We start from the raw sequence: 72,089 nt of genomic DNA on the forward strand, positions 1-72,089 counted from the left end.
TAATCTGCTGCCCCTAACATCGCCGACCCCTACATAATATTTATTAACCCCTAATCTGCCCCCCCCCCCAACGTCGCCGCTACCTACCTACAATTATTAACCCCTAATCTGCCGACCGGACCTCACCACTACTATAATAAATGTATTAACCCCTAATCCGCCTCACTCCCGCCTCAAAAACCCTATAATAAATTGTATTAACCCCTAATCTGCCCTCCCTAACATCGCCGACACCTAACTTCAATTATTAACCTCTAATCTGCCGACCGGACCTCGCCGCTACTCTAATAAATGTATTAACCCTTAAAGCTAAGTCTAACCCTAACACTAACACCCCCCTAAATTAAATATAATTTTATTCTAATGAAATAAAATAATTCTTATTAAATAATTTATTCCTATTTAAAGCTAAATACTTACCTGTAAAATAAACCCTAATATAGCTACAATATAAAGAATAATTATATTGTAGCTATTTTAGGATTTATATTTATTTTACAGGCAACTTTGTATTTATTTTAACCAGGTACAATAGCTATTAAATAGTTAATAACTATTTAATAGTTACCTAGTTAAAATAATTACAAAATTACCTGTAAAATAAATCCTAACCTAAGTTACAATTAAACCTAACTACTACACTATCAATAAATTAATTAAACAAGCTATCTACAATTATCTACAATTAAATCAACTAAACTAAATTCCAAAAAAAACAAACACTAAATTACAAAAAATAAAAAAAGATTACAAGAATTTTAAACTAATTACACCTACTCTAAGCCCCCTAAAAAAATAACAAAGCCCCCCAAAATAAAAAAATACCCTACCCTATTCTAAAATAAAAAGTTAACAGCTCTTTTACCTTACCAGCCCTTAAAAGGGCCTTTTGTGGGGCATGCCCCAAAGAAAACAGCTCTTTTGCATTTAAATAAAAATACAATACCCCCCAACATTACAACCCACCACCCACATACCCCTAATCTAACCCAAACCCCCCTTAAATAAACCTAACACTAAGCCCCTGAAGATCTCCCTACCTTGTCTTCACCACGCCGGGTATCAGCCAATCAGATTGATCGGAACAGCCAATAGAATGCGAGCTCAATCTGATTGGCTGATTGGATCAGCCAATCCGATTGAACTTAAATCTGATTGGCTGATTCAATCAGCCAATCAGATTTTTCCTACCTTTATTCTGATTGGCTGATAGAATCCTATCAGCCAATCGGAATTCGAGGGACGCCATCTTGGATGACGTCCCTTAAAGGAACCTTCATTCGTCGTTAGTCCGTCGGTGAAGAAGGATGGCTCCGCGTCGGCTGCTTGAAGATGGTCCTGCTCCGCGCCGGATGGAAGAAGATAGAAGATGCCGCTTGGATGACGATGTCTGCCGGTCCGGATGTCCTCTTCTGCCCGGATAGGAGGAAGACTTTGGACCCTCTGGAGGAGCTCTTGTTGCCGGATAGGATGAAGACTTCAGACCCTCTTCTGGACGGATCGGTGATACCCGGCGTGGTGAAGACAAGGTAGGGAGATCTTCAGGGGCTTAGTGTTAGGTTTATTTAAGGGGGGTTTGGGTTAGATTAGGGGTATGTGGGTGGTGGATTGTAATGTTGGGGGGGTATTGTATGTTTATTTAAATGCAAAAGAGCTGTTTTCTTTGGGGCATGCCCCGCAAAAGGCCCTTTTAAGGGCTGGTAAGGTAAAAGAGCTGTTAACTTTTTATTTTAGAATAGGGTAGGGCATTTTTTTATTTTGGGGGGCTTTGTTATTTTTTTAGGGGGCTTAGAGTAGGTGTAATTAGTTTAAAATTCTTGTAATCTTTTTTTATTTTTTGTAACTTAGTGTTTGTTTGTTTTTATAATTTAGTTTAGTTGATTTAATTGTAGATAATTGTAGATAGTTTATTTAATTAATTTATTGATAGTGTAGTGTTAGGTTTAATTGTAACTTAGGTTAGGATTTATTTTACAGGTAATTTTGTAATTATTTTAACTAGGTAACTATTAAATAGTTATTAACTATTTAATAGCTATTGTACCTGGTTAAAATAAATACAAAGTTGCCTGTAAAATAAATATAAATCCTAAAATAGCTACAATATAATTATTCTTTATATTGTAGCTATATTAGGGTTTATTTTACAGGTAAGTATTTAGCTTTAAATAGGAATAATTTATATAATAAGAATTATTTTATTTCGTTAGAATAAAATTATATTTAACTTAGGGGGGTGTTAGTGTTAGGGTTAGACTTAGCTTTAGGGGTTAATACATTTATTAGAAGAGCGGTGAGGTCCGGTCGGCAGATTAGGGGTTAATAATTGTAGTTAGGTGGCGGCGACTTTGGGGCGGCAGATTAGGGGTTAATAAATATAATATAGGGGTCGGCGGTGTTAGGGGCAGCAGATTAGGGGTACATAGGGATAACGTAGGTTGTGGCGGTGTACGGAGCGGCAGATTAGGTATTAAAAAAAATATGCAGGGGTCAGCGATAGCGGGGGCAGCAGATATGGGGTTAATAAGTGTAAGGTTAGGGGTGTTTAGACTCGGGGTACATGTTAGGGTGTTAGGTGCAGACTTAGGAAGTGTTTCCCCATAGGAAACAATGGGGCTGCGTTAGGAGCTGAACGCTGCTTTTTTGCAGGTGTTTTTTTTTTCAGCTCAAAATGCCCCATTGTTTCCTATGGGGGAATCGTGCACGAGCACGTTTTTGAAGCTGGCCGCGTCCGTAAGAACCGCTGGTATTGAGAGTTGCAGTGGCGGTAAATATGCCTGTACGCTCCCTTTTTGGAGCCTAACGCAGCCCTTCTGTGAACTCTAAATACCAGCGGTATTTAAAAGGTGCGAGGGAAAAAAGCACGCGTAGCTAACGCACCCCTTTGGCCGCAGAACTCTAAATCTAGGCATAAGTCAATAAATTCAAACAATTACAAATGTAATATGAGTCATAGGGTAATAAATTAAAAAAGGTTAGTTATAAAGATATGTTAAAGATAAGCTCTTATTGTAGCAATTTAAAATGATGAAAGATATTGTGATCAAATGTGAGTTATTATAAAGTTAAATGAAGGCCAAATAAATAGGTTTCTATGATAACAATCAGCTTATTTGGTGTATGTTTATGTTTTGATGATTTATTTAGAAATTCTATTTTTTTTCTGCCTGGGGATTTGCTTACTGTTTTATTGGAAGAACAGAAACAATCCAGTACACAAATCAAACCACTGAGAAACTTAAAGGGACATTGAACCCAATTTATTTCTTTTGTGATTCAGATAGAGCATGCAATTTTAAGCAACTTTCTAATTTACTCCTATTATCAACTTTTCTTCATTCTCTTGCTATCTTTATTTGAAATGCAAGAATGTAAGTTTAGATGCCAGCCCATTTTTGGTGAACAACCTGGGTTGTTCTTGCTGATTGGTGGATAAATGCATTCACCAATAAAAAAGTGCTGTCCAGTGGACTGAACTAAAAAAAGCTTAGATGCCTTCCTTTTCAAATAAAGATAGCAAGAGAACGAAGAAAAATTCGTAATAGGAGTAAATTAGAAAGTTGCCTAAATTTGCATGCTCTATCTGAATCACGAAAGAAAAAATTTGGGTTCAGTGTCCCCTTAAAGCTAAGAAACAGACAATCTGGTGTTTGTAATAAAGCTAATTTTGTATTTGACTATTTATGGGATAACAAGTGAGGAAGCATGCAGCCGGTGATCCAGGTTTAGGAGTAGCCCGAAATGCGTATGTCTGTGTCTCCTCATGCTACGTACACTGGATATGCTTAGTAGTTTTTGTTTATTGTAGATCCTTTTGTGATTTTATTATCTATGAATAATTAAATAAATACTTTTTTTTTTTTTTACTTTTTTACTCTCTTGGGTCCTTACTGGTGTGTGGAGTACTTGGAAATGACATAAAATAATGAATTGTGCAGTATTTTGTTGAAGTTGTTTTCACTAGTTATACAAGTAATAATATTACCAATTACAAACGATTTATATATTACTGCTATATATTTCCTGATGAAATATTGGTAGATTAAACCAAATCTGTAACATGTTTTATTTAGTTAAAAAGAAATGGAAAATAATAAAAATGGAATTCAAAGAAGCCTAGATACATTTTGAACAACATACACTATATGGCCAAAAGTATGTGGACACCTCTACTAATATGAGTTCAAGTGTTTTAGCCACACACATTGCTAGCAGGTGCATACAATCCAGCACATACCCATGAAATCTCTATACATTTGTTAGAACATGGAATTTTAAGACTAGTGATCCTGCACAGCTGTGTGTTTAACCCCCAAAAAGTACCGCTCGGTACCAGCAGAGAATTGTAGATCCTGATTGGAATTCACTGCAGTAGTTTTGCAACTCAGTTGTGTAACTTGTGCTGCTGACAAGCAGTACTTGTACTGTTTGTTTAACCCCTTTGCAGGGGTTAAACACATATTAGTGCAGGGTTGCTAGTCTTAAAATACATGCTCTAACAAATTAGTGCATGTGATTTTTTTCCACTTTTATGGCCCTTTAATGTTTCTAGCACAGAGCATGTATAGGCCAAGTACATTATAAAAGTGCTGGAGACAGGTGCTGTATGGTGATTGACAGGTATATCATGTGTGACATAATTGTGCACGCAACCTTGTACTGATATACAGAGTGAGCTTGCACAATGTGTGCTTCCCTGACAATTATACCCTGTTTACGTAAAATCTATTGACCTTTGGCTTTGACTTTAACCAGTATTTGCATATATAAGTTCCAGCTAATTAGATTGCTTGCTTGTCATATATGGTTTATATTTTATTTCTGTCAGTTCACATAGGTATGTTCAGTGGTTATGATATCTTCAAGTAAAAAAAAAACCCATATACAAATAAACATTCTATAATGATCATATCTTTAAAAGGCAATATTTTTTTTAAATTAAAAAAACATAGTCTGAACAGTTCCTTTACTTTATTATTTTCCCTTACTTTTTATGTTTGTTCCGTCAGACTTTTCACAAACGCAAATAGCAGCGATATTCTTTTTTATTTATTTATATATTTAACTCACACACCTGAGGAAGGGGCAGGACTCTGAATTGTGTTGTGTAAATGAGAGTCCGTCCAGAAAAGCAATGCTGTCATTTATCGTCACAGCAGCAGTGTGTTCTATAGCGATTTATTCCCATATTATTTGTGTTTATACTTTGATTCATTATTTGTGCACTTTTGGGCTGCATACGTTTTTTGCAGTTTTAGCCATAAAATGCCACCTCTATAAAAAAAAATGTAGATTATTTTTATTGAAGTTTTCCATTTACATAATATAGTCAACAAGATGAGATCAACAGTATAAGCAATACATTGTGGTATATTTTGTTGCATAGTGTTGTGACCTTGCTGCAACAGACATGCAAGGCTATTCAAGTCTGCTAATCAAGCCTCAGGCAACCTAGGCTGGTTATGGTTGATATAGTGTAGAGTTCGTTAAGGCTTGGCTAGAGAGAACCACAAGGTGAGAGAGAAACCAATAAGACAATGAGACCAAATACCTTTCCGCTATTAACATTTAACAATTAACAGTAAGCAGTAAACAATAAACAGGTATTCCACAGGTTTAGCAGATTATCGGGTGCAATATAACTTGTTACCATCCTTTCCCTAGGGCCTTGTACTAGGAACTCACGTTAAGAGAGGGGATCTGGGTGTTATTAATAGAGAGGGTGTCCCAATATAAATTTATGTCAAGATAGAGGGGAAGCCTATTGGTTCGATAGTAGCCACATTATTCTAAGGGCAAGATATTGTCCATTTTTTGGATCCAAAGCGCTATGGTAGGGAGATGAGGGGATTTCCAATGTGTGGCAATAACTAACCTTGCACAGTTTAGTCCTATCTGTAATAGTGCAACGCACAGCTTACATTTATCAGTGGGGGTCTTGTTGAGTAGCGCTATTTCTGGTGTTAAAGCAAAGTCTTCCCCCAACATTTCTTTGTAGATCTGCTCTAGATCCCTCCAGAAGTGGTCTATGTTGGGGCATTCCCACCACATATGAATCATAGTGCCTTTTTTGTTGCAACCCCTCCAGCACAACGGTGAGGATGTGGGATAAATTCTGTGCAATCTAGCTGGGGTTAGGTACCAACGTAACAATATTTTTTTTTTTTTTTTTTTGAGGTTGTGCGAGAACAATGCAACTTAAATTAAACATCACATCAGTAAAACAAATAGAGATGTTACATTTCAATTTGACAATATCTATACATGTAAAAAGATAACATTCTCAATATGAAGTATCCTATTAGAAAAACCCCCCCAGAAAACTGGAACATCATTTTCTTAATTAGCAGTGTGAATGATCATATTTAGACCAATGAGCTCAAATTAATTGGGCAATTGACATGTTAAGTGAAAGCAAAAATGAAAATATTGTTCTACTATGTTTATAATATGGTAAGATTTATAAGTATAGGGAGGTAAATTGCGGCATAGGCAAGAGAAGCCGCGTAGTTAGACCTCCTGAATTAGGAGGTTCATTATGGGTATGGGGGGGGGGGGAAGTTGAATGCGATGAATGGGGTATATAGCTGAGGAGGCATTGAAATTGTAGAATATCATAGGCTGAACAGGTAGCATGGGGTCTGATGGGAAAGTTCTAACAATACTAACGGTATATTATGGATTTTAGATCTGTTATTACCTTAATAGACAATCAGGGCCCTTGTGTTTTTAAGTATGACTATAAGAGTTGCTCAGGGGAGTATAACAACACGATAAACAGCAAATATTAAATATAGTATAAAAGGCAGGGAAACCATGGATGTGAATATCAGAGTGGGTCCAGCCCATCCTGATGACATATCTAATGTTGCATTATTATACCCTGCATCACCCCAATAGAGACCACATCAACAGGTTAATAGGTATGCATCTCATAACTTGCAGATAATAAAGAAAAACATACAAACTGGCTTTGTAAGCAAACAAAAAACATAATCAAGGTGGTTATAGATGACATTGTCTCCAACGTAACAGATATAAGGACTTGAACTACCATATCTGACAATAGCATATAATAGCAGCATGAAAACAGAGAGGGACTCAAGAGCAAAACTATAATACCCTCAAATCAGTCAATTGGAAAGAGCCAGGCTTAGCATTGTGCACACTGATCATCATGTGTAGGGAATATATAGCAGTAATAACCCAGAGTATGCTAAACAAACAATACACAAGTCTCTCTGGATTCTATGAATATATGGCTTAAAAATAAAATACAGAGCGCCGCCTCGGCCACTGGCAACCGCTCTGCAGTCCATAAATCAGTAGTGTTGCAAAGAATGGAGTGCGTGGGATGCTCAATCTGTACGCAAATATATAGGATAGGGTAACTATCTTCCAAAGACTACCTGAAGCAGAGGGCTGTGTCAGCTGAAGTGGGTCTGTGAATGTTCTTTAAAGACTTGTTTTCCAGTCGAAGGGAAGTATTGCCATTGGGTATTGTTCAGAGGCCCTGCAGGCAGAAAATTTCAACACTGAACGCATCCGGTGGGGATCTTCCACACAGCCAGCTGGTTTGCTGTAGAATACCAGCCTGCACCTGTTGGCATAATAGAGTGCCGCTACCTTTGTGAGTACCCTTATTCTGCTGCTATCTGGATTTATTTATCTCTATTGATCTACACATGTGGCGCCTCTGTTTTTGTCTTTGTCTTTTCATCATAGAAGATTCCAAAATGTTCCTGGACCTAGTCAATGTACCTTTCTGTAGGCAGGTGAGGTGCAGAGGTGCTCAAATGGGGTGAGTGGTCTAGTGAGGTCTGCTTTGAGGGGGGTGCTATGCAGGAAGTGTTGAATTTGTGTTGAATATTTGAGCCACAACCCAAATGCACCGTTTAACTTGTGCCACAAACTAGTCCATGGCTTCAACTTCTCTTGGTCTAAGAGAGAGAGAAAAAAGGGACTGATTCAGGTGTTTCTAGGATTATTCCTATTTTACCCTTAGGTTCATAACCCCCTAAAAACTCCATGTTAGAGTAGACTGGCATTAGTGGAGAAATCTTTGATGAAATTCATGTTGTATTTGCTATTATGTGGTCCCAGGTATTAAATTTGTGACGGTATATGGCAGACTTATAGCAAGCTAGGGGCCCACATACCCTGGGGGTCCAACAAAGGGAACCTGGGGATGGTGTTTTCAGAATCTGTGAGCCCAATGAGACCCAAGATTTCGCCTCAGCTTTGGTATGCCAGTCATAAATTCTTTGGAGAACAATTGCTTTATAATAGGCTCTATTTTCAGAACTCCCAGTCCTCCCCCATGGTGGAGCTATACATAGAAGTTGCATTGATTCGCGGGCGCACCCACCCCCAAATAAAAGAGTTTATGCATCTTTGGAGTTGTTGCAGGTATATTCTAGGTAGAGCTATTGGGACAGTTTGTAATATGTACAGGATTCTGGGTAAAATTGTCATTTTGACTGCTTGGATTCTACTCCACCATGACAGGGGTCTGTCCTGCCATGATAGGAAAGTCTGTTGTGTGTTGTGGAGAAGGGCTTTGTAGTTGATATCAAACAACTGAGAAATGCGAGGAGATAATTTGAGATAGTAGGACAGGGAACCGAAAGTTGCGAATTCTTGCACCAGTGCTGGTATAGAAGTTTGAGGGACGGATATTGTGACTAGGACATCATCCCCAAACATAGCAAGTTTATATTCATTAAATCCTATTGAGATACCTTTAATATTCGGGTTATTCCGTATATGTGCAGCTAAGACTTCCATTGTCAGTATGAATAGTGCTGGGGAGAGGGGACATCCCTGTCTAGTGCCGTTCACAATGGAAAATTCATCGGATAGCACCCCATTGACTTTAACTTTGGCTGTCGGTTTATTATATAGATGAAACATTCTTTTTATCATCAGTTCGCCAAATCTGAATTGGTGGAGGGTTTGTTTGAGGAAAGGCCAATTTAGTCGGTCGAAGGCTTTCTACGTGTCTGTCGACACCAGAGCGGAAGGGATACTGTGTGTGGAGGCATATTCTGTCAAGTGTATGATCCTAATGGTGTAATCTCTGGTTTCTCTCAGAGGGACAAAACCGGCTTGGTCTACATGTATAATGGAGGGCAGTGTTGATTCGTCTAGCTAAGACTTTGGCATATATTTTAATATCACTGTTAAGCAGCGAGATCGGGTGGTAACTACTAGGGTCCATCAGAGGTTTCCCAGTCTTGGGAATGACAGAGATATGAGCTTCAAGTAATTGTGGGGAAAGCCGTCAGTCACCTTCCAGGTCACTGAAAAGTGTTGCCAGTTGAGGGGTCAAGATTTGTTTTAATTGTTCATAGTAGATGTCTGTTAGTCCATCAGGTCCTGGGCTTTTGTGTGAGGGGAGTTCTTTAATTGCCGACAACATTTCTTGAATTGTTATCGGAGCATTTAAGGAGCTAGTTGCTTCTTTGGACAGTGTGGGAAGTTGGGCCTCAGCTAGATACCAGTCTATAAGGGGAATGTTTGTGGAGTGTCCAGTTGGGGGTATATTGTACAATTTGCTGTAGTATTCACTAAATGCATTTGCTATACCCTCACAATCTGAGGTGTCTGACCCGCTCTGTGTTTTAATTGAATGTACATAGTTGGCAAGATTTTTCTTTTTTAGAGATCTAGCCAAAAGTGTCCCTGCTCTATTCCCCTCTACAAAGTAAAGCTTTTTAAGGTAAAATGGCTTTTTTTGGACTTCTATGCGTAAATGATTATTCATTTCTAGCCTAGCACGTCTGAGTGTATCAGTATACTTAATGTTGAACGGGTTAAGCATGTGTGCGGATTCTGCGTTTTGTAGGGCGTTAAGTAACCGGGTGTATTCAGTTTTATAAACCTTTGTTAGAGTAGCTTTTTGTTTGAAAAATTCACCCCTAGCGACTGCTTTATGCACTTCCAATATCATGGCTGGAGATGAGTGTAGGGTAGTGTTGTGTTTAAAATAGTCTTGCAGAAATAGTTAAATCTTTTTGACTAGGGGCGGCTGCAAGAGAAGGGATTCATCCAACCTCCAGGTGAAGGTTGTAGATGTTTTTTTCTGGCCACTCCAAGGTCAGAGAGGCCATTGCATGGTCCGACCATGGAGCTGGTTCAATGTTCGAGTCTAGAGCTAAAGAGAGTCCGGATTGGTCAATATAGATATGGTCAAGTCTAGAATAGGTATGTCTGGGATTGGAGTAAAAAGTATACGTTTTTTGTGATGGGTGCTGTAGGCGCCATATATCTACCAGTGTGCAGACCTCAAATATTGTGCAATATTTTAAAGTGACCTTTGGGGGTGCAAACTTTTTGCCTGTGAGCAGTCTAGGGATGGGTTTAATGCTATATTAAAGTCTCCAGCCAGAACTGTTATGCCTTTTGAGACTCCCAGTAATTCCCCAATAAAGCGTTTAAAGAAGCGTGCCTGGCCCGAGTTTGGCGCGTAGATATTAGCTAATGTGACCACCTTATTATACAGAAGCCCTACTAGTATCAGAAAATGGCCCTCATTATCAGAGTGTTGTTGGATAATTTTAAAAGGAATGTATTTATGTAGTAGTATGCCTACTCCGTTCTTTTTTTTTTTTTTTGAAGGGTGGGAGTTGAAAAAACCCACCGGGTATAGTTTAGAAGTAAATTTAGGTTCTGCCTTTTTTAAGAAGTGTGTCTCTTGGATAAAAACATTTTTACTTTTATGTTTAGTGAACCAGTTATTTGCCACTGATCATTTTGTAAGGGAATTTAGCCCTTTTGTGTTTTGAGTGGTTAATTTAAGTGTTCGCTGGGACATCTTGTATTCTGAGGGGGAGAAGGTTGCTTGTGGTGGTGTAGTGTGATAAGAGGTGTTATGTCTAGGAGGGAGTGTGTCCCTATCTTCTTAAACCTTAGATTGAACCCCAAGTGGTGTGTGGCAAAGATAACATACCTTGCTTGGCTACTCTTGAATTGCGGGAAGGACGGTGGAATACCGAGAACCTGTGGAAAACAATGCCTTAAAAAAAATAAGTTAGCAATAACCGTAAGAACAAATTAAACAAGATAAACAAACATTGCATATTCATTACAATACTAACAGCTGCCAGAAGTAGCTGCGTGACCAAATGGTCAGAGAAGGAGGGGGTTATCTAGCGGGAATCAGGGAATTGATTCCTCACTAGTTGGCAGAACCCATTGAAAAGGGTTATAATGCTGTTTCAGGAATGCCGACAGAGCGCTGCCGGCACACCTAATAATATTATCAATCCTAGCTTTGAGTTTGGCTAGATTAAGTGTCCTATGTATGCAGGTGTCTCAGGGTGGGGCATAATTAGAAAGTTGTCAGACCCCAGCAGAGTATCAACTTTTGTTCAGACAGTACCTTTGGAATTACTTTTCTTTTTGTGCATGCTTAATTCTTGAAGCCTTGGATTCCCCATGGAGGTTCCTAGTCTGTGGAGGTTTGATTCAAGGTCGTCTTGGTTCTTTTTCGGTTTGTTTTAATCCATTCTTGGCGTGGATGTCTTGATTGAGTTGAGGGTGAATGGTCTCTGGATGCAGGAGGGGAGTCGAGAGGCAGAAATTGTGGTTGTGGTATCTCTAGATGCTTAGTAAAAGAGTCCAGGTCATCTGGTGTTTTGAAGACTATCATTTGGGTGCCCCTCAGTACCTTAATATTGGAGGGGAATCCCCATCTGTAAGGGATCTTAAGGTTCTGAAGATGATTGGTCAAAAATGTTACTTCTCTTCTTTTGTTCAGGGTAATAGTGCTCAGGTCTGCATAGATTTGAATGTTGTTTCCATCAAATGTGATGGCCTTTGCTTTCCATGAGGCTTCTATTATTTTTTCTTTGTCCGTGAAGGTTTGGAATTTCAGGACAATGTCTCGTGGCAGCTTGTTGTTGGGTGGCTTGGGTTTGAGGGCCCTATGGGCTCTTTCTAGGGGCAGTAATGAAGTTTCTTCGCTTTGTAAAAGGAAGCAGAACAGCCGCTGCAGGTAAGAAGCGATTTGATTAGGAGCTATGGATTCTGCAACCCCTATGATTCTTGCGTTATTACTCCTTCCACGATTGTCCAAATCTTCTAGGTGTTGTTGCATCTGGTGCATTATTTGATCTTGTGTCTCAATGGTGCGGTTATGAGAGTCTAGTACCTTGCTCACATGCTCAGCATCCTCCTCCAGATACATGACCCTGTCTCCTAAGTCTGAAATGTCTTTTTTGACATCTGCAAGGCCATCTCTTATAAGCTTCCCCACATGTGTGAGTAATAGGGCAAAGTCATCTTTGGTGGGTAGATTTATTAGATCTGTTTTGGTAATAGGTTCTCTGTCCTGTGGGGTGAGCAGGGTTGGATTTGTATTGGTGTCCGCCATTGCCTGACTATGTGAGTCTAAACTGTTTTCTGTCAATGTTTCCAGAATTTAAAAAAAAATTGTTCAATTTGCCAGTAGTGTTGGGTGCCCCCTTATTCGTTTTGTCCTGTCTAGGGGTTCTCCTAGAGGCCATTGATGAAATACTGTGACGTTGTGGTATAAGTTACTATATATGGTAGGTAGAACCCTGTAGTGTATTTGTCGGTTTTCTGGGTTTAGGCTTATGAATAATATCTCTGTGGGCAAGAGGAGATGTGCTGCCCTCCCCGTATACTGTGATTAGCCTCTTGCAGGGTGCTCTTTAGCCCTTTAATGCTGTGCGCGCCTCAAGCCTAGTGGGTTTTATGGCGCCAAAGATTACAAAATGGCCCCTTTTTTTTCCTTTTCCCTTGTGCGGCCTATTGGTGCTGGGGAATTGTTGTTTATGCACCTCTTTGAACATTACCAATATTCTACTTTGGTTTTAAGAGTTTGACGTGTTGTTTTGATATAGACTGCAGATAGGCCTTGTGTGTTTACACGCTGATGTTATTGCTATATGTCAGGTCTATGTGTGCCCGTCTGGCTCCTGTGTAAGTTTGTTTGAAAGTTTATTGCCGTCTTTAACAGCTCAGGATCAGTCTGTTTTGACCTAATATATTGCCACTCCTGTGTTATTATGGTGGTGGGTCTTTCCTGTCCCCAAGTGCTAGGTGGGCAGGTGTGCGGTTAGATTTTGGGCCTCCTGTTTATATTGTATAGCCCGCTTATGTAAAGGTCCTGTAGCTTATGCTGTGGGTTAATGCTTAATAGCAGGGACAGAGGTCTGGTATTGGGAGGCTCGCTGGTAGTACTTTAACTGTGCTTAGTACCTTGTTCCTCTTGCTCAGTCCGTGTCCACATGGAGTTAGCGCTGATTAGCATTGCATCTGCTTATCCTCGAGTTGGGAGTATGAAGCTTGCACCGGGTGATTGTCGACTATTTAGTTCATCGTTGCTGATGGTTTTGGTTTGTTTTTGAGGCTGCTAGGTGCCAGGATTTATTAAGGGTTACTGCCTGTGCTCGGAGCTCTCAGATTAAGCGGCCATGTTAGTTGCCGGCCGGCTTCGCCCCCATGCCACCTTTATATTTGTTTCCTTTACAGTACTAGGAATAATAAGTTTTTTGATGGGAATCTTTTGGTTTGATTTTTATATAACTCTAAGTAAAATGTGTTATTTAAGAGAATCTGCGTCTGTGAAGCTGTTTTTGCCTGTAGAAATCACTCCATGTACTGAAAATATGAATAATAAAAATGCTTTCTGTAGAAAAACTATTAATCTAAAATTATATGACCAGGCAGCACCACTTCCATGTTCAGACACAAACTGGGGAGGCCAAACCCTAAAATTATATAAAATTATATATGAAAAAGATAAGTCAAACCACAGGTAATAATAAAATGACCTTTATAAACGTAAAGGTAGGTATAACAAGACAGTTGTAACACAGTAAATGGACAATAAACACCTTGGAAATTGGACAAAAAAGAAAAGTTGATTCATTAACTCAGGGGTGTCAAACTAGCGGCCTGCAACCTACATTTGTTTCGGCCCACCTCCATGAAAAATAATAATAATATGCTTATTACTAAAAGAGCGAGTGCGCTTACTGTTAGGGATGCACATATGTTAAAACCCCTCAGTCTTTAACAAGTAACATTCGGCTAGATTACGAGTTTTGCGGTATGAGCGAAAAAGCAACGTTAAGGCTCATAACACTGCTTTTTCACTCTCGCTGGTATTACGAGTCTTGCAGGTTTAGGGGCACCGCACACTTTTTTGGCTGTACCACAAATTAACTTACGCAATTTGCGTAAAGTCTTTTTCAATGGGACTTCAATAGCACCGGTATTACAAGCTTTTTCTGGGAGGCCAAAAAGTGAGTGTACAGCCTATCCCACAAGATTCGGAACACAATCTAAAGTCAGTAGTTATGAGTTTTACGCTACAAAGCTGTAGCATAAAACTCATAACTAAAGTGCTAAAAAGTACACTAACACCCATAAACTACCTATTAACCCCTAAACCGATGCCCTCCCGCATAAAAAACACTAAAATAAAATTATTAACCCCTAATCTGCCGCTCCCAACATCGTCGCCACTATAATAAACATATTAACCCCTAAACCGCCGCACTCCCGCCTCGCAAACACTAGTTAAATATTATTAACCCCTAATCTGCCACTCCTAACATCGCCGCCCCTACCTAAATTTATTAATCCCTAATCTGCCACCCCCAACATCGCCGCCACTATACTAAATTTATTAACCCCTAAACCTAAGTCTAACCCTAACACCCCCTAACTTAAATATAATTAAAATAAATCTAAATAAAAATTCCTATCATTAATTAAATAATTCCTATTTAAAACTAAATACTTACCTATAAAATAAACCCTAAGCTAGCTACAATATAACTAATAGTTACATTGTAGCTAGCTAAGGGTTTATTTTTATTTTACAGGCAAGTTTGTATTTATTTTAACTAGGTAGAATAGTTAGTAAATAGTTTTATTTTACAGGTAAATGTGTATTTATTTTAGCTAGGTAGTTAGTAAATAGTTAATAACTATTTACTAACTATTCTACCTAGTTAAAATAAATACAAACTTGCCTGTAAAATAAAAATAAACCCTAAGCTAGCTACAATGTAACTATTAGTTATATTGTTGCTAGTTCAGGGTTTATTTTACAGGTAAGTATTTAGTTTTAAATAGGAATTATTTAGTTATTATTAGTAGGTTTTATTTAGATTTATTGTAATTATATTAAAGTTAGGGGGTGTTAGGGTTAGGGTTAGACTTAGGTTTAGGGGTTAATAAATTTAGTATAATGGCGGCGATGTTGGGGGCGGCAGATTAGGGGTTAATAAATGTAGATAGGTGGTGATGATGTTAGGGGAGGCAGATTAGGGGTTAATAATATTTAACTAGTGTTTGCTATGTGGGAGTGCAGCGGTTTAGGGGTTAATATGTTTATTATAGTGGCAGTGATGTCCGGAGCTGCAGATTAGGGGTTAATAAGTATAATGTAGGTGTCGGCGATGTCGGGGGCGTCATATTAGGGGTTAATAAGAGTAAGATTAGGGGTGTTTAGACTCAGGGTTCATGTTAGGGTGTTAGGTTTAAACATAAATTTGGTTTCCCCATAGGATTCAATGGGGCTGCGTTACGGAGCTTTACACTGCTTTTTTGCAGGTGTTTTTTTCAGCCGGCTCTCCCCATTGAGGTCTATGGGGAAATCGTGCACAAGCACGTAAAACCAGCTCACTGCGGCTTTCAGCAGCGCTGGTATTGGAGTGCAGTATGGAGCACAATTTTGCTTGACGCTCACTTCTTGCCTGTTAACGCTGGGTTTATGAAAACCTGTAATACCAATGCTGTAGGAAAGTGAGCGGTGACAATAACGTGCAAGTTAGTACCGCACCCCTCATACCACAAAACTCGTAATCTAGCCGATTGTTATTAAAAAGAAAAAGGCAAACACAAACACCTCTTTTTCCTGCCTTTAATTACCGATTATAGGCAGAAAGAAAGTGCACAGAGATTGTATTAATTATTAATATAATATTTTTTGCATAGATTGGAAGGACAAGATAGAGAGAAGTATAAAGCTAGAAACAAAAGTAAAGATTAAAGCCAATCTTTCCCAGCACTAGGACAATTCCTGCAAAATGTTTAATACGCAACCATTAAGAAAAAGGATTAACTATAAAATGACAGACTCCTAAATTTCTAAATAACAATATAGTACCATAGATACATCTGATAAAGATAAGTTTATTTTGCCAAAAATTTGTAAATATATATTCGGCAATTAATTCTACCTATATAAGCACATAAATACAAATTCCATAACCTATTGATTCTAAATTAAAGTAAATACTTAAGGATTCCAAAAATAAAGTTCCATCAAAAGTCCTTTTAGGAACTGGGGATCCCCAGAGCTGACTCTATAATTCTAGACATTCAAATGTAGCCGAAAATGTGCAAACAATTGTGGCCTTTTTCTCTCCAAAGCCTTGATTTGCTACTATGTATCAGCTCTCAATATTGAGATCCCTTGTTAGGCAGTTAAAGGGACAGTCTACAATAGAATTGTTATTGTTTTAAAAGATAGATAATCCATTTATTACCCATTCCCCAGTTTTGCATAACCAACACAGTTATATTAAAGGGACACTCAGGTTAAATTAAATTTTCATGATTCAGATACAGCATGTAATTTTAAACAACTTTCCAATGTACTTCCATTAAACAAAATGTGCACAGTCCTTTATATATACAATTTTGAGTCACCAGATCCTACTGAGCATGTGCAAGAATTCACAGACTATACGTATATGCATTTGTGATTGGCTGATTGCTATCACATGGTACAAGGGGAGTGGAAATATACATAACTTTGAAATTTGTTATAACAAAATCTACTACTGATTTGAAGTTCAGACTAAGTACTATTGCATTGTCTTGTTATCTTGCATTTGTTGATTATGCAAATCTAATGTGTTGACTGACTGGTCCTTTAATATACTTTTTACCTCTGTGATTACCTTGTATCCAAGAACCTTCTTCCAGCCCCCTGATCACATGACTGTGACTATTTATAATCTATTGACTTGCATTTAGCATTGTGTTAGGCTAAATCTTAAATAACCCCCTGTGTCTGAACAGTGTTTTCTATATGGCCCACGTGTACTTTCTGTCTCTTTGTGTTGAAAAGGAATTTAAAAGCATTTGATAAGAGGCATCCCTCAAGTGCTTAGAAATTAGCATATGAGTCTGTCTATGCTTAGTTTCAACTAAGAATACCAAGAGAAAAAAGCAAATTTGATGATTAAAGTAAATTGGAAAGTTGATTAAAGTTTACAAGTCCTATCTGAATAATGAAAGTTTAATTTTGACTAGATTGTCCCTTTAAGCAGCTAAAGGCAACAATTTCCCTGAGGGGTATATTTCCTTTGTAACAACTTTAGTTGGTTTTAGAGAGGAGGTCTTTTTCAAAACAACAATTGCTCACACTTTTCGCGGTGTGGTCCTCTGCCATGAAACGGCTACTCGGAGTTACTCACTCAGTAGGTATGATATCCTCCTCCCTTTCACCATGTGATTCACCAACAAGTTGAATGGGATGTACTTGTTGCTTTTACAGAAAGCCATTTTCCTTTGCACTTTAATTTCAGTCATCCGTAATGATTCCGTTTTGTACTTGCCAAGTGCCAACTTTATTTGGATGGTAAGATCATCTGTGCTGATAGGATTCTGCTCACAGTCGCATCTCTCTCACAGCGACCTGTGCAACGCCAGGCTACGCGCGTTTCACCCTCTATAGCTAAGGGCTTCTTCTGGCAACTTTTGTTTCTAGCTTTATACTTCTCTCTATCTTGTCCTTCCAATCTATGCAAAAAATATTATACTTCTTTATATGTGTTCATTACTATGGCAGCACTGATTTAACGCATCATTTCTGTCCATTCCTTTCCATAATATTCTCTTTTTCTCTTTAACTAAAATCACATACTTTATATTTGATATATATTTTATATGTATTTATTTTATATTATATACAACAGGTATATGTTTATCACTATATAAACAGTGGGTTGCTATGCCGACAGCACTGTGATCCACAATTTATAATGCAGAAGAAATGTTATACTATGCGCATGCGTATGCTAAACTGTAAATGTGCCCGGAACCGGGCTGCTATAGAAAAAAATAGCACAGACTCTGTGGGAGAACAACCCGATGGAGCGTGTGTGTCACCTTTTTAAAAGCATTAGATCACGTTTCATCAAGCCAGAGTAAATTAATTAGGCGTTACAGAACACAATCTTTTGAAGTGTATACATATAGCAAACGCCTCTGCTTTTGTTTAGCAATGACAAGATGTAGGTAGAGTGCAGCCCACGTGAGCTGTACTTGTATGGAAAATGGCCCGCAACTCAAATGAGTTTGACACCTCCTCATTAACTAAACATTTTATATAAAAATCTCAAGGTGCTTACTGAACCATTTCAAGGGAAACAAATGTTATAGCATAGTGTCCCTTTAAAAAAATGTAAAAAATAAATAAAATGTAACTGCATTGTTGAGTTATAATTAATACTTAATTTTGATTGTGTTCAAATAAATGTCATGTTTTGTATGCTGCGTAAAAAATATTATATTTTGACATAGTAGCTAAATATTTCCAGTACCGCAGAGCAACTTCATTTTTTTTCATATTGTATTAAAACCCCTGTGCCTTTTCTATCTCTTTCAGAAAAAGGGCCCTTAAATTCTTCTGTGTATATATATTTATGTCACATCATAACATGTTTTATGCATTTGTAAAATATACAGGGGAATTATAAAGGATAATAATACACTGTGTCATCTGTGTTCAGGTCATTGCACTACATGTAATTATCACTTTTTTAGGTGTGTGTTTTAAATTTAAAACAAGATTGTAAGGTGTAACAAACTTCACATATCAACCTTTCCAGGGTGGAGTGTGGATACTTAATGAAAGAGTAGTAGGCTTGCTGTATATTAGGATTTTAAAGGGACATCACACTCAAAATGTAGTTCCCCTTGTTTGATTAGTGAAAATAAACAGCAATGTAATCTACATTCATTATTTATCTTGTTGTTTTTTTTTTTTGTTTTTTTTTTTTTAAAAAAACCTCTTAAATGTGTGCTTTTTTCATTATTGCATTCTTAAAGGGATAGTCAACTCCACAATTGTTTTTGTTTAAAAAGATAGTGTGACGGATACCCCGACTGGGTAGCTCCGCCAAAAGGGGTCCTGCTTCCTTCCTGCTGACTGCAGCTATTTAGCTGGCAAGTGACCACAGCCTGTAGCCACCCCTGATGCCCGACAGCACCAGTACTCAGGGTCCCACCCTGTGGCAGACTCCAGCTACCCAAATTAGGTAGCTCTTCCAGCGTGTCCTTCCTCTGCCTGGAACAGGCTGCAATGTTGCTCAGGAAAGTGATTTTAGCTGGAGCTCACCCAAATAACTAGACACACTAGCTTTCAGGTTAAACAGGAACTGATTTTATTCTAAAACATACACTCCTTTTATACACAGAGCTCATCTTGATAACACAAAGGACAATCCCACAATTTCCCCGCCATTCCCGCCCCTCCAGACAGCCCGGCACCTCCATAGGAGCCACAGTTTCACATAATCCCAATACCTATGGGTGGCGGTTTTGGGGTGATGTGATCCCGGTGGAGCGGCGGCACTTCCAGGGTGTCATTTTAAAGCTCTCAGTCCCCAGATTTCACAGTCCAAAACCCCCGGTTCCCAAAGGAGCTCCCCTCTGGGAATTCCTCCACCCCTTGTACTCCCCAGGGGCTACTAATCCCCAAAAGAGCGGAGCACTGGGGCATATGGTTGCTGGAGCGACCTGGGTTAAAGTTAGCGGGTGTTCTGCTGTCCTGTGGCCGACCGGGAGTTCCAGGAGCCTGGCCAGCCTGAAAGGGGTTAGGCGGGTGTCTGTTGTGAGGCGGTCGACCGGGAGTTCCAGGAGCCCGGCCAGCCTAGGAGGGTTTTCCTGGTCATAAACCAACTCTTCTCTGAACACAAAAACAAGCCAAAACAAAACAAACAAACAAACAGCTTCCAGAGATGGTGGTTGCTCTGAGGAGTACAAAACCACTGAGAAACAACAGGGGTGAGGTTGTAGGGGGGTAGGGGATAGCCTTAGCCATCTGGTATCCATGACAGATAGATAATCCCTTTATTACCCATTCCCCAGTTTTTCATAACCAACAAAGTTATAATACATGTTTTACCGCTGTGGTTACCTTGTATCTATGTCTCTACAAACTACCCCCTTATTTCAGTTCTTTTGACAGACTTGCATTTTAGCCAATTAGTGCTGACTCCTAGGTAACTCCACATGCGTGAGCTCAATGTTATCTATATAAACACATATAGATAACACAACTGTCAAAATGTATTCAGATTAGAGGTGGCCTTCAAGGTCTAAGAAATTAGCATATGTTTAGCTTTCAACTAAGAATACCAAGAGAACAAAGCAAAATTGGTAATAAAAATTAATTGGAAAATTGTTTAAAATGACATGCCCTATCTGAATCATGAAAGTTTATTTTGGACTTGACTGTCTCTTTAAATATGCTGCAGTTTGCCTCACCTGGCTACTTACTATACAGTTTTTGATAAGAGCAGTGCACAACCAGTAGTAGACCTACTCAACAGAAGGCCCAGGTGCAAAATGTTTTTGTAGCCCCCCCCCCCAAAAGTAATCAGTAGTAAGCAATAGTAATAATATACATGCTGCTCTATATAATGATTGTGAGGCTAGATATATAGATAGATTCAGTAGATAGATAGATAGATAGATAGATAGATAGATAGATATATTTAGTAGATATATAGATACAGTAGATAAATAGATAGATAGATAGATAGATAGATAGATAGATAGATAGATAGATAGATAGATTCAGTAGATATATAGATACAGTAGATAGATAGATGATAGATAGATTCAGTAGATAGATAGATAGATAGATAGATAGATAGATAGATAGATAGATAGATAGATAGATAGATAGATAGATAGACAGATAGATAGATTCAGTAGATATATAGATACAGTAGATAGACAGATAGATAGAGAGAGAGAGAGATAGATAGATAAATAGATAGAGAAAGAAAGAAAGAAAGAAAGAAAGAAAGATGGACCTGCAGCCTGCACTAATAAAAGGCTCCCCTACATTAGGATAGTACACATTGTGCACACAACTAGTGTTTATACTGGTTGCTATGGGCCCCCAAATCACTTGGCCCTGGTCCTGCTGCACCAATGGTAGTTCTACCCCTGTGCACAGTCTCATTTTCAGCTAGATATTTGTACTGGCTTCAATCAAAAGAGATAAAATAAACATATTCATTATAGTTCTCTAATGTTTTATTTGTTTGTGGTTTATCTCCTTGTCTATTTGTATGTAGACATTTTGTGGATTTAGTGCTTAATTGCTAATACATATTATGTATATAAAAAACAATAGACTTCAATTTCCATCTAAGCAAGAAGTTTATCTGAACCTAGTAACAACTGATGGACTACATTGTGGGAGAAGTTTGATAAGTGAATTGATATTCCATTTTGAAAGTTTCATAATCTCCCTTTTTCAAGTATCTATGGCAACAATATATCAGTCCTCTTAACTACTGTGCTATTGAGATTATATATTGTATTACTCAGGTCACCACTGGTTATAGCTGTGACAATGCCTCTCTACGGAACCCTATATTCACCTAGATTACAATTTTTGCGCTATAGAGGGTATTTAACGAACACAACAAAAGTTGTGTTATTTCACCCTCCATAGCGCTGGCCTTACGGGTTTTTGAAAAGCTGTACGATATGGTTGCGTTGAGCTCCATACCGCACAAAATACAAGCACTGCTTTGACGTGCTCGTGCACGCTTTCCCCATAGACATCAATGGTGAGAGCATGTTAGAAAAAAACCTAACACCTGCGATCGCGGAATGAAAAGCTCCGTAACGCAGCCCCATTGATGTCTATGGGGAAAAAAAAGTTACGTTTAAACCTAACACCCTAACATAAACCCCACGTCTAAACACCCCTAATCTGCTGCCCCCGACATCGCCGACACCTACATAATGTTATTAACCCCTAATCTGCCACTCCCGATATCGCCGCCACTATACTAAAGTTATTAACCCCTATTCCCCCACTCCCGAACATCGCCACACTATAATAAAGATATTAATCCCTATTTTGCCACTCCCCGACATCGCCGCCACTAAATAAAGTTATTTACCACTAAACCTCTGGCCTCCCACATCACTACCACTAAAATAATCCTATTAACCCCTAAACCACCAGCCCCCCACATCACAACAACCTAAATTAAACTATTAACTCCTAAACCTAACCCTAAACCTAACCCTAACCGTAAACTTAAACCTAACACCTCCTAACTTTAACATAATTAAAATCGAGCTAAATTAAAGTTACAATTATTAACTAAATAATACCTAATTAAAACTAAATACATACTTACCTATGAAATAAAACCTAAGCTAGCTATATAACTAATAGTTATATTGTAGCTAGCTTAGGTTTTATTTTTATTTCACAGGTAAGTTTGTATTTATTTTAACTAGGTAGACTAGTTAGTAAATAGTTATTATTTACTATCTAGTTAAAATAAATACAAACTTACCTGTGAAATAAAAGCTAAGCTGCCACTAAAACCTACCATTACAAAAAATAGAACACTAAAATTACAAAAAATAAAAAACCTACCATTATAAAAAATAAAAAACACTAAAATTACAAAAAAATAAAAAAAACCCTACCATTACAAAATATAACAAACGAGCATTCAGCTCTTTTACTGCCCATTAAAAATAAAAAAATGGCTATTATAAAAAAAACACCTCAAAAATGAAAAAAAAAAACATTACACAAAATAACAAATGAATTATCCAAAATAATAAAAATGATTCCTATTCTAATACCCCGTTTAAAAAAAAAAACACCCCAAAATAAAAGAACCCTAATCTATAATAAAGGGCATTCAGCTATTTTAAGAAATACCCAAACCCTAATCTAAAAAAAAAAACACCCTAAAATTTTTTAAAAAAAATCTAACACTAACCCCTCTTTAGGTACTCACAGTTGCTGAAGTCCCGCTTGAATGATCTTCATCCCGGCGGCTCCATCTTCATCCAGGCAGCTCCATCTTCATCCATCGTGGGACCGGCATCTTCTTCATCCCTGTGGAGGCGGAGCAGTCGATACACGGAGGCGGAGGTCCAGGCGAAGGTCCAAGGCGGAGGTCCAGGTGGAGGTCTGAAATAGGATTTAAGCAACTCTCAGTCCTATTGGCTGATTCAAATAAACCAAAAGGAATGAGAGCTGCTTACATCCTATTGGCTGATTTGAACAGTCAATAGGATTTTAGCAGCCCTAATTCCTATAGGCTGTTTTAAATTTTTCAGCCAATAGTAATGCAATGGTACCCCCAGTATATAAGGGGTACCTTGCATTTGAATCCTCAGTGTGCGGCGGGCGATCGCATGAAGAGGACCTCCACGTCGGATCGATGGACCTCCGCCTGGACCTCCGCCATGGACCTCCGCCTGGACCTCTGCCTTGGACCTTCACCTAGACCTTCGCCTTGGACCTTCTCCTGGACCTCCGCCTCCGCGCATCGAGCGCTCCACCTCCGCAGGGATGAAGAAGATGCCGGTCCTGCGATGGATGAATATGGAGCCACCTGGATGAAGATGGAGCCACCGGAATGAAGATCTTTCAAGCGGGACTTCAGCAACTGTGAGTACCTAAAGAGGGGTTAGTGTTAGTTTTTTCTAAGGATTTTTCGGGTGTTAATTTTTTTTTAGAATAGGGTTTGGGCATTTCTTAAAATAGCTGAATGCCCTTTTAAGGGCAAGAAAAAAAGCTGAAAAAGTTTTTTTTTAGAGTTAGATCTTTTATTTTAGTGGTTAATGGGTCTATTTAGTGGTAGTGATGTGGGAGGCCAGAGGTTTAGGGGTTAATAAATTTTATTAGTGGCGGCGATGTCGGGAGCGGCAGATTAGGGCTTAATAACTTTAATATAGTGTTTGCGATGCAGGAGGGCCTCAGTTTGGTGGTTTATAGGTAGTTTATGGGTGTTAGTGTACTTTGTAACACTTAAAGGGACAGTTTACTAAAAAAAATTCTCCCCTTTAATTTGTTCTCAATGATCCACTTTACCTGCTGGAGTGTATTAAATTGTTTACAAGTAGCTACTTTACCCTTATATTGGCATTTGAAATAGTTGATTTAGCATGTGGTATCCCCACCTATTCTGAAAGTTTGTGGCCGCAGGTCCAAGCTATAGATAAGCTTTGTAAACACAGCCAGCAGAAGAAATTACACCCAGTGGGTTATAGAAGAGATAAGGTAATACAATGTTGATTTTCCATTGTTCTCTCCAAGTACTGGTGATTGTTTTATGGACAGATATAAGATAAAGAAGCATGTATATGTACACAATGTGATAAAGTAATAAGATCAGATTATACCTACAAGCTCAACCCATTTTATTAGGTTGTGGCTTCAAAACACAAAATCAGAGCTTTAATATACACAAATAAACCTTTAAAAAATTTATGAAAATGAGCTTTTTCTCTGCAGTTGATAAAAATGCAATTGTAAACACATTAAGGGAAAAAGTATTTTAGAGTATTCTGTCCCTTTAAGTTATGAGTTTTATGTAACAGTTTTGTTGCGTAAAACTCATAATAACTACTGCTCTCAGATGGCGGTACGGTTCTTGTCGTTATAGGGTGTATAATTTTTTTTTTTTAAATTGTATGGTAAAAAATTTGCACCTAATTACCTCAATTGCCGACACAATTAAAGGCAGGGTTACTAAATAATGAGGTTTATTAATTTAATGACACATTATAGACCACTTATTTGACTCTTCCATCTTTGGGGGGTCTATTATGTTCAGTAACTTTTTATACCCAACAAACCGTCACTTAAACAGGTATGTTTTGCTGAGGAGCCAGATTTTTTTTTTTTCATAAGAGGTAGCAAAATAATCCTTGTATTGATCCTACATAGAACACAAAATCAACCAACTCTTAACACATACACTCTACCACTGATGTTACATGTTAATTGTGCATTTTTTCCCCTCCCACTGGATGAGAGGAGTACATTACGTACACTTAATTTTGTGCCTCAAAAACTTTATTCTGCCAAGAAGTTTTCAGAATCTAGTTTAATAAGTAGAGGTGGGTTCAGTATAAAGAATTATGGCCACATTTGTTCATTTGAAATGAATACTAAATACTTCCATTTTTCAAAACAAATATACATATTTTTATTTTATCAAATGTAACATTCAAATTTTGTTTCTCATTGGCTTCAGTGTAAGTTTATGAGAATCAGTAGGAAAATGTATTGTTCATATGTTTTATTTGTATATTTAAATGTTACATTCACTGTTCAAATGTTATAATTTGTTCTGCAGTCCCTGCAAGCCAAGAAAGGCATTTTATGAGTTTGCTGACATTAAAGGGACAGTATACACTCATTTTCATATAACTGCATGTAATAGACACTACTATAAAGAATAATATGCACAGATACTGATATAAAAATCCAGTATAAAACTGTTTAAAAACTTACTTAGAAGCTGTCAGTTTGGCTCTGTTGAAAAGGTAGCTGGAAAGCCCACTGCAAGTGGCAAATAAGACACTCTCCCCCTCCCCCTTCTTTTGCATATGAAAAGACCCTTTACACAAACAGGAGCAAGCTGGAGTAGGTAGTCGAGCGTATTCACATAAAACTTTGGGGCTTGGTTAGGAGTCTGAAAATCAGAGCAATGTTATTTAAAAATAAGCAAAACTATACATTAATTTAAAAAAAAAAACTTTATGGGCTATATAAATAGATTATATACAAAACATTTATGCAAAGAAAAAATGAGTGTATAATGTCCCTTTAAAGTATTGTGCTGCCTAGTACCAATTAAACTGTATGGTTTAAAAGGACAGTAAAGTCAAAAGTAATCTTTCATGGTTTAAATAGAGCATGCAAATTAAAACAAATTTCCAATTTACTCCTATTCTCAAATGTGCGTTGTTCTCTCATAATCCTTAGTTGACAAATAAACCCAGGGAGGCTTAGGTGCAGCAATGTATTACTGGGAGAACACATCTGGTGAGCCAATGACAAGAGTCGTGTGTTTGTATTCACCAATCATCAGCAAGCTTGCAGTAAGTATTGCTGCTCCTGAGCCTACTTAGTTATTCTCTTCATCAAAGGATACAATGAGAATGAAGAAAATTTGATTCTAGAAGTAAATTAGAGAGTTTTTATTTTTTTAAATCACATGCTCTATCTGAATTATGAAAGTTTAATTTCACTTCAAAGGACCAGTAAATACAGTAGATTTGCATAATCAACAAATACATTATAAAAATACAATGCAATAGCACTTGGTCTGAACTTCAAATGAGTAGTAGATTTTTTTGTCTTACAAATTTCAAAGTTATGTTTATTTCCACCCCCCCTGTATCATGTGACAGTTATCAGCCAATCACAAATGCATATACGTATATTCTGTGAATTCTGGCACATGCTCAGTAGGAGCTGGTGACTCAAAAAATGTATTTTGTTCATGGAAGTAAATTGTAAAGTTGTTTAAAATTGTATGCTCTTTCTGAATCATGAAAATTTAATTTTGACTTGAGTGTCCCTTTAAGATCTAATTGGCCCATGGTCAGAGAACTTTTCTACCATTTCTTGGCCTTATCTTTCTTTCCTTATTTTTTTTAAACGCCCTCACACCAAAAATAAACTATAATTAGGTAAAAGTGTTAAATGTTCAGGATAAGTAATTGCTTCCTTTTCAAGATAAAATCATTTATTAACAGCCAATTTAGGAAAATAAAGGAAGTTTAAACTGACCTTATTGTACCTTTACAAATGGTAATGTAATTTATGTATGTCTCCTCCCTGTCAGATATCCATTTAGGAAAGTACTGAAAACAAAAGGCAGGGAAACAAACAAAACCCACCTTATAAAATAATTGGAGTGCAACCCTCCCAATTTGATTTGAAAATGAATAGAATGTGGTGAAGCCTTCAACTATTTACACATCACATCATTGCATCAATGTATTGGTTTATTCCGATGACCACATTATAGTCAAGGCAAACAAATGAGGCAAACAATGTTAAATCTGTTGCATGTTTTAGCCAATCAGTTACAAGAGAGCAATGGGTTGCATCCCCCTTTGGGAGACAAAGGGTTAAAGTTTTATGAGGATATATGCTTTAAAGGGACAGTCTACATCAAAATTGTTATTGTTTAAAAATATAGATAACACCTTTACTACCGATTCCCCAGCTTTACACAACCAACATTGTTATATTAATATACTTTATAACCTTTAAACTTCTAAATTTCTGCCTATTTTTAAGCCACTACAGACAGCCTTTTATCACATGCTTTTTTTATTAGCTTTTCACAGCAAGGCAAGGCTAGTTCATGTGTGCCAAATAGATAACATTGTGCTCTCTCTCTATTTAACACTTTTGAATGCAATAAAGACATAGGGACAAAAGTACTAAAATGCGTGCGGATGAGGTTCTCAACTTGAGAACTTGTCCACAACCCTTTGTGGCATTCGGGTATTTGACCCTGTAAGTCCGCTGCCCGTATTGTGTAATGCCGCACCCTTCTCTCGAGTGACCTATCATGTGAGAGAAGGGCCTGTCCATCACCCAGAGTAATAGTGTTATGAGTGATTTCTCTCCGCAAACTCAGAAGTGGCAGAGAGTGTTAGAAGCAGCAGTTTGATGACCGCTGCTTCATATGTTGTGGAAAGCAGGTTCAAATGTGCGACCCAGCCTCGCAAAGGCTGTTATTCAGCGTACCCTGCTTAGTACATGGAGCCCTTAGTATTAGACAGGAATTTGTTTGATTTAAAATGCTCTCACAAAATAAAGCATTTTATTTTTAAATTAATACAAATTGGGAAAGGTAATGAGGCTATTTGAAATCCCAAACCAGAACATGTTCACAATAAAAATCAAGTTGTTCAAGTTGTTTTTAAATGTCCTCTACTCCAGAATTTGTATTGTTTAAAAAGATAGATAATCCCTTTATTACCCATTCCCCCGATTTGCATAACCAACACAGATATATTAATATAATTTTCACCTCTGTGATTACCTTGTATTTAAGCCTCTGCAGACTGCCCCCTTATTTCAGTTCTTTTGACAGACTTACATTTTAGCGAATTAGTGCTGACTCATAAGTAACTACACGGGAGTGAGCTCAATGTTATCATACAAGAACTATCGCTGTCTAGTTGTAAAAAACTGTAAAAATGCACTGAGATAAGAGTCAGCCTTCAATGGCTTAGAAATTAGCATATGACCCTACCTAGGTTTAGTTTTCAACAAAGAATACCAAGAGACCAAAGCAAATTTGATGATAAAAGTAAATTGAAAAGTTGTTTAAAAGTGCATGCCCTATCTGAATCGTGAAAGTTTAAATTTGGCTAGACTGTCCCTTTAAGTATAAGAGACCGAAGACTAATACTTGATGAAAGAACAATGGAACAAAATTACTGGAATAGAAACTGGGTTTGTATTTTTATTATATCTTATGTCTGCCTCTCCTCTTTCTTCTGATGAAAATGTAAATCTTTTTGTATAGTACATTACATTATATATATAGTTACATTGCACTCAAGTTTTTCAAAATACTGTACATACCAGAACTTAAAAAAAGGGATTTCATTGTTCTGAATAAACCATTTTTTTGTAAAGAATTTGCAGGTCTAGCTCAAGACAGTGTGCTGCCAGGGTCCAATAATGAAAAGACCCCCTTAACTGTACACTACACTATAGTCTAAACCTAATGAATTTCACATGATGATGAGAACATGCAGGTGACTGCCCTGTAAATTGAATTACTCTTTAAAAACACTGTTATCCAGATTATGCTCTCTCAATGTCCTGCCCCTGTCAATTGCTGTCTGGGCCCCCTGATTCCACCTACTCCAATTATAGAGCTGGCCCTGAGAATTTGTACCTATCAGCCAATAAGCAATAACACACTCAGTTGTACAAATCATATACTTCCTGCTTTTCCTTAAATGGACAGTAAACACCTTGCAATTACAAAACATTTATAGTGTATTGCTATAGAATAACATATCAGCCCAAATAAAACATTTTAAAACAAATTAACATCTTTTTTGCTTCATGTTTTCTTTTCAATAGCCAAACTCCACTTAACACTTTAAAAAGCTTGCAGTGTGCGTTTCCATCTTTGAGAATTAGAAAATCCCAAATCTTCAGAGCTAAATTGCATGATGGGGCAAAATAATTAATGAAATATACTGCAAAGTTGTTTTACTGTAACTACACATTTTATATAAAAGTGTCAGGGTATTTACAGTCCCTTTAACCACTTTTCATCTAAAAAAAAAAAAAAACACGTTTAATTGTTACTGTACACAATAGAAATATTTGTTGTTGTATGTCTCTTTAAGAACCAATTATCCAAACAATTTCTCATTGTATTTACTTGTTCTAACGACCAACCATACAGTAAAATGTTACTTAACCATTAATTAATGTATAGATCTTACCACCAACAGTCCAGCACACTGCTGAGTAATTTACATTGCTAGATAAGTGCAACTATTGTGGTCTAGTGCACCATAGTCAGTACAGCATCACATTATGCTGGGCTGTAAGCTTAGAGACGGAAATTCCCCTCTATCCTACACAAGACGAGTCTAGTACTTCTGATAAAGTGGGGATTTTTATGCCTCAAGACATTAATTGAAAAATATTTTTGTTAAAGAGCTGTGGTTGCTTCTGATACATTTCTTCTTGTAAATGACTGGAACATTTTCTCAGTTAGCTTATCGAGCTGTTGCATTACCTCTGGTCTGTTCAAATTCCTTGAAGGCTAGCTCATGCTTTTATCCTTCTATGGTTAATAAACTTTGTATAGGTAAAGGGACATAATACTCATATGCTAAATCACTTAAAACTGATGCAGCATAACTGTAAAAAGCTGACAGGAAAATATCACCTGAGCATCTCTATGTAAAAAGGGAAGATATTTTTAACTCATGATTTCTTCAGCTCACCAGAATAAGGGCTCTGTGAACAGTTATACTTCAGCTGCTGTCCAGCTGCAAGTTGGAATAACAAAAAAGCAATAGCCAATCAGCATAAGCAGTGCTGACGTCATGTAATGTTTTGCAATGATCTCATGAGATTTCACTGAAATCTTGTGAGATTTCATAGTAAATTTCCTTAAACTGAGTAGGAAAATAACATGACACATGCACACTACCTTGCAAGTCCAAGGACTAGCATCCTGATTGGCTGCTTAAAGTCTCTGTACAGTGAGTTATGAATACTTAGGACATTTTGAGGTAAAATATCTTCCTTTTTTTACATAGAGATGTTAGGTGATATTTTCTAGTCAGCTTTTTACAGCTATACTGCATCACTTTCTAGGGCTTCAACATTTAGGTAGAAATCTAGCTTTCACTGTATTCCAGTGGTGACGTGTTTGCACGTATAGCAACTCTCCCGATACATGCAGTATAACCTGCAGCACCCAAAATTAGAAGAACATGCATGAAATGTATTTAAAGGGGCATGAAACCCACATTTTTCAGACAGAGAATACAACTTTATAAAAGTTCCCTGTTTACTTCTATTATCAAACTTGCTTCATTCTCTTGTTATTCTTTGTTAAAGAGATATCTAGATAGGCAGCGTGCACACGTCTGTAGCACTAAATTACAGATAATAGTGCTGCCATCTAGTGCTCTTGCTAATGTATAACATTGTTGCAAAACTGCTGTCATATACTGCTCCAGACACGAGCACACTCCTGAGCTTACATTCCTGCTTTTCAACAAAGGATAACATGCAATTGAAGAAAATTTGATAATAGATGCAATTTGGCAAGTTGTTTAAAATTGTATGCTCTATCTGAATCATAAAAGAAAGATTTTGGGTTTTATGTCCCTTTAATGTTTAGTGTCCCTTTAAGTTGAGTGACAATATTATTGATTAGCTGTTTATTATTCATTTAAATCTAAGACCTGTGAGTTCCCTCTGGAAGATCAGCTATAAAGTTATACAATTATCATTATAAGATAGTGTATTACATTGTGCACCAAGGTCCTCGTCTTTAATCATATAATGAGGAAACAGCCACTTTGTGCTGAGAAACGCGTTGCTCTCTGTTACAACATTGTTTTTTATATACTATTTGGGTGATGTTATACACCCCTATGTTTTTTAATCTTATTTTAAAATAAATATATGTTTTACCATATGGAAGCCTGAGCCTGTCATTTCCACCACACCATCTGGATATCCTGGATCCCCACATCCTACTGCAGGATCAGTGTAGCTGGGTCACTGTGAATCCCCAGCCTGCGCTATTTAGCACATTTGGTGCTGCTCCTTTTGTGAGTATCATTTCAGATTTTAATCTGTTATATTTCCCATCATACCAGTGTTGCACTAGGAGGCTCCCTCTATCTTTGTGATTCTATTCACAGATTTCTGTTTTTGGTCGATTATCCGCAAAGAGGAGCTGCTCTCGTCTACTGGAATCTTCCTGTTTTGGTCACTTTGGACCGCTGTTTACAGACATTTTACAACCACTGATGAACACATCAGGACAATTTTACTCACCTTCACTTGGGCTATTACCAAGATCCTATCAACAACTGGTGACTATTAATGTACATCTGTTCGTGATTTGCCTCTAACTGTATGGTTGTAATTTTTTGTTTTTTGTGTGATTTATACCTATGTTCTAGCCCACTACAGTAATTACTGAGAAAGTATTAATAACTATACTTCACTTATAGTTCAGTCTAATTAGATAGACTCACATATTCTCGTGTATATATAGCGCCCCCTACGGTTGGACACTTCAGTGTCACAACAGTTGTATACAATCATATAATGTGTGAGTACTACTTTGGTAGAAGTAGAGAAATGTGCGTTACTCAGTAGTCACACATCATCTTTAATTTTGTTGGAATCATATTTTCAGAAAGAAATAACCTTAATTGTACCCAAATGTGGGGTATTATGCATAATAATAATAATAATAATAATAATAATAATAATAATAATAATAATAATAATAATAATAATAATTAACAATAATAACTTGTACGTTGTACTCAAATAAATTCTATCATATATAAGAAAGAGCAGGATTGAAGTACATTGATACTGTTATGCTAAAAAAAAAAAAGATGAAGTAAACTGTGCTCAAAATGTCATTGAAACTAATACAGCAGTATCAGTTGTGCATGTTCTACTAATGTAGGAAGTGCACAAATGTTTATACCTGTCAGCCAATGACCATGAACAGGAAGTAACTATCAGCTTATGAGCATTAATAAAAAGTTTTATTTTAAGGCTTAACAACTTTTACTTCACTTTTTTTTTTTTACAAGAAATAATATTTTGTCACATATTCAGTAGCTTCTCCTTTATATGAATGGTAAATGTTTTGTATTTTTAAGTAAAGTGTCCCTTTAAGTGATTTGTCAGTAAAAAATATGCTGCAAACTGAGAGTTGCTGTTTTATAGGTAATTTAAAAATGAAAAGTTGACAATTGTACATGCAATAACAATCAATCATAAGAGCTAGTGAAAATAACATGAAAACATTATTGTATACAGATATGTTTATCCTGAGAATACAAATATCAATTAGTCCTTCTGCTTTGATAGATAATCTACAATATTTCATTCAACGTACATTTGTTATCTTGGAAGAAACAACAACAACAACAACAAAGGAGGGGGGCACTCTACTGTGATTAATCAATACACCTGATAGTTAAACCAATCCAGTCTTATAGACAGGATATAAGTATATATACCTCAAACGAGAAAGAAGTGGTAGGATACTAAATAGTAAATACGTGTTCCTCAAATGTTTTATGAAGCCTGATGAAACAGCTTGTTGCTGAGAAACGCGTCGCCTTGTTTTTATCATTTTAATAAAGCAATTTTTATCTGGAACACTTGCTACCATCTTCTTTGTCATATTTCCCCTCTGATAGAGAGGGACATATATTTTATTGGGTCTTGTTTGACCATTGGTGTATCCTGGGTCCATTCTGAATTTTGGAGTATCCATAATCTTCATCTGTGTCCAGCTGGCCTTTGATTAAGTTTGGTGGGTGACCACATTGATCCCATCCTGCCTCTATAGCATCAAAGGAGATGCTACAACTATTGTGAGTCCCATTCATATCGTTTGCATTGGTTTACTTGTGCTAAGGCAATACTAAGCCATATAGGCACCTGTGTTTCTTTTTGTTGTTCTGATACAGACACTACATCAATACCGGCAGTTGGTCTTCTGGGTGACTGTTATAGATCCCAGACTGTCTCCATAGCACTGACTGAGGTGCTTTCACAAATGTGAGTTCACTCCCTTATATATTAAGTTGTTTGGACCAAACAATATTGGGCCATGTGGCGCTTCTGTCTTCTCTTGTCTTTGTACATTTGTTATCTTGTTTACCCAACGTTACTAAATATAATTATCTAATTAAACCCAGCTAAACAAAACTTCTGAGTGCTTTTAAGTGGCATCTTATTTGATGTGTGCCATTAAGGTGTGAAACAGCCTTTTGTTCACTAGCACCTAGCATTTGCTCAGTCTGTGATGTGTTAATTAGATCATTAACTTGTCCCATTGACTGAGTAGTCACATAAATGTTACCTTAGAATAGAGGTTTGCCTTGGTGTGCACTTGAACAGTAGTGTCCAGTTATTCTCAGTACATATGGCTCTGCCTTTTGGGAAATCCATTCCAGACTTCAAAGCAAGCCTAAAACGATTGCACATACAGTATAGCTTTAAAATATCCTAACACATTTTTTCTTTCCATCTGAGTTGCTAATCAGTTTGTCAGCTTTTAGAAGTCTCTCCTCAAAACTGCTAATTTGCTTTTAGTGTGGTTTTCAAATTTAAAGGGGCATAAAAGTGGAAAAGAAGCAATATTTAAAGCACTTTGTTTTGGGTTAGAGCAATAGTTAAGATATCATTTTATTATTATTATTATTATAGCTGTGTTAAACCCATGCAAAATCAACTGAAGAGCAGTAATGCATTGCTGGGACTTAGCTGACCACATGTGGTGAGCCAGTAGCAGAAGACATACTGTATGTGCCACCAATCATCAGCTAGTGTATTTCTGCCCCTGAGTCTACCTAGATATGCTTTTGTACAGTGAATACAAAGAGAACAAAGTACATTTTATTATAGAAGTACATTGAAAAGTCTCTTGAATGGATAGAGAGGTCAGAACTGAAATGTGCACGGGTTCACTTCAATTTGAAATAGAAGCATTTTTGCATTATTCTTCTTTTAGCAAAAATGCTTCTAGTAAAGGTTATTACTGGTTTAATGCAGCATACGCACATATCCTGTCACCAGAATTAGAACACCATGCATGTTCAGAGAGGTGGCTGAGGTGTGTATTGCATCTGATGACATCATTTGTGTCATACAAGCTACTGCTGACTCTCTGAGATGGGGCAGTTTTTGAATACTGGAGTTCAGGACTTCACAGGATATGTGCGATTGCCCCAAAAAAAACAGAAGTATTTTTGCAAATAGAAGTATATTGCAAAAACGCTTCTATTTTAAATTGAAGTGCAACCATGCAGATTTCATTTTTTTTTTTACCTTTCTATCCCTTTAAAACTAGATGTTCTTTGTGAATCATGCAAGCTTAAAGGGACAGTTTACTCAAAAATTTTCTCCCCTTTAATTTGTTCCCAATGATCCACTTTACCTGCTGGAGTGTATTAAATTGTTTACAAGTAGCTCCTTTACCCTTATATTGGCATTTGAAATTGTTAATTTAGCATGTGGTATCCCCACCTATTCTGAAAGTTTGTGGCCGCGCGTACCAGCTATAGATAAGCTTTGTAAACACAGCCAGCAGAAGAAATTACACTCCCAGCGTGATAAAGCAGATATAAGGTAATAAAATGTTGATTTTCCATTGTTCTCTACAAGTACTGGTTATTGTTTTAAGGACAGATATAAGATAAGTAATGAGATCTGATTATACCTACAAGCTCAACCCATTTTATTAGGTTGTGGCTTCAAAACACAAAATCAGAGCTTTAATATACACAAATAAACCTTAAAAAGCTAATTTTCATACATTTTTTACTCTGCAGTTGGTAAAAAAAGCAATTGTAAACACATTAAGGGAAAACTATTTTACAGTATACTGTCCCTTTAATTTTGACTTTCATATCCCTTTAATCCAATTCCAGTAGTTTGCATTGAAAAAAAAATGACTATTGTATTATAAAACTGTCAGAAAATACTTTTATTCTTTTGCAGTTTTTTTTAAACGTATCTATTTCAAAAGCCTTAAAGGGCCAGTGTACTGTAAAGCAGTTTTTTCCTTAAAGGGACAGTCTAGGCCAAAATAAACTTTCATGATTCAGATAGAGCATGTAATTTTAAACAATTTTCCAATTTACTTTTATCACCAATTTTGCTTTGTTCTCTTGGTATTCTTAGTTGAAAGCTTAACCTAGGAGGTTCATATGCTAATTTCCTAGACCTTGAAGCCCACCTCTTTCAGATTGCATTTTAACAGTTTTTCACCACTAGAGGGTGTTAGTTCACGTATTTCATATAGATAACACTGTGCTCATGCACGAGAAGTTATCTGGGAGCAGGCACTGATTGGCTAGACTGCAAGTCTGTCAAAAGAACTGAAAAAGGGGCAGTTTGCAGAGGCTTAGATACAAGATAATCACAGAGGTTAAAAGTATATTATTATAAATGTGTTAGTTATGCAAAACTGGCAAATGGGTAATAAAGGGATTATCTATCTTTTAAAACAATAAAAATTCTGGTGTAGACTGTCCCTTTAACTCCCTTTAACTCCTTGAGTGCTAAGCACTTTCCCACCTGGGTGCTAAGCTTTTTTAAGGGTTTGTTTTATTTTTTTATTTTTTCAGATCCCTAAGACTTACAATGTTGGAAAGGTTAGGCGATTACCTTTCCAACGGTGGGTCTTGGGGGTCTGTAGCTGCTTAGATACCTGAGATACAGGCTTCTAAGCAGCATGACCCCTGCTCCTATACTTAACATTGTTAAGTATAAATAAAGTTATGCGGAGACATCATCACGTCATTGCGCGTGACGTCACCACACATAACGTGAAGCCCCAGCGATGCCTGTCACTATGCAGGCCCGTTCGCCGGGGTAGGAGTGGGTGGGAGCCCCCAGATCTCCCTCAAGGTGGGAGAGTGCTAGCAACGGCTCAGAGCCGTCGTTAGCACCAGAGTGGGACACTCTGCGATGGCTCAGAGCCGTCGTTAGCACTCAAGGGGTTAAAGTGTTTCCATGTTATACCAGTTGCAGAGTATAACAGGTTTAGGAAATTGTTCCTTTTGGTTTATTTTGTATATAACATAGCATTTTTTTGTCTTTGAAACAACAGCAACCCATTAAAATGGTCTGAACTTGTAGGGAGATCCGACTTTATTATCTTATCAACTTTTTACACAAAGAAATGTTTTGTTGTCTTGTTTTGGTATGTATAACAAAGCTCAGTACTTAGAGAGAACAGTTAAAAAATGAACATTTTTAGTGCATATCACTCCCGAATGAGAGTGTAATTTCTTCTGTAGGAACTTGTTTACGTAGCTTTTCTATAACGAGCTATTGAAATTTTGAGTATATGTAGCATATTCAACAGGCAAAATCAACTGACAAAATAAAGGTAAAGGAGCGATTTCTAAATAAATTAATATACTCTACTAGATATGGATAATTTAGAGCACGTTAAAAGGGAGAAAATGTCACAGTACACTGTCCCTTTAATGTCTCCAAAACCCATTTTGTTAGTTTTCAAACAATAAATATTTGTTGTTTTCAGAGCTTTTTTTTAATTAACGTTAAAGGTACAGTATACTGTAATTTGTTCTCTTCTTTAAAGAGTTCCCAATAATCTATTTTTCTTTTTTTATTTTCACAAATTAATACAAATAATAAAAAAGAAAAATATATAAAAAAGAAAAATAAGTTTACAATTGATTTCATACAAATATTTCCTTATGTGAAAATACAAAAGATAAGATAAGTAATAAGCAATTCGATCATTAAATCTTTATTACATTATTTCATTTTACATAGAGTAAGAAATTATATATTTATATATACTCCTGTCTAATGGGACATTACAGCCAAAACTGGACTGCACATGTATTAGCACAAATTCTTCTAGTAAAAGCTAAAGCTGTTTCAAAAGTGTATTTAAAGGGACAGGAAACCCCAAAATGTATTTCGCTATTTGGATAGAACATACAATTTTAATTAGCTTTCCAATTTACTTCTATTATCAAATTTGCTTCATTATCTTTTTATCTATCTTTAGCTGAAGGAACACTGACAGGTAGCTGAACACATCTAGTTAGCCAATCAGGAGACAAATTATGTGCAGGCACAAATTAGCAGCTAGCTCCTACTAGTGTAGGATAGGCGCACATTCTTTAATTCTTCAACGAGGGATACTAAGAGACCAAAGCACAGTTGAAAATAGAAGTGAATTTAAAAATGTCTTAAAATGACATGCTCTATCTGAATCATGCAAGCTTAATTTTGACTTTCTGTGCACCAGCATTTTAACCCTTTAGTGACCAGACCATTTTTCAATTTTCTTACCGTTTGGGACCAGTGCTATTTTTACATTTCTGCGGTGTTTGTGTTTAGCTGTAATTTTCCTCTTACTCATTTACTGTAACCACACATATTATATACCGTTTTTCTCGCCATTAAATTTATTTTTTAAAGATGCCCTTATTTTCATCATCCTATTCTATAAAAGGCCAAGTGTGTTTGTCTGAAGCTGTCATGCGCAGTAGAAACTGCGCGAGGAAAAACACAGCTGGCCTTCGAGAAGATGGACCTGGCTGGCATGACATCTGGGATGATGGGGGCGGGGCCGGCCAGGCGTTACGTGGGCAGGGCCGGGCGGGTCCGGGCGTTATGTGGGCGGAGCTGGGCGGGTCCGGGCATGGTGTTGGCTGGGCCGTACGTGGCGTGGGCAGGGCTGGACAGGGCCATGTGGATGTCAGAAAGAGAGAGAGCTCAAAAAAGAGGGTGGATAGAGGGAGCAAAAGAGGGGGGATAGAGGGAGAGCAAAAGAGAGGGAGAGAGACAGCAAAGAGATAGGGGGAGGGAGAGCAAAAGAAAGGGGACAGAGCAAAAGAGAGAGAGACAGCAAAAGAGAGGGGAGAGAGCGCAAAAGAGGGGGGAGAGAGGGAGGAGGGAGCGAGCAAAAGAGATGGGAGAGAGAGAGAGAGCAAAAGAGAGGGGGGAGCACATAAGACAGGGGAGAGAGAGGGGGAAAGAGAGGGGGGAGAGAGAGGGAGAGCAAATGAGAGGGTGAGAGAGAGCATAAGAAAGGGGGGAGAAAGTGGAGAGAGAGCAAAAGAGGGGGGGAAAAGAGAGGAGAGAGAGAGAGAGAGAGAGAGAGAGAGAGACCAAAAGAGAGGGTGAGAGAGAATAAGAGAGGGGGGAGAAAGGGGAGAGAGAGCAAAAGAGGGGAGAGAAAGAGAGCAAAAAAGGGCTGGGAAGAGAGGGAGGAGAGAGAGCAAAAGAGATGGGAGAGAGAGCAAAAGAGAGGGGGGATAGAGAGAGCAAAAGACAGGGAGAGAGACAGCAAAAGAGAGGGATAGAGCAAAAGAAAGGGAAAGAGAGAAAGCAAAAGAAAGGGAGAGAGAGAGAGAGAGAGAGAGAGAGAGAGAGCAAAAGAAAGGGAGAGAGACAGCAAAAGAGGGGGAGAGAGACAGCAAAAGAGGGGGAGAGAGAGATAGCGCAAAAGAGAGGGTGGGGAAAGAGAGGGGAGAGAGAGCACAAAAGAGAGGGGGAGAGAGAGCAAAAGCGAGGGGGAGAGAGAGAGAGCATAAGAGAGGGGGGAGAGAAAGAGCAAAAGCGAGGGGGAGAGAAAGAGCAAAAGCGAGGGGGAGAGAGACAGCAAAAGAGAGGGAGGAGAGAGGACAAAAGAGAGGGGGGAGAGAGAGAGAGAGAGCAAAAGAGAGAGGGAGAGAACAAAAGAGAGGGGGGGAGAGAACAAAAGAAAGGGGGGAGAGAGAGCAAAAGAGAGGGAGAGAGAAAGCGAGAGCAAAAGAGAGGGGGGATAGCACAAAAGAGAGGGGGGAGAGAGAGCGCAAAAGAGAGGGGGGGAGAGAGAGCAAAATAGAGAGGGGGAAATAGAGAGTAGAAGAGGGGGAGAGAGAGAGCAAAAGACAGGGGGGAGAGAGAGAGAGCAAGGGGTTGAACCGCTGTATTGCAAAAAGTGGTCCATGTACACAGGCTTTAAGACTAGTATCTTATAATTTACTATCATTTTTTTTTTAAATATGATAAAAAAAAATGGAAAAAAACACACTTTTACTAACTTTGACTCCCAAAATCTGTTACGCATTTACAACCACAAAAAAATACCCATGCTAAATAGTTTCTAAATTTTGTCCTGTGTTTAGAAATACCCAATGTTTACACGTTCTTTGCTTTTTTTGCAAGTTTTAGGGCAATAAGTACAAGTAGCACTTTGCTATTTCCAAACCATATTTTTTTTTTCAAAATTAGCGATAATTACATTGTAACACTGATATCTGTCAGGAATCCCTGAATAACCCTTCACATGTATATATTTCTTAAAAGAAGACAACCTAAGGTATTAATCTTGGGGTATTTTGACTCTTTTCATGCAACCATTTTACCACCAATCTATGCCAAAGTTTAAAAAAAAAAAAGTGGTGATTTGTTGACAAAATAGCAATTTAAGAATACATGTACTGAGAATGTTAAGGGTTACTGCCAAATAACACCCCAATATGTGTTCAGCAACATCTCCTGAGTACAGTGATATAGGTAAAAAATCTTAGTATTAGTCACAGCACCACTAACATACTCTAATAATAATGAAACGAGTCTAATAATTATATGAAGGGTGCAAGAGTATAGTATTGCCTCAAATCCTACCATAAAACTACTCTTAAGAAAACTCAGCACACCTTTTTGCAAAAAATAAGGCTTAATTTTATTCCATAGTACCTAAAGACATGTAATAAAATACAAAAGAATCCAAAACTTTCAGTCCATCCACTCATGCAAAAAACATTCATACATAAAATAACCAAGATTCAACTCAGGCGTCCCTGGAAGAATCAAAATAAGGCTGTCATTAAACTGTTGTCTTATCTCTTGAAATTTGAACAGTTCACTTCAATGTTGCAAAGGACAGTCCTTTATACGTACAAACTTTCCAAATTGTATCCAATGTGTGATCTTTGATTTACTCTGTAAGACAAATATACTATCAAAGTTTCACTTTTTTTGATACAAATATGTCCTCTTAAGCGTGAGACTTATTTGACATTCAAAGGGCTATAATAATTGCATTTCTCGTATATCTAAAACACCCTTTCAGACAAAGCAGCAGCACATTAATATGTTAGTGCATATTTAGCGAAGCAGAAGACGTTAATTTATTCAGCATATGTATAGAAGTTCATCTGTATTTTCACTCGACACACTCTAAGGCTTTTAAAGTTCCCCGCTTCAAACCACACTTGCGGTAGGGCAATATTCAGCCTGAGTTCAGCTACACACATAGTATCACAGTTCATGTAGATCTAAACATATGCACAAGTTATATAGCACATCACAGCAGTAATACGTTAGTATATTAGTGCGTCTCTAGAAAAGTAGAAGCCATTAATTAGATCAGCGTGTATATCGCAATTCATCTGTATTTTCACTCGGCACACTCTAAGACTTTTGAATTACCCCCTTTTTTTTGTTTTCCAAATCACACATTTACAGAAGACAGAGCCGTTGTCACATCAGGAAATACTGTCGAAGCAGGTGGTGTCTCATCTCCCGTCCGCATGAGTGCATAAAAGCCAGGAGCCAGGGCCGTCTTTAATATTGACTGGACCCTGGGCGAAAATTTTCTTGCCCCCCCCCCCCCATGCAATTTCGCTCTCCACCCCAACATCCCAAAAAACAACTAAATCTATTTTTTTATTATTAGCCCAGCAGTGGATTATCCACTGCTGAGCTAATCATTTAAAAAATGAAATAAATTGCAATATGTGAAACTGGACCTAAGCAGTACTAATAAGTAAATAAATATATAAATTCCTCCACTGTGGATTCATTTAATATTCTTTTGAATGTGATTCTGGTGTGAGGTTAGCTGATTAAAGAGATTTAGGGCAGCCAACAGGAGCAAAGCAAGGTAAAGACTGAGGAGGAAGCATGGAGGTGCAGTATAAGTTTACTGACTGGAACAGCAGAACTACTATGGGAAGCTGTAAAATCTGAGACAGAGAGAAAACAAAAACTATAAAAAATAAACCTTACATTAATGTGTGAAGTATCAGCATGACACTATACATCAGCCACAGCAGCACATGTCACTTCTTTGCTAGGAACAAGTCCCCTCTCACCTTGCACTAGACAATGCTGCATGGGGAGGGGTGTGTGTGCACTCACTTATTCTTCCCACTAACACCTTTATACAAAGCACTGTTCTCCTAACAAACTTCAGTTAGTTGATCTTAGGGCCACAGCAGAAAGAGCAGGGCTAAGGGGACCAGCAGACTGAATGCTGTCTGTCCAAGGCTGCATGGATACAGTGTGAGATGAGTCACACAGCCTCAAGACTGAAGAGAGCAGTGTATACAGCTGCACAGGTGCTCAAATAATCCTCACTTGCTTGCCACTCCAGCTTTCTGCTGCGTGCACCTACAGTCAGTCCTACCCAGAAACAATCGCTACCACCAGAGCAGTTACCTAATAACAGTGGTAACCCCAGTAGGACCTTTTATGATGCAGTGGGAATGGCTGGATGCCGAGTTAGGGCTTTGCATTCAGTGCTGCACAGTGCACATCTAAAACAGCACATGGCAATAGCTTGGCATGTCACATGACACTGGCACGGTCTGGCACAGTTTAAAAAAAAAAAAAAATATATATATATATATATATAAGCAGAGTACTTTTGACTGTGACAGTATTAGGACAGAATGTGTGTGTTCCCCATGTCAAATCAGCAGTCTGGTATGAACCATTTTTTTTTAGGACTCTTGGGCCCCTCAACAGAAACTGGGCCCAGGGCAGCTGCCCCTTTTGCCCTGTGTTAAAGACGGTCCTGCCAGGAGCACTGCATCTGACTGAGATAGCACGGAACCACAAGTATCACAAGAGTTAATTAACATGCGTGTTATAACTGGCCAGTTTTTCTACTAACTCAGACTAAATATCGCTCTACCACAAGTGTGATTTGGAAAACAAAAAAAAGGGGGTAATTCAAAAGTCTTAGAGTGTGCCGAGTGAAAATACAGATGAATTGCGATATACACGCTGATCTAATTAATGGCTTCTACTTTGCTAGAGACGCACTAATATACTAACGTATTACTGCTGTGATGTGCTATATAACTTGTGCATATGTTTAGATCCACATGAACTGTGATACTATGTGTGTAGCTGAACTCAGGCTGAATATTGCCCTACCGCAAGTGTGGTTTGAAGCGGGGAACTTTAAAAGCCTTAGAGTGTGTCGAGTGAAAATACAGATGAACTTCTATACATATGCTGAATAAATTAACGGCTTCTGCTTCGCTAAATATGCACTAACATATTAATGTGCTGCTGCTTTGTCTGAAAGGGTGTTTTAGATATACGAGAAATGCAATTATTATAGCCCTTTGAATGTCAAATAAGTCTCACGCTTAAGAGGACATATTTTGAAACGTTGATAGTATATTTGTCTTACAGAGTACATCAAAGATCACACATTGGATACAATTTTGAAAGTTTGTTCGTATAAAGGACTGTCCTTTGCAACATTGAAGTGAACTGTTCAAATTTCAAGAGATAAGACAACAGTTTAATGACAGCCTTATGTTGATTCTTCCAGGGACGCCTGAGTTGAATCTTGGTTATTTTATGTATGAATGTTTTTTGCATGAGTGGATGGACTGAAAGTTTTGGATTCTTTTGTATTTCATTACATGTCTTTAGGTACTATTGAATAAAATTAAGCCTTATTTTTTGCAAAAAGGTGTGCTGAGTTTTCTTAAGAACAGTGATATAGGTTTGTCGGGTTCTCTGGGGGCTAAAAGGTCTTATTTTTAGGGGGCGCATTCCAGTTTTTCAACTTGGAATTTTCACATCTGTCATCATGCACCCATGTCCAATTTGGCACATTTCTGAAGCCGGCCGATGTAATTTACCCCCATCAAACCATATATTTTTGAAAAGTAGACACCCTAGGGTATTTGAAAAGCTGGTATTTTAAAGGGACAGTAAACCTTAAAAATAATGTTATATAATTCTGCACATAGTGCAGAATTATATAACATTATTTAAGTGCTATAGTTCTAATAGCCTTTTTTCTCTTTAAATATGTAAAAATTACGGCACTTTTACAGACCCGCTCTCTGCTCTCTGCTGAGCGGGTCTGTAATATTTAGTCAGTGCATCGGGCCAGCTGTATAGTCACAGCCCGCCCCGACCACGCCATAGCACTAAGTGCAGCTCGCTCCTGTCACAGGAGCGAGCTTCACTTAGTCTTATGGCGCGGTCGGGCCGGGCTGTGACTATAAAGCTGGCCCGATGCGCTGACTAAATATTACAGACCCGCTCAGCAGAGAGCAGAGAGCGGGTCTGTAAAAGCGCCGTAATTTTTACATATTTAAAGAGAAAAAAGGCTATTAGAACTATAGCACTTAAATAATGATATATAATTCTGCACTATGTGCAGAATTATATAACATTATTTTTAAGGTTTACTGTCCCTTTAACACTTTCCATGCACTATTTCAACCACAAATCTTTGTCAAATGTTTGGGTATTAATTTTTTGTGTTTTTTTCACACACATTGTAATTTAGGCATGGAATCTCAGTTCCTATTGTGTGTTACTGCCAAAAAAACACCTCAATATTAGTGATGTCCCGAACTGTTCGCCCGCGAACGGTTCACAGCGAACATAGCTTGTTCGCGTTCGCGTTTGTGGGCGAACACATGGCGATGTTCGATCCGCCCCTATGTGTCATCATTGTGGAAACTTTGACCCTTTATGTCACAGCCGCCTGACACATTAGAGCCAATCAACATCAGACACTCCCTCACAGACACTCCCAGCTACTCGGAATCCGCCATTTTAGACTCAAAACGACCTTGCTTTTTTAATGAGAGGACGTGTTGTGTTTTCGCTCCTGACATTAATAGTAAAAACATAGCTAGGCTAGTGTATTTACAGTCCAGAAGGACTCCACTCATCTCTGCTGCAAGCACAGCACCCCAAAAAGCCCTTTTTAGGGCTATATTTCGTTTGTTTTTTATTAGCATTTGCCTGGCTTTCAGCTGTGTGTTTAAGGCTCACAGCATATGCTGTGACTACTGCCACCACTGATATCTCCCTAACAACATTAGTTTAAATGTAACTAACCGAAAAATATAATTATTTTTCTAGTGTAATTTTTTTTCATTTTCTATCAGGCCAGTGTCACACAGCATATACTCTGGTTCATTGCTCTGTGCCAGCCAGCAGCCAGCAGTGTTAATATCCGTTTATAACATTATTTTTAATTTAAAAAAAAAACACAAAAAAATATTTTTCTAGTGTAATCTAATTACATTTACTATCATGCCTGTGTCTGTCAGGCTCACTCAGCATTAATATACCTCTTTTTTTTCAGTCTTTTGGTTAATTGGTCTGTGCCAGGCAGCGACCCAGCACTCATATCTATTTTTCTTTCACCTTAATTTTAATATATATATAAAAAAAAAAAAGTTTAAATTTGTTTGCTAGTGTAATCAAATCTAATTTTCTATCCGGCCTGTGTGTTTTGCTGACATATAGAGCCTACTGTGTTTACTTGCTGCCCTCCCTAGTCTATGAGCCACGACTCATATGTGTTTAACCTTTTTTTAATTTCCCCCCCAAAAAAATAATTTCAATCATTTTTCTAGTGTAATCTAATAGTATTTTCTATCAGGCGTGTGTGTATCCGACATACATAGCCTACTGTTTTTAATAGCTGCCCTTCCAAGGCTATCAGCCACGACTCATATGTATGTGCTTAACCTTTTTCTTAAAATTTCCAAAAAAAAGTCTTTAAATCATTATGCTAGTGTAATCTAATTGTATTTTCTATCAGGCCTGTGTCTAACTGTCTATCTGACTTACACAGCATACTGTTGTTATAATTGCTGCCCTACGTAGCAGCCAGCCAGTGCGACCACTCATAGAGTCATATGTGCATTGCACTTCTTAACATAATTTTAATATTAAAATCTAAAATTTTAAAATATTTTGCTAGTGTAATGTAACTTAATTTTCTATCAGTCCTGTGTTTTTGTCACTTACACAGCATACTGTGTTCAATTACTGCCCTACCTACCATCCACGACTCATATCTGCCAGCCTGTCTGCCAGGCCCAAGTAGCCAATTAGTGGCACAAATCACAATTCTTGTAACAGTAATAAAAATAAAAAAAATCATAATTTTTTGGACTCCAAATATTCAGTCTCCTAGGGCCATTGAATTTCATTTACCTCCTGCCTGCCACTGCCAGCCTTTTGTGCCAGGCCGTCTAGCCAACTATTTACACCAATCATAATTGTTGTCACAGTCAGACAGTATAGTTATTAATTTAAATAAAAAAAATTTTTAGTGTTGATCTTAACCCTCAGTTTGCTCGTGCCTTTGAATTGCACTTTTCTACAGCCTTCCAAGCCTGTGTGCCAGGCCTACTTAAAAAATATTTACACCAATCATATTTGTTGTGACAGTATTCTAATAATTAAAAATTAAAATTTTTGGTAATAGTTGCTGTGATTTGAATCGTCAGTTTGCTGGTGCCATTGAAACGCACTTTCCTCCTGCCTTGCAGCCTGCTGTGAGCCAGGCCCCTACCTAGCCAATTGTTGTCAGCAATCATATTTCTGTTAACAGTATTGCAAAAATTGTCAATCATCACTGTTTAGACTGTCAGTAATCAGTCTCCTAGTGTCCTTGAATTGCATCTCCCTCCTGCCTGCCATCCTTTTGTGCCAGGCCGTCTTGCCAACTATTTACACCAATCCTAATTTTTTGTCACAGTATAGTTACTAATTATAATTAAAAAAATCTTTATTGTTGATGATCTTAACCCTCAGTTTGCTCGTGCCTTTGAATTCAGTTGTCTACAGCCTTCCAAGCCTGTGTGCCAGGCCTACTTAAAAAATATTTACACCAATCATATTTGTTGTGACAGTATTCTAATAATTAAAAATTAAAATTTTTGGTAATAGTTGCTGTGTTTTGAATCGTCAGTTTGCTGGTGCCATTGAAACGCACTTTCCTGCTGCCTTGCAGCCTGCTGTGAGCCAGGCCCCCACCTAGCCAATTGTTGTCAGCAATCATATTTCTGTTAACAGTATTGCAAAAATTGTCAATCATCACTGTTTAGACTGTCAGTAATCAGTCTCCTAGTGTCCTTGAATTGCATCTCCCTCCTGCCTGCCATCCTTTTGTGCCAGGCCGTCTTGCCAACTATTTACACCAATCTTAATTTTTTGTCACAGTATAGTTACTAATTAAAATTAAAAAAATCTTTATTGTTGATGATCTTAACCCTCAGTTTGCTCGTGCCTTTGAATTGCAGTTTTCTACAGCCTTCCAAGCCTGTGTGCCAGGCCTACTTAAAAAATATTTACACCAATCATATTTGTTGTGACAGTATTCTAATAATTTAAAATTAAAATTTTTGGTAATATTTGCTGTGATTTGAATTGTCAGTTTGCTGGTGCCATTGAAACGCACTTTCCTGCTGCCTTGCAGCCTGCTGTGAGCCAGGCCCCCACCTAGCCAATTGTTGTCTGCAATCATATTTCTTTTAACAGTATTGCAAAAATTGTCAATCATCACTGTTTAGACTGTCAGTAATCAGTCTCCTAGTGTCCTTGAATTGCATCTCCCTCCTGCCTGCCATCCTTTTGTGCCAGGCTGTCTTGCCAACTATTTACACCAATCCTAATTTTTTGTCACAGTATAGTTACTAATTAAAATTAAAAAAATCTTTATTGTTGATGATCTTAACCCTCAGTTTGCTCGTGCCTTTGAATTCAGTTGTCTACAGCCTTCCAAGCCTGTGTGCCAGGCCTACTTAAAAAATATTTACACCAATCATATTTGTTGTGACAGTATTCTAATAATTAAAAATTAAAATTTTTGGTAATAGTTGCTGTGATTTGAATCGTCAGTTTGCTGGTGCCATTGAAACGCACTTTCCTGCTGCCTTGCAGCCTGCTGTGAGCCAGGCCCCCACCTAGCCAATTGTTGTCAGCAATCATATTTCTGTTAACAGTATTGCAAAAATTGTCAATCATCACTGTTTAGACTGTCAGTAATCAGTCTCCTAGTGTCCTTGAATTGCATCTCCCTCCTGCCTGCCATCCTTTTGTGCCAGGCCGTCTTGCCAACTATTTACACCAATCCTAATTTTTTGTCACAGTATAGTTACTAATTATAATTAAAAAAATCTTTATTGTTGATGATCTTAACCCTCAGTTTGCTCGTGCCTTTGAATTCAGTTGTCTACAGCCTTCCAAGCCTGTGTGCCAGGCCTACTTAAAAAATATTTACACCAATCATATTTGTTGTGACAGTATTCTAATAATTAAAAATTAAAATTTTTGGTAATAGTTGCTGTGATTTGAATCGTCAGTTTGCTGGTGCCATTAAAACGCACTTTCCAGCTGCCTTGCAGCCTGCTGTGAGCCAGGCCCCCACCTAGCCAATTGTTGTCAGCAATCATATTTCTGTTAACAGTATTGCAAAAATTGTCAATCATCACTGTTTAGACTGTCAGTAATCAGTTTCCTAGTGTCCTTGAATTGCATCTCCCTCCTGCCTGCCATCCTTTTGTGCCAGGCCGTCTTGCCAACTATTTACACCAATCTTAATTTTTTGTCACAGTATAGTTACTAATTAAAATTAAAAAAATCTTTATTGTTGATGATCTTAACCCTCAGTTTGCTCGTGCCTTTGAATTGCAGTTTTCTACAGCCTTCCAAGCCTGTGTGCCAGGCCTACTTAAAAAATATTTACACCAATCATATTTGTTGTGACAGTATTCTAATAATTAAAAATTAAAATTTTTGGTTATAGTTGCTGTGATTTGAAACCTCAGTTTGCTGGTGCCATTGAATAGCACTTTCCTCCTGCCTTGCAGCCTGCTGTGAGCCAAGCCCCCACCTAGCCAATTGTTGTCAGCAATCATATTTCTGTTAACAGTATTGCAAAAATTGTCAATCATCACTGTTTAGACTGTCAGTAATCAGTCTCCTAGTGTCCTTGAATTGCATCTCCCTCCTGCCTGCCATCCTTTTGTGCCAGGCCGTCTTGCCAACTATTTACACCAATCCTAATTTTTTGTCACAGTATAGTTACTAATTATAATTAAAAAAATCTTTATTGTTGATGATCTTAACCCTCAGTTTGCTCGTGCCTTTGAATTCAGTTGTCTACAGCCTTCCAAGCCTGTGTGCCAGGCCTACTTAAAAAATATTTACACCAATCATATTTGTTGTGACAGTATTCTAATAATTAAAAATTAAAATTTTTGGTAATAGTTGCTGTGTTTTGAATCGTCAGTTTGCTGGTGCCATTGAAACGCACTTTCCTGCTGCCTTGCAGCCTGCTGTGAGCCAGGCCCCCACCTAGCCAATTGTTGTCAGCAATCATATTTCTGTTAACAGTATTGCAAAAATTGTCAGTCATCACTGTTTATACTGTCAGTAATCAGTCTCCTAGTGTCCTTGAATTGCATCTCCCTCCTGCCTGCCATCCTTTTGTGCCAGGCCGTCTTGCCAACTATTTACACCAATCCTAATTTTTTGTCACAGTATAGTTACTAATTATAATTAAAAAAATCTTTATTGTTGATGATCTTAACCCTCAGTTTGCTCTTGCCTTTGAATTCAGTTGTCTACAGCCTTCCAAGCCTGTGTGCCAGGCCTACTTTAAAAATATTTACACCAATCATATTTGTTGTGACAGTATTCTAATAATTAAAAATTAAAATTTTTGGTAATAGTTGCTGTGATTTGAATTGTCAGTTTGCTGGTGCCATTGAAACGCACTTTCCTGCTGCCTTGCAGCCTGCTGTGAGCCAGGCCCCCACCTAGCCAATTGTTGTCAGCAATCATATTTCTGTTAACAGTATTGCAAAAATTGTCAATCATCACTGTTTAGACTGTCAGTAATCAGTCTCCTAGTGTCCTTGAATTGCATCTCTCTCCTGCCTGCCATCCTTTTGTGCCAGGCCGTCTTGCCAACTATTTACACCAATCTTAATTTTTTGTCACAGTATAGTTACTAATTAAAATTAAAAAAATCTTTATTGTTGATGATCTTAACCCTCAGTTTGCTCGTGCCTTTGAATTGCAGTTTTCTACAGCCTTCCAAGCCTGTGTGCCAGGCCTACTTAAAAAATATTTACACCAATCATATTTGTTGTGACAGTATTCTAATAATTAAAAATTAAAATTTTTGGTAATAGTTGCTGTGATTTGAAACCTCAGTTTGCTGGTGCCATTGAATAGCACTTTCCTCCTGCCTTGCAGCCTGCTGTGAGCCAGGCCCACCTAGCCAATTGTTGTCAGCAATCATATTTCTTTTAACAGTATTGCAAAAATTGTCAATCATCACTGTTTTGACTGTCATTAATCAGTCTCCTAGTGTCCTTGAATTGCATCTCCCTCCTGCCTGCCATCCTTTTGTGCCAGGCCGTCTTGCCAACTATTTACACCAATCCTAATTGTTGTCACAGTATAGTTACTAATTTAAATAAAAAAAATCTTTATTGTTGATCTTAATCCTCATTTTGCTTGTGCCATTGAATTGCACTTTTCTACTGCCTGCCAGCCTGTGTGCCAGGCCCAACTATCCAATTAGTGCTAGCAATCATATTTCTTTTAACAGTATTGCAAAATTTGTCAATCAACACTGTTTTGACTGTCAATCTGCAGTCTACTAGTGCCCTTGAATTGCATTTTCCTCCTGCCTGCCTGCCTGTGTGCCAGTCCCAACTAGCCAATTAGTGCCACCACTCATATTTATTGTAACAGGATTGGAATTTTTGTTAATCATAACGGTTTTGACTGTGATTCTTCAGTCTCCTAGTGCCATTGAATTGCAGTTTCCTTTCTCCCAGCGTGTGTGCCAGACAGGCTCATTTGCCAAATAGTGCCAAACAATCATATTTGTTGCCACAGTACTAGTAATATTTCAAAAAATTAACAATTTGTGATTTTTAAAACTGTCTTTTTTGTTGTTGTCAGTCTCACAGCGTATACTGTGCCCACTTTCACAGTGCCACCACTCAATTGGTGTAATAGTATTGTTAGTGTCCATTTAAAAAAAAATGACAGGCAGAGGCAGGCCACCCCGCAGGTTCCGTGGTTGTGGTCGTGGTGCTGTGATTCCTTTAGACCCTACAAATATGCACATTGTTCAGACGCCGGGTGCCAGGGGGGATGCAAAAACTTCTGAGGAGGACCTAGTTGAATGGCTAACACAGGAAACCCAATCTTCTTCAGCTTCCGCTGCTAGTCCTCCTAACCTTGACACACCATCTAAGTCCAGCTGTGCTTTGGGCAGGTCTCAAGTGACCAGTGACACTCCGCCGCCTGTCGCCACCACCAACACTAGCACCACAGCCGCTTCACTTGATCTGTCACAGGAGATATTGACACATCATTTTGAAGAAATGAGTGATGCGCAACCATCATTGACAGAGGATGTAGATAATAGTGATCAGTCTCAGTCAGGCAGCATTACCGACATGGAGGTACGGTGTGATGATGATGGTGATGTTGTACCCGCTGCTGCTTCCTTTCTTGATGTTTCAGATACAAGTGAAGCGGTTGATGATGATGTGTCGGTGGATGTCACGTGGGTGCCTGCTAGAAGAGAAGAAGAAGAGGGGGAAAGTTCAGATGGGGAGACAGAGAGGAGGAGGAGCAGGAGGAGACGATTTGGAAGCACGGGGAGGTCATCTCAAGGAGCTAGTGGCACAGTCAGACAGCGTGCATCGTCACCAGGGGTCAGCCAGACAGCCCGCCGACGCCCATCAACGCATGCTGTTGCCACCACCAGAATGCCGTCATCGCAGAGCTCAGCAGTGTGGCATTTTTTTTGTGTGTCTGCCTCTGACAACAGCGATGCCATTTGCAACCTGTGCCAAAAGAAACTGAGTCGTGGGAAGTCCAACAGCCACCTAGGTACAACTGCTTTGCGAAGGCACATGGTCTCCCATCACAAAGGCCGATGGGAAGAACACATGAGTAGAAGCAGCACACAAAGTGAAAGCCGCCCTCCTCCTCCTTCATCTTCAGCCACGTCAACCAGTGCTGTCCTCCTTGACCCCTCTCACCCATCCTCCACTCAGTCTCTCTTACGTAGCAGTTCCTGGTCATCTGCCCACAGTCAGGTGTCTGTCAAGGACATGTTTGAGCGTAAGAAGCCAATTTCTCAAAGTCACCCCCTTGCCCGGCATCTGACAGCTGGCTTGTCTGAACTCTTAGCCCGCCAGCTTTTACCATACAATCTGGTGGAGTCTGATGCTTTCAAAAAATTTGTATCTATTGGGACACCGCAGTGGAAGGTACCTGGCAGAAATTTCTTTTCACAAAAGGCAATCCCAAACCTGTACTCTGTTGTGAGAAAGGAAGTTATGGCATGTCTGGCAAACAGCGTTGGGGCAACGGTCCATATGACCACGGATAGCTGGTCTGCAAAGCATGGTCAGGGCAGGTATATCACCTACACTGCGCATTGGGTAAACCTGCTGACTTCTGACAAGCATGGAATGCGTGGCTCTGCAGAAGAGTTGGTGACACCGCCACGACTTGCAGGCAGGCCTGCTGCTACCTCCTCTACTCCTCCTACTCCATCCTCTTCCATAACCTCTTCCTCGGCTGAGTCCTCTTCAACTTCTGCGTCTTGCTCCACATCTATGGCACCCCCCCAGCTCCCCAGGTACTATGCTACGTCCCGGGTACGGCAGTGTCACGCCGTCTTGGGGTTGACTTGCCTGAAAGCGGAGAGTCACACCGCACCAGCACTCCTGACCGCCCTGAACGCACAGGTGGATCAGTGGCTGACTCCGCACCAACTGGAGATTGGCAAGGTTGTTTCTGACAATGGAAGTAATTTGGTGGCGGCATTGAAATTGGGCAAGTTGACACATGTGCCGTGCATGGCACATGTGTGTAATCTGATTGTACAACGATTTGTCCATAAGTACCCAGACTTACAGGACGTCCTGAAGCAGGCCAGGAAGGTGTGTGGCCATTTCAGGCATTCCTACACGGCCATGGCGCACTTGTCTGATATCCAGCGTCGAAACAACCTGCCAGTGAGGCGCTTGATTTGCGACAGCCCGACACGGTGGAATTCAACACTCCTAATGTTTGACCGCCTGCTCCAACAAGAAAAAGCTGTTAATGAGTATTTGTATGACCGGGGTGCTAGGACAGCCTCTGGGGAGCTGGGGATATTTTTGCCAAATTACTGGACGCTCATGCGCAATGCCTGTAGGCTCATGCGTCCTTTTGAGGAGGTGACAAACCTTGTCAGTCGCACCGAAGGCACCATCAGCGACATCATACCATTTGTTTTCCTCCTGGAGCGTGCCCTGCGAAGAGTGCTGGATCAGGCAGTAGATGAGCGTGAAGAGGAAGAGGAAGAGTTGTGGTGTCCATCACCCCCACAAACAGCCGAATCAGCATTGCTTGCTGGACCTGCGGCAACGCAGGAAGAGGATTGTGAGGAAGAGGAGTCAGAGGAGGAATGTGGCTTTGCGGAGGATGAGGAGGAGGAAGACCGAGCACAACAGTCATCCCAGGGTGCTAGTTGTTGTCACCTCTCAGGTACCCGTGGTGTTGTACGTGGCTGGGGGGAAGAAGATACCATCAGTGAGATCAGTGAGGAGGAGGAACGCGACATGATTAGCTCAGCATCCAACCTTGTTCAAATGGGTTCTTTCATGCTGTCGTGCCTGTTGAGGGACCCTCGTATAAAAAAGCTGAAGGAGAACGACCTGTACTGGGTGTCCACGCTCCTCGATCCCCGGTATAAGCATAAAGTGCCTGAAATGTTACCAAATTCCCGCAAGTCGGAAAGGATGGAGCATTTTCATAATAAATTAAAAACTATGCTTTATACAGCATATAAGGGTGATGTCACAGCACCACGGGAATGTAACAGGGGAAGAGATGAAATTAATCCTCCTCCTCCCACGACCACGGCGGCAAGGACCGGGCGCTTTCCTGACGTCTTGTTGATGGAGGACATGCGTACCTTTTTAACTCCCATGCACCATCAGAGCCTTTCGGGATCCAGCCTTAGAGAAAGACTCAACCGACAGGTAGCAGACTACCTAGCTTTAACTGCGGATCTCGACACTCTCAGGAGAGATGGACCCCTTGACTACTGGGTGTGCAGGCTGGACTTGTGGCCTGAGCTATCCCAATTTGCAATGGAACTTCTGGCCTGCCCCGCTTCAAGTGTCCTGTCCGAAAGGACTTTTAGTGCAGCAGGAGGTTTTGTCACTGAGAAGAGAAGTCGCCTAGGTCAAAAAAGCCTTGACTATCTCACTTTTATAAAAATGAATGAGGGCTGGATCCCGAAGGGACTGACATTGGGCGATACATTTGAATAAAAAACTACTGATGATGATATGAGCTGCCTTGGGCTACAACTGTTACACAGGCTGGCCTTTTTTTCTTGGTTATAAAGACGGAGGACTTGCTTGACTTATCCGCCAACAACTAGTGTTCAAGCCACAAGCTTTTCGGGCACTTTATAAATGTTTTACAAACATCGATTTTTCTGGCCGCTGCTACAGCAGTTGCTCCAACAATACCCCAATGTTTCAGTCATTTGTACATTCCTAATTTTTCTGGCCTCTGCTGCATCTCTGTGGGTACAAAACTCAAATAAAAAAAATAAGGCACATAACACTAGTGATTAAACTGTTACGAATTGTACAACTTTACACACCACTCATATCCGGTGGACCATTCAATTGAACGCAAAATGCAACAAATTTGAAAGAGTAGGACCGACCAAGCATCTTTATCCGTCTCTTGGTTGATCTAAATTATCTCTGTGTTCCATCTATGACATACCTGTACTCTATTGTGCAAAAGGGTGGCATATGTTTTGTTTCATGCTGTTGTGCCTGTTGCGGGTCGTGGCCCATGATATAAAAAGGCTGAAGGAGAACGACCTGTAGTAATGGTTGCCCCATCCAGTTTTTATAAAAATGTTCCTGGTTCCTCTCAATTATCTTTGGGTTTCTAAAATGGATGCCATACCTGTACTCGCTTGTGCAAAAGGATGGCATATGTGGTGGTGTTTCCTGCAGTTGTTTCTGTTGAGGGTGCTGGACCCTCTTATAAAAAAGCTGAAGGTGAACGACCTGGAGTGGGAGTCCAAGCATGGTTTTTGGTGCTATTTCACTTTTACAAACAATTATCTGTCGTTTTCACAAATCAATGCCGTACCAGTACTCTATTGTTCCAAAGTATGCCATATGTTCTCTTTCCTGCTGGTATTTTGTTTGAGGGTCCTGGACACTCTTATAAAAAGGCCTAAGGTGAAAGAGGTGTACTGGGTGTCCACTCATTTTTATTTTCTATTTCTCATTTGACCAAAATTATCTCTGGTTTTGTAAAATCAATGCCGTACCTGTACTCTATTGTTCAAAAGGATGCCATACGTCCTCTTTCCTGCTGGTGTTTTTTTTTGAGTGTCCAGGACCATCTTATAAAAAGGCCTAAGGAGAAAGAGGTGTACTGGTTGGCCACTCATTGTTATTTTTCTATTGAACAATTGACCAAAATGATCTCTGTGTTTGTAAAATCAATGCTGTACCTGTACTCTATTGTTCAAAAGGATGCCATACGTCCTCTTTCCTGCTGTTTTTTTTTTGAGGGTCCAGGACCCTCTTATAAAAAGGCCTAAGGAGAAAGAGGTGTACTGGCTGTCCATCGAATCATTTTTTTTATTCAAATTTACATTTTAAAAAAAAACTCTATGGGTTTCTAAAATCTATGCCTTTCCTGTACTCTATTGTTCAAAAGTATGCCATATGTCCTCTTTCCTGCTGGTTTTTTGTTTGAGGGTCCTGGACCCTCTTATAAAAAGGCATTATGGATAAAGAATTGTACCTGGTGACTGTCCATCCAATCATTTTTTTTAATTAAAAAAATTCACGGTTGCAACAAATTATCCCCGGGTTTCTAAAATCAATGCCTTTCCTATAATCTTTTTTTCACAAAGGATGCCATATGTCCTCTTTCCTACTGCTGGTTTTGTTGAGTGTCCTGGAGCCTCTGCTAAAAAGGCCGAAGGATAAAGAAGTGTACTGGGTGTCTATTCAATGTTTTTTTAGATTTCACATGTGTATCTTATTTTTTCTGTCTTTCAAAAATCAATGCCTTTCCTGTAATCTATTTTTCAAAAGGATGCCATATGTCCTCTTTCATGCTGTTCTTTCTGTTGAGGCTCCGGGACACTCTTTTAAAAAGGCCTAAGGATAAAGAAGTGTACTGGGTGTCCAATCAATGTTTTTTTTCTATTTCCCGGGTCATATAACTGATCTCTGTGTTTCTACAATCAATGCCTTTCCTGTAATCTAATTTTCAAAAGTATGCCATATTTCCTCTTTCCTGCTGGTGTTTTTTTTGAGGGTCCAGGACCCTCTTATAAAAAGGCCTAAGGAGAAAGTGGTGTACTGGGTGTCCATCGAATCATTTTTTTGATTCAAATTTACATTTGCAAAAAATTATCTATGGGTTTCTAAAATCAATGCCTTTCCTGTACTCTTACTGTATTGTTAAAAAGTATGCCATATGTCCCCTTTCCTGCTGGTGTTTTGTTTGAGGGTCCTGGACCCTCTTATAAAAAGGCCTAGGGAGAAAGAATTGTACTGGGTGTCCATCCAACCATTTTTTTGATTCAAATTCACGGTTGCAACAAATTATCCCCGGGTTTCTAAAATCAATGCCTTTCCTATAATATTTTTTTCACAAAGGATGCCATATGTCCTCTTTCCTACTGCTGGTTTTGTTGAGTGTCCTGGAGCCTCTGCTAAAAAGGCTGAAGGATAAAGAAGTGTACTGGGTGTCTATTCAATGTTTTTTTAGATTTCACATGTGTATCTTATTTTTTCTGTCTTTCAAAAATCAATGCCTTTCCTGTAATCTATTTTTCAAAAGGATGCCATATGTCCTCTTTCATGCTGTTCTTTCTGTTGAGGCTCCGGGACACTCTTTTAAAAAGGCCTAAGGTTAAAGAAGTGTACTGGGTGTCTATTCAATGTTTTTTTAGATTTCACATGTGTATCTTATTTTTTCTGTCTTTCAAAAATCAATGCCTTTCCTGTAATCTATTTTTCAAAAGGATGCCATATGTCCTCTTTCATGCTGTTCTTTCTGTTGAGGCTCCGGGACACTCTTCTAAAAAGGCCTAAGGATAAATAAGTGTACTGGGTGTATAATCTATGTTTTTTTAGATTTCACGGTTGCAACTAATGATCTCTGTGTTTCTAAAATCAATGCCTTTCCTATAATCATTTTTTTCAAAAGGATGCCATATGTCCTCTTTCCTGCTGCTGGTTTTGTGGAGGGTCCTGGAGCCTCTGCTAAAAAGGCCTAAGGATAAAGAAGTGTACTGGGTGTATAATCTATGTTTTTTTAGATTCCACGTTTGCAAAAAATTATCCACGGGTTTCTAAAATCAATGCCTTTCCAGTAATCTATTATTCACAAGGATGCCATATGTACTTTTTGATGCTGTTGTTTCGGTTGAGGCTCCGGGAGCCTCTTATTAAAAAGGCCTAATGAAAAATAAGTGTACTGGGTGTCTAATCAATGTTTTTTTCGATTTACCGTTTGCAACTAATGATCTCTGTGTTTCTGAAATCAATGCCTTTCCTATAATCATTTTTTCAAAAAGGATGCCATATGTCCTCTTTCCTGCTGCTGGTTTTGTTGAGGGTCCTGGAGCCTCTGCTGCGCATAATAAAGAAAAAAAAAATTAATTTAACTTGACATAATAACTGAGGCATGACTTCAGGAGTCAGGTGTGGTCGTAGGTAGTGGTTGTTGTTAGCAGATTATTTTTATTGCAAATTGCAATTGCCACAGCGTGCATAAAATGTGCGTCACTAGTCCAAATTGTTATTTTTTTTTTTTTCATTCAGGATTAGTTTGGGGTACGGCGCAATATTGGAAACGCAAAAAACAGGTCTCCATACCCGTTGATATAAGGGGTGACTACTACTGCTTTTACCAGGCTCCTCTTGGATAGCCCCAGAAAGTGTGACTATGAATCCCAAAAAGAAAATTAAATTAAGGTTGAAAACTAACTCCAAAGTAACTTGTAAGACCTGGAGCTCCTCAAACACACGTCCTACCTTAACAGCTATAGGCTCCACAACCCACAAATCTTAACTTTTTCATGCCAATTGATATTGCCACAGCTGGAACAACAGTAAATAACATGTGCGTCACCACAGTCTCCGAAGCTGTTGTCGGATGTATACAAAAACACTGATAAAGTATTCCTTTAGGAGCGCAAAGAGATGGCTACCGGAACACCAGGAACTTCACAAGAGTGGCTGTATTGTGTTTCTGGTGATGTTTGAGACATCTGGGTAGTGTACAGGGAGGGCAAAAATCGTCTCCATCTCTGTGCACCAAAGGACATGACGTCCTTGTCATCCATAAGCACATGAAATTGCTGGCATTTTTGTTGCTTCAAGAAGTTCATTTTTTGTGGTGATAGATAGTACTGAATTAAATAAACTTTGGTTTCCTACCATACTCAAGACAATCTTGTATTTCAAAATTCGTACTTGCTGTGGGAAACAGTGGCCTGTCCATACCAGGAAGATGATTTAGACAGAAGTAACAAGCTCTGCTTGCAGGTGACACATGTTTATCGTCAATCATCAAAGGGGTTGCGTGCAGAATATGGCTGATGGCCCCTTATTCACATGTTTGTCCAGAGCCACGACATTTGATAACAGCCAGAAGAAAGGTCGTTTCTCACCAGCCTAAGTTGAGCTTCATTTAACAAATGCTGATATTCAAAAAAATAGACAAACAGTGCCTTAAATAACACATTTGCGATATGGATTCACCAGAGCAAGGTCATTGCAAGTACTAAGTTCCCACGATAACAAAATTAAAATGCCACAACTATGCAATCTTCACCTTCAGATTATTATTGTCACACTCCATTGTACTCCTATGCCCAGCTCCCTGCTCTTGTTTTTGTTGAGGGTCCTGGAGCCTCTGCTGAAAAGGCCTATGGATAATAAAGTGTACTGGGTGTCTGTTCATTTTTTTTTTGATTATCTCAGTGTTTCTAAAATCAATGCCTTTCCTGTAATCTATAATTCAAAAAGATTGACATATGTCCTCTTTCATGCTGTTGTTTCAGTTGCGGCTCCGGGACCCTCGTATTAACAAGGCCTGAGGATAAATAAGTGTAACCGGTGTCTAATGAATGTTTTTTCTATTACACGGGTCATATAAATGATCTGTGGGTTTCTAAAATCAATGCCTTTCCTGTAATCTTTTATTCAAAAGTATGACATATCTCCTCTTTCATGCTGTTGTTTCGGTTGAGGCTCCGGGACCATCGTATTAAAAAGGCCTGAGCATAAATAAGTGTCACAGGTGTGTAATCAATTTTTTTTTCTAATTTCACGGTTGCAAATAATGATCTGTGGGTTTCTAAAATCAATGCCTTTCCTGTAATCTTTTATTCAAAAGGATGACATATCTCCTCTTTCATGCTGTTGTTTCGGTTGAGGCTCTGGGACCCTCGTATTAAAAAGGCCTGAGCATAAATAAGTGTCACGGCTGTCTAATCAATGTTTTTGTCTAATTTCACGTTTGCAAATAATGATCTGTGGATTTCTAAAATCAATGCCTTTCCTGTAATCTTTTATTCAAAAGGATGACATATCTCCTCTTTCATGCTGTTGTTTCGGTTGAGGCTCCGGGACCCTCGTATTAAAAAGGCCTGAGCATAAATAAGTGTCACGGCTGTGTAATCAATTTTTTTTTCTACATTCACGGTTGCAAATAATGATCTGTGGCTTTCTAAAATCAATGCCTTTCCTGTAATCTTTTATTCAAAAGGATGACATATCTCCTCTTTCATGCTGTTGTTTCGGTTGAGGCTCCGGGACCCTCGTATTAAAAAGGCCTGAGCATAAATAAGTGTCACGGCTGTGTAATCAATTTTTTTTTCTAAATTCACGGTTGCAAATAATGATCTGTGGCTTTCTAAAATCAATGCCTTTCCTGTAATCTTTTATTCAAAAGGATGACATATCTCCTCTTTCATGCTGTTGTTTCGGTTGAGGCTCTGGGACCCTCGTATTAAAAAGGCCTGAGCATAAATAAGTGTCACGGCTGTGTAATCAATTTTTTTTTCAAATTTCACGGTTGCAAATAATGATCTGTGGCTTTCTAAAATCAATGCCTTTCCTGTAATCTTTTATTCAAAAGTATGACATATCTCCTCTTTATGCTGTTGTTTCGGTTGAGGCTCCGGGACCCTCGTATTAAAAAGGCCTGAGCATAAATAAGTGTCACGGCTGTGTAATCAATTTTTTTTTCTAAATTCACGGTTGCAAATAATGATCTGTGGCTTTCTAAAATCAATGCCTTTCCTGTAATCTTTTATTCAAAAGGATGACATATCTCCTCTTTCATGCTGTTGTTTCGGTTGAGGCTCCGAGACCCTCGTATTAAAAAGGCCTGAGCATAAATAAGTGTCACGGCTGTGTAATCAATTTTTTTTTCTACATTCACGGTTGCAAATAATGATCTGTGGGTTTCTAAAATCAATGCCTTTCCTGTAATCTTTTATTCAAAAGCATGACATATCTCCTCTTTCATGCTGTTGTTTCGGTTGAGGCTCCAGGACCCTCGTATTAAAAAGGCCTGAGCATAAATAAGTGTAACGGATGTGTAATCGATTTTTTTTTCTAAATTCACGGTTGCAAATAATGATCTGTGGCTTTCTAAAATCAATGCCTTTCCTGTAATCTTTTATTCAAAAGGATGACATATCTCCTCTTTCATGCTGTTGTTTCGGTTGAGGCTCCGGGACCCTCGTATTAAAAAGGCCTGAGCATAAATAAGTGTCACGGCTGTGTAATCAATTTTTTTTTCTAAATTCACGGTTGCAAATAATGATCTGTGGGTTTCTAAAATCAATGCCTTTACTGTAATCTTTTATTCAAAAGGATGACAGTACTACCAAAATACAGCCAATGAAGGGCCTTAGGAAGACTGAGCCAAGGTTGGATTGTAGTATTTGGTTAGGCTAATCATGATGGCCATGTAGACCACCACCACCGAGAGTCCTGGAAGTAACAGGGATGATGAGATGAAAGAGCTAAGAATAGTAGAACTTGAAACAACAGAGTTAGCCATGGGTGTTAGTGCAAAACCGCTTGGCTTTTTTTTGGCTTTGGGTGCGGCTATTCATGCAGGCCATATAGAGCTGACAACATTCGGTGTCGTATCAGCTATTAAACTAATAAGAACAGTACTACCAAAATACAGCCAATGAAGGACCTTAGGAAGACTGGGCCAAGGTTGGATTGTAGTATTTGGTTAGGCTAATCATGATGGCCATGTAGACCACCACCACCGAGAGTCCTGGAAGTAACAGGGATGATGAGATGAAAGAGCTAAGAATAGTAGAACTTGAAACAACAGAGTTAGCCATGGGTGTTAGTGAAAAACCGCTTGGCTTTTTTTTGGCTTTGGGTGCGGCTATTCATGCAGGCCATATAGAGCTGACAACATTCGGTGTCGTATCAGCTATTAAACTAATAAGAACAGTACTACCAAAATACAGCCAATGAAGGGCCTTAGGAAGACTGGGCCAAGGTTGTATTGTAGTATTTGGTTAGGCTAATCATGATGGCCATGTAGACCACCACCACCGAGAGTCCTGGAAGTAACAGGGATGATGAGATGAAAGAGCTAAGAATAGTAGAACTTGAAACAACAGAGTTAGCCATGGGTGTTAGTGCAAAACCGCTTGGCTTTTTTTTGGCTTTGGGTGCGGCTATTCATGCAGACCATATAGAGCTGACAACATTCGGTGTCGTATCAGCTATTAAACTAATAAGAACAGTACTACCAAAATACAGCCAATGAAGGGCCTTAGGAAGACTGGGCCAAGGTTGGATTGTAGTATTTGGTTAGGCTAATCATGATGGCCATGTAGACCACCACCACCGAGAGTCCTGGAAGTAACAGGGATGATGAGATGAAAGTGCTAAGAAAAGTACTTGTCATGATTTACACCTGTACCTTTAAGGTTATCTGACACCAGTTGCCATCTGTATAAAAACCCCACCCTCAGTTCATTCATTGCTTAGTAATTTTTGACTACATCAGTCATTTACCTTAGCCTCTCCTGGAATTGTTACTACAAGTCTTTGGACCATTGCTACAATACGTTTCTACTTTGTTGCAAATTTCTAAAGTTACAAGTTCCATCTCATTCCTATTTTTGTTCTCTGAACGATCAGTATTTAGCTTTCTCGCAACTGACAGTTTCACAAACTAATCACGCTGTCTACCGCAGCTGTCTGTGTTACCTTCAGAGCCGGAGTCCGTGGTGACGTCACCCGCCATCTCAGCTGTTCCTCTTACCATCGGGAAGCCGCAGCACACGCTTGTATCACACGCTCTCCTAGCGTGTTCCAAACTCGATCCTCAACTCCTTCAGGCTAATCCAAAGCGGTAACAGTAAGCATTTACCTCCAGTATCGATATTTTTACTTCCTTGACTCCTGACTTTATCTCTCCGGTACAGTTATTCTAGTTGGTTTATTTTATAATTGCCTGTTAACATCCATACTATCTGCCTTAACCAATTATACATTAACTTGTAAAATTTATCACAAGGTTTTTATTCATAACATAACCTGCCAAACTTGTTGCCACCTATTGGCTATAGGTTATGATTATGATAAGTTAACCTAATAGTAATGGTAGGATTGTTGCCTTAATAAATGAAACCATTTTCATTTAATTCCATTACCTTCCAAGGGCCTAGATTTGGAGTTCGGCGGTAGCCGTCAAGACCAGCGTTAGAGGCTCCTAACGCTGGTTTTGGGCGCCCGCTGGTATTTGGAGTCAGTGATTAAAGGGTCTAACGCTCACTTTTCAGCCGCGACTTTTCCATACCGCAGATCCCCCTACGCCATTTGCGTATCCTATCTTTTCAATGGGATCTTTCTAACGCCGGTATTTAGAGTCGTTTCTGAAGTGAGCGTTAGAGCTCTAACGACAAAATTCCAGCCGCCTGAAAATAGCAGGAGTTAAGAGCTTTCTGGCTAACGCCGGTTCATAAAGCTCTTAACTACTGTACCCTAAAGTACACTAACACCCATAAACTACCTATGTACCCCTAAACCGAGCTCCCCCCACATCGCCGCCACTCGATTTAAATTTTAACCCCTAATCTGCCGACCGCCACCTACGTTATACTTATGTACCCCTAATCTGCTGCCCCTAACCCCGCCGACCCCTGTATTACATTTATTAACCCCTAACCTGCCCCCCACAACGTCGCCGCCAGCTACTTAAAATAAATAACCCCTAATCTTCCGACCGCAAAGCGCCGCCACCTACGTTATCCCTATGTACCCCTAATCTGCTACCCCTAACACCGCCGACCCCTATATTATATTTATTAACCCCTAATCTGCCCCCCTCAACGTCGCCGACACCTGCCTACACTTATTAACCCCTAATCTGCCGAGCGGACCTGAGCGCTACTATAATAAAGTTATTAACCCCTAACCCGCCTCACTAACCCTATCATAAATAGTATTAACCCCTAATCTGCCCTCCCTAAAATCGCCGACACCTACCTTCAATTATTAACCCCTAATCTGACGACCGGAGCTCACCGCTATTCTAATAAATTGATTAACCCCTAAAGCTAAGTCTAACCCTAACACCCCCCTAAGTTAACTATAATTTACATCTAACGAAATTAATTAACTCTTATTAAATAAATGATTCCTATTTAAAGCTAAATACTTACCTGTAAAATAAATCCTAATATAGCTACAATATAAATTATAATTATATTATAGCTATTTTAGGATTAATATTTATTTTACAGGCAACTTGGTATTTATTTTAACTAGGTACAATAGCTATTAAATAGTTAAGAACTATTTAATAGCTACCTAGTTAAAATAATAACAAATTTACCTGTAAAATAAATCCTAACCTAAGATATAATTAAACCTAACACTACCCTATCAATAAATTAATTAAATAAACTACCTACAATTACCTACAATTAACCTAACACTACACTATCAATAAATTAATTAAACACAATTGCTAAAAAAAAATACAATTAAATAAACTAGCTAAAGTACAAAAAATAAAAAAGAACTAAGTTACAAAAAATAATAAAATATTTACAAACATAAGAAAAATATTACAACAATTTTAAACTAATTACACCTACTCTAAGCCCCCTAATAAAATAACAAAGACCCCCAAAATAAAAAATTCCCTACCCTATTCTAAATTAAAAAAGTTACAAGCTCTTTTACCTTACCAGCCCTGAACAGGGCCCTTTGCGGGGCATGCCCCAAGAATTTCAGCTCTTTTGCCTGTAAAAGAATAAATACAATACCCCCCCCCAACATTACAACCCACCACCCACATACCCCTAATCTAACCCAAACCCCCCTTAAATAAACCTAACACTAAGCCCCTGAAGATCTTCCTACCTTGTCTTCACCATACCAGGTTCACCGATCCGTCCTGGCTCCAACATCTTCATCCAACCCAAGCGGGGGTTGGCGATCCATCATCCGGTGCTGAAGAGGTCCAGAAGAGGCTCCAAAGTCTTCCTCCTATCCGGCAAGAAGAGGACATCCGGACCGGCAAACATCTTCTCCAAGCGGCATCTTCAATCTTCTTCCATCCGGTGCGGAGCGGGTCCATCTTGAAGCAGGCGACGCGGATCCATCCTCTTCTTCCGTTGTCTCCCGACGAATGACGGTTCCTTTAAGGGACGTCATCCAAGATGGCGTCCCTCGAATTCCGATTGGCTGATAGGATTCTATCAGCCAATCGGAATTAAGGTAGGAATTTTCTGATTGGCTGATGGAATCAGCCAATCAGAATCAAGTTCAATCCGATTGGCTGATCCAATCAGCCAATCAGATTGAGCTCGCATTCTATTGGCTGATCGGAAAAGCCAATAGAATGCGAGCTCAATCTGATTGGCTGATTGGATCAGCCAATCGGATTGAACTTGATTCTGATTGGCTGATTCCATCAGCCAATCAGAAAATTCCTACCTTAATTCCGATTGGCTGATAGAATCCTATCAGCCAATCGGAATTCGAGGGACGCCATCTTGGATGACGTCCCTTAAAGGAACCGTCATTCGTCGGGAGACAACGGAAGAAGAGGATGGATCCGCGTCGCCTGCTTCAAGATGGACCCGCTCCGCACCGGATGGAAGAAGATTGAAGATGCCGCTTGGAGAAGATGTTTGCCGGTCCGGATGTCCTCTTCTTGCCGGATAGGAGGAAGACTTTGGAGCCTCTTCTGGACCTCTTCAGCACCGGATGATGGATCGCCAACCCCCGCTTGGGTTGGATGAAGATGTTGGAGCCAGGACGGATCGGTGAACCTGGTATGGTGAAGACAAGGTAGGAAGATCTTCAGGGGCTTAGTGTTAGGTTTATTTAAGGGGGGTTTGGGTTAGATTAGAGGTATGTGGGTGGTGGGTTGTAATGTTGGGGGGGGGGGGTATTGTATTTATTCTTTTACAGGCAAAAGAGCTGAAATTCTTGGGGCATGCCCCGCAAAGGGCCCTGTTCAGGGCTGGTAAGGTAAAAGAGCTTGTAACTTTTTTAATTTAGAATAGGGTAGGGAATTTTTTATTTTGGGGGTCTTTGTTATTTTATTAGGGGGCTTAGAGTAGGTGTAATTAGTTTAAAATTGTTGTAATATTTTTCTTATGTTTGTAAATATTTTATTATTTTTTGTAACTTAGTTCTTTTTTATTTTTTGTACTTTAGCTAGTTTATTTAATTGTATTTTTTTTTAGCAATTGTGTTTAATTAATTTATTGATAGTGTAGTGTTAGGTTAATTGTAGGTAATTGTAGGTAGTTTATTTAATTAATTTATTGATAGGGTAGTGTTAGGTTTAATTATATCTTAGGTTAGGATTTATTTTACAGGTAAATTTGTTATTATTTTAACTAGGTAACTATTAAATAGTTCTTAACTATTTAATAGCTATTGTACCTGGTTAAAATAATTAAAAAGTTGCCTGTAAAATAAATATTAATCCTAAAATAGCTATAATATAATTATAATTTATATTGTAGCTATATTAGGATTTATTTTACAGGTAAGTATTTAGCTTTAAATAGGAATAAGTTATTTAATAAGAGTTAATTTATTTCGTTAGATGTAAATTATATTTAACTTAGGGGGGTGTTAGTATTAGGGTTAGACTTAGCTTTAGGGGTTAATACATTTATTAGAGTAGCGGTGAGCTCCGGTCGTCAGATTAGGGGTTAATAATTGAAGGTAGGTGTCGGCGATGTTAGGGAGGGCAGATTAGGGGTTAATACTATTTATGATAGGGTTAGTGAGGCGGATTAGGGTTTAATAACTTTATTATAGTAGCGCTCAGGTCTGCTCGGCAGATTAGGAGTTAATAAGTGTAGGCAGGTGTCGGCGACGTTGAGGGGGGCAGATTAGGGGTTAATAAATATAATATAGGGGTCGGCGATGTTAGGGCAGCAGATTAGGGGTACATAGGGATAACGTAGGTTGCGGCGGTTTACGGAGCGGCAGATTAGGGGTTAAAAAAAATATGCAGGGGTCAGCGATAGCGGGGGCGGCAGATTAGGGGTTAATAAGTGTAAGGGTAGGGGTGTTTAGACTCGGGGTACATGTTAGAGTGTTAGGTGCAGACGTAGGAAGTGTTTCCCCATAGGAAACAATGGGGCTGCGTTAGGAGCTGAACGCTGCTTTTTTGCAGGTGTTAGGTTTTTTTTCAGCTCAAACAGCCCCATTGTTTCCTATGGGAGAATCGTGCACGAGCACGTTTTTGAGGCCGGCCGCGTCCGTAAGCAACTCTGGTATCGAGAGTTGCATTTGCGGTAAAAATGCTCTACGCTCCTTTTTTGGAGCCTAACGCAGCATTTGTTTAAACTCTCGATACCAGAGTTAAATTTATGGTGCGGCCAGAAAAAAGCCCGCGGAGCGTTAACAGCCCTTTAACCGCCAAACTCCAAATCTAGGCCTAAGTCAGCAATTCTTCCACACTCCTATAACTTTGAAAGTGATACTATATTTATTCTAAGATACTTTTATCTACAGTTGGATTCACAATCTATCCTTATATCTCTCCCTACAGGGAAATATAGGATCTTGACTGAAACCTGACAATAATTACTAAGCCTACACAATGAATCCAGTAGATATAGTGACGCATGTTCAGACATTAATTGAAAAAGTAGAGACAATTACACAGGCACTAAATACTCTGCAACATGAAAATTCATCTCTTAAAGCCTACATAAAAGAAATTGCTGACAAACAAATAACTACTCATGCTTTAGAACCTAATGTTAGCTCACCTGAGCATTTCCAGGGAGACAGAAAACATTTCAGAGAATTCAAGAATGCTTGTTATTTGCTTTTCTCACTAAAACCTATCACATACCCCACAGATCAAGTCAAAGTCCTAACAACTATCTCTTATTTAAGGGGGGAACCTCGCATATGGGCTAACACATTTTTTGAAACAAATGATCCAATACTACAATCCTTAGAATCCTTTTTTAATGCCATGTCACAATTGTATGATGATCCCTATAAGCAGCTCACAGCTGAAAATGGTATGAGAGCATTAAAACAACTTAAAAAGCCTGTAGAGGATTATATAACTGAGTTTAAAAAAATTTCTAAGGACAGTGGTTGGAATGATTTATCGTTAAAAAACCAGTTCAGGTTAGGATTATGTGATTCACTTAAAGATGAATTGGCAAGAGTTGAATTGCCAGACACCTTGGAAGGGTTAATTAATCTCTCAATTAGCCTAGATAGACGTCTTAGAGAACGTAGATCTGAACGTAGTTCCAGTGATTTTACCTTTAGACGTCCAAACCTGACAATACCCTCCTCACAAAAAACACGTAGTCAAACATTTTCCACACCTGAGGCTATGGACATAGGATTTATAAAAGGACCACTTAATCCTCAAGAAAAACTCAGAAGAAGGCAAAATAATCTGTGTATGTACTGTGGAGCTGCACAACACACAGTAAAGGATTGTCCAATACTAGGACGTCAGAAAAGGGGTAAGGAAAAACACATGAATACCTGTTATAATGTACAAAGTTCCAGATCTACAAACTGCTCACTCACACTTATTTTGCAGTGGGAGAACCAAAGAGTAACCTCCAAGGCGATCATTGACTCAGGAGCCAGCACTAATTATATGGATTTGAATTTCACTATATTAAATAAAATACCACTTATAAAAAAGACAAATCCAGTGTTGCTCAGAGTTATTGATGGTAGTCAAATATCATCCGGCCCTATCTCACATCACACTATACCTATAAAAGTGTCTATAGGGGGAACACATATTGAATATGTGTCCTTTGACGTTATTCCTTCTCCCATATATCCTTTGGTTTTAGGTTACTCATGGTTAAATTTACATGATCCCACTATATCTTGGAAAACCTCTGATGTTATATTTTCTTCTGATTATTGTAAAACAACCTGTATATCCAGTCATTACATTTTACAAACTGAGCATAATAACATACCATCTGAATACTCTGAATTTTCTGACGTATTCTGCAAAAGAGAGTCAGAAAATCTTCCTCCCCATAGGAAGTATGACTGTCCTATAGACCTTGTTCCTGGGGCTGATATACCATGTGGGCATATTTTCCCTCTTTCCAAAAATGAATTAGAGTATTTAAAAGATTACTTAGAAGAGAATCTTCGTAAGGGGTTTATAAGACCATCGACCTCTCCAGCTGGAGCTGGAATGTTCTTTGTCAAGAATAAAGATGGCACAATTAGTGGATTACAGAGAACTTAATCGCAGAACTGTAAAAAACAGGTATCCACTACCCCTAATTCCAGAATTAATCGAAAGACTTGAGGGGGCTTCATACTTTACTAAATTAGACCTGAGAGGTGCATATAACCTCATAAGAGTAAGACAAGGAGACGAATGGCTCACTGCTTTCCGTACGCGTTACGGACTGTACGAATATACAGTGATGCCATTCGGGCTTTGCAATGCGCCCGCCACCTTTCAGTATCTAATAAATGATGTGTTTAAAGATCTGTTAGATATATATGTTGTCATTTATTTAGACGACATACTTATATACTCAAAATCTAAGTCAGATCATATAAAACATGTTCGCACTGTACTTTCTAGGTTACGTCAACACCACTTGTATGCAAAGCCAGAAAAATGTATCTTTAACTCCAATAGCATTACTTTTCTGGGTTATGTAATTTCTCCTGAAGGAATAGATATGGAAAAAAATAAAATAACAGCTATCTTGGAATGGCCTACCCTTACTTCCAAGAAACATATACAGAGGTTTATGGGGTTTGCAAACTTTTACAGAAAGTTTATTAAAAACTTTGCTCATATCTCTAAACCCCTCACTAGCCTCACAAAGAATAACATCAAATTCCACTGGTCTGAGGAAGCACAAAAAGCATTTGAAACATTAAAACATAGATTCACTTCTGCACCTATTCTGTCATACCCTAACCCCTCATTACAATATGTCATTGAAGTAGATGCTTCAGACTACGCTATTGGAGCAGTTCTGTCACAAAGACAGAGTTTAAAACACCCACTACATCCTGTTGCTTTCTTTTCACGGGTGATGTCAGAATCAGAAATCAATTATGCAATAGGAGAGAAGGAACTTCTAGCCATTAAGGCCTCGTTTGAACACTGGAGGCATCTGTTAGAAGGAACCACTTTACCCATTTTAATATACACTGACCACAGGAACTTACAATACTTGAAAACAAACAGAACTCTTACAGCTCGCCAGGTGCGATGGAATCTATTCTTCAATAGATTTAATTATTTAATAACTTATAGACCTTCTAACAAAAATTTGAAAGCAGATGCACTCTCTAGAATACCAGATAAACCTTTATCTCAAAATGCTCATCACTCTATAATTCCTCATGATAACATCATAGGTCTCACAGAGGATATAACTAGCCTATTAAAAAAACATCTAGTATCAGATTCTGAATTACCTAAAACACTAGTAACATTGGGAACCAATGGTCTTTATTATCATGACAATCTTGTATATGTACCACACACATTAAGAGAGAAAATTCTGTATAGCTATCACGACACTCCTTTGGCAGGTCATCCAGGAATTTCAAAAACTACAGAATTGATTACCAGGCATTTTTGGTGGCCAAGTATGAAAACTGATATTACTGACTACATAAGTTCTTGTAAAATATGTACAGTCTCCAAGACACAACACCAACGACCCACAGGGCACTTACTACCTTTACCTATACCATCACGACCTTGGACTGACATAGCACTAGACTTTATAGTAGAATTACCTAAGTCTTCCAATCATACAACCATATTGGTTGTTGTTGATATCTTCAGCAAGATGGCACACTTCATTCCTACCACTAAATTACCAACCTCTTCAGAAACAGCTCAGCTTCTTATACATCATGTCATCAAATATCATGGGTTACCACTTAGTATAACATCAGATCGTGGAACCCAATTCACTAGTAGATTTTGGCATGAATTATGTAAAACATTGAAAATACGCCGTCGGTTAAGCACCTCTTTCCACCCTCAGACTAATGGGCAGACGGAGAGGACTAATCAATGGCTTGAACAATTCTTACGTTGTTTCATTAACAACAAACAGGATAACTGGTCATCTCTGTTAACATATGCAGAATTTGCATACAACAATTCTGTGAATAGTACCACTAAGTTCTCACCCTTCTACATCAACTACGGGTTCCATCCAATATTTCACCAGGAAGATTTACAGGATAGTTCTTGCCCACAAGTCAATGACTTAATCAACACCATATCTGATACGTTCACTACAGTAAAAGACAATATTGCTCACTCTAAGACTTTGCATAAACTCTACTATGATAGAAAACATTTACCATCACCAAATTATCAAATCGGGGACAAAGTCTGGTTATCAACACATAACTTGAGGTTACCATATCCGTCCCGTAAATTGTCCTCCTTATTCATTGGTCCCTATTCTATTAAAGCAATAGTGAATCAAAATGCTGTTACTCTTTCATTGCCTGACAAATTCCGAATACACCCCACGTTCCATGTATCATTGTTGAAGCCTTACAAGTCTACACGGAATGACGATTCCATACCTAAGGATCCTGATATACTTCATGATGTGGACTTGGAATATGAGGTCACCTCTATTAAAGATTCTCGTCGTCATGGGGGAAAACTTCAATACTTAGTACATTGGAAGGGTTATCCGGATGAGGACGATTCCTGGGAACCTGCTACGAACCTCTCTGCACCCCGTTTGGTTTCTTTGTTCTACAGAAGAAATCCTGATAGACCCAAACCATGATCCCCGGAGTGGATCTTTGAGGGGGGAGTTCTGTCATGATTTACACCTGTACCTTTAAGGTTATCTGACACCAGTTGCCATCTGTATAAAAACCCCACCCTCAGTTCATTCATTGCTTAGTAATTTTTGACTACATCAGTCATTTACCTTAGCCTCTCCTGGAATTGTTACTACAAGTCTTTGGACCATTGCTACAATACGTTTCTACTTTGTTGCAAATTTCTAAAGTTACAAGTTCCATCTCATTCCTATTTTTGTTCTCTGAACGATCAGTATTTAGCTTTCTCGCAACTGACAGTTTCTCAAGCTAATCACGCTGTCTACCGCAGCTGTCTGTGTTACCTTCAGAGCCGGAGTCCGTGGTGACGTCACCCGCCATCTCAGCTGTTCCTCTTACCATCGGGAAGCCGCAGCACACGCTTGTATCACACGCTCTCCTAGCGTGTTCCAAACTCGATCCTCAACTCCTTCAGGCTAATCCAAAGCGGTAACAGTAAGCATTTACCTCCGGTATCGATATTTTTACTTCCTTGACTCCTGACTTTATCTCTCCGGTACAGTTATTCTAGTTGGTTTATTTTATAATTGCCTGTTAACATCCATACTATCTGCCTTAACCAATTATACATTAACTTGTAAAATTTATCACAAGGTTTTTATTCATAACATAACCTGCCAAACTTGTTGCCACCTATTGGCTATAGGTTATGATTATAAGTTAACCTAATAGTAATGGTAGGATTGTTGCCTTAATAAATAAAACCATTTTCATTTAATTCCATTACCTTCCTAAGTCAGCAATTCTTCCACACTCCTATAACTTTGAAAGTGATACTATATTTATTCTAAGATACTTTTATCTACAGTTGGATTCACAATCTATCCTTATATCTCTCCCTACAGGGAAATATAGGATCTTGACTGAAACCTGACAGTACTACTTGAAACAACAGAGTTAGCCATGGGTGTTAATCCAAGACCGCTTGGATTTATTTTTGTATTGGGTGCAGCTAATCATGCAGGCCATATAGAGCTGACAACATTCGGTGTTGTATCAGCTATAAAAATAATAAGAACTGTACTATCAAAATACAGACAATGAAGGGCCTATGAAGACTGAGCAAAGGTTGGATTGTAGTATTTTGTTCGGCTAATCATGATGGCCATGTAGACCGCCCGTAACAGGGATGAAAGTGCTAAGAATAGTACTAATTGAAACAACAGAGTTAGCCATGGGTGTTAGTCTAAGACCACTCGGCTTTTTTTTTGGGTTTGGGT

The 72,089-nt window shown here is 38.7% G+C and overlaps 1 long non-coding RNA gene across 1 annotated transcript; it reads left to right on the plus strand.

Moving 5' to 3' along the window:
• Positions 1-20,830: 20,830 nt before the first annotated feature.
• LOC128640989 (uncharacterized) lies at positions 20,831-21,320 on the plus strand. Its single transcript, XR_008399422.1, has 2 exons — positions 20,831-20,904; positions 20,953-21,320. It is a non-coding gene; the product is annotated as an uncharacterized LOC128640989 (long non-coding RNA).
• The last annotated feature ends 50,769 nt before the right edge of the window (positions 21,321-72,089 follow it).

Source organism: Bombina bombina, chromosome 1 (genome assembly GCF_027579735.1).
Source record: "Bombina bombina isolate aBomBom1 chromosome 1, aBomBom1.pri, whole genome shotgun sequence".
Taxonomy (NCBI): Eukaryota; Metazoa; Chordata; class Amphibia; order Anura; family Bombinatoridae; genus Bombina; species Bombina bombina.